General features: G+C 42.4%; 2 protein-coding genes across 2 annotated transcripts; one reads left to right on the plus strand and one right to left on the minus strand.

The window, feature by feature from the left end:
• Positions 1-2,813: 2,813 nt before the first annotated feature.
• LOC115400959 (zinc finger BED domain-containing protein 4-like) lies at positions 2,814-4,230 on the plus strand. The gene is made up of 2 exons (XM_030109046.1): positions 2,814-2,962; positions 3,278-4,230. The coding sequence occupies exons 1-2, from the start codon at positions 2,865-2,867 to the stop codon at positions 3,762-3,764; spliced, it is 585 nt and encodes a 194-aa protein (XP_029964906.1). The 5' UTR covers positions 2,814-2,864; the 3' UTR covers positions 3,765-4,230.
• A 27,038-nt stretch (positions 4,231-31,268) lies between these two features.
• On the minus strand, positions 31,269-60,403 carry pid1 (phosphotyrosine interaction domain containing 1). The gene is made up of 3 exons (XM_030108515.1): positions 60,259-60,403; positions 50,022-50,168; positions 31,269-33,632 (listed from the first exon to the last, which is right to left on the minus strand). Exons 1-3 carry the CDS (start codon positions 60,286-60,288, stop codon positions 33,132-33,134), a joined length of 678 nt encoding a protein of 225 aa, XP_029964375.1. The 5' UTR covers positions 60,289-60,403; the 3' UTR covers positions 31,269-33,131.
• Between the last annotated feature and the right edge of the window lie 545 nt (positions 60,404-60,948).

Consider the following 60,948-nt stretch of genomic DNA (forward strand, 5'->3'; position numbering starts at 1 on the left):
CTGTGACATAAACATAGCGTTACGTTATTCCAATCAAAGACGAGGTATTATTCCTTCTGTGTGCAGCAGCGCTGTGCCCTGGAAAGCAGCTGCTGTCACACAGCAGAGCCGGCTCGCTCCCGTGGTACGTGAACGCTCGCCACTCGCTCGCCTCGCATTCACCGTCAGCGGTGCATTGCAGGAGGAGAAGAAGAGCAGAAGACGACGACACAAGTTCCACCTTACAACGATAAAAAAAAATGTTTCTTAAACCCCCAGGTCCCGGCCAAGCGCCTGGCAAAAAAGCCAAAGGAAAAAAAGAAAGTCGGAGGAGGAGGAGAGAGAGAAAGCGAGGGAGTATGAGGAGAAAAGAGTCAGAAGGTTTCAGCCTCAATGGCGAGACCGGTGGCGAGGTTCTGGGCAGGCAGAGTTTGACAGTCAGGACAGGGGTCCAGCACCAGTTACAGGCTACAGCTGGTGTTAGCAGTAGCTAGACCTAGCGTTTGTTTGCTGCAGTGCTGTGATTACTCTGGTAAGCTTTGATTTCTTATTTTATTTTATCTATTTTAGTATATCTTGTATATAAATGAAGCTCTGTTTGGTAACATCTGATCATGCCAGGCATGCAGAGAGTGCATAATGTAGATATTTCTCCTAGTTCTAGTCAGAATGGGTGATTGGTATGATACCATTTTAATATTAATCTTGATGATCATAGTGGCTAGTAGTAGTAGTTATTACTGGATCACTTTAACTTGTGAGTACAGGCAGCAGATGTTTTTTTCCTTTCTTATTTTAGGTATTCTCCACTCTACATCGGCCAGTTAGCTGAGCGCTCCACGGGCTTCGACCCTCATGAAAAGAGTTTTTGCCACCAGAGGTGTGAGAGGAGGAAGAAGGCAGAGGAAGAAGCACCTGCTGTGTTGGCTGGAGTCCATGTCAGTTGTGGCATGAATGAAGTCTTCCAGCAGCAAATGGAGAACATGTTCCACACAACGCACTATGTCGTGAAGAAAGAGAAGCCTTTCACAGACTTTCTCAACCTTGTACAGCTGAACAACAGGACGGGCTCCAACATGCCCAACTGCTATAAGTTGGACAAAGCATGTTCAAAGTGAGAACTAGTTAATAATCTAATTACTTTTTACAATTTCCAAATGACTAAAATGCACTTTTTTATTTCCTTCCCAGATTCATCGTTGACATCTACGATGCAGAGAGGGAGCAACTCCTTATTGACCTAAAGAACACACCTTTCATCAGTGTTTTGATAGATGGGGCCACTGACAGTGGTATCCTTGAAAATGAAATAGCGTATGTAAAGTACTTCACTAAGGAGAAAGGTAAGTTAGTAGGCTTTACACCGATCATATCGGCTATATCGGATCGGCCGATATTTGGCATTTTTTGTAATGATCAGGATCGGGCGTCATGTCATAAATCACCGATCGAGTAATGACGTCATGGTCGTGTTTAATTTTTTTTAATCTGTCTCATTTACTCCTAACTAGTTCACAGCATCGACTTTTTAATTTGCTTGTATCCGAGAACTAATCATTCATGATTTAAAAAAAAAAATCATTTTCGTCTTCGTGCCTCTTCCTGTTTTGAGAACCGTCGCTATGTGACGGACAATAAAGTTTCTTTGAATCTTCAGCAACATCAAGATGTCGGAGGTGTGGAAGTTTTTCACAGTGAGGGAAACAGACATAGCACAAGCTATCTGCATTATTTGCAACGCTACAGTACCTCGCGGGGGAACATCGGCAAAAAATTTCAACACGACAAATTTAATCAGGCACTTGGAAAAGATGCATCCGGAGGAGCACGTCGAGTTCAAGAAACACAGCGCGGAGAAAGAAAAAGAAAAGCAAACTCCGAAACGGATGCTAAAGCAAACAACTTTGGACAGTGCTGCTCGTCCGTACAGTCGGGACAGTGAGAAGGCAAGGGGTGGCACAAGGAGGGTGCTGGAGTTTATTGTGATGTCTGACCTGCTGTTTAACATTGTGGAGAACCCTGCATTTCAACGGCTGCTAACTTACTTTGATCCACGCTACCGCCTCCCAGGGCACACATATTGCGGTGAGACAGGTCTGAGCGAGCTACACCGGGACGTCCGTTCACGTGTAGAGAGCCTTCTGATGGAAAGCAATTCTTCTATCAGTTTAACTACAGACATTTGGTCTTCAGACGTCAGCCCAATGTCACTACTGAGTTTAACGGCCCAGTGGATTGACCCAAACTTTAAACTCCGAGCTGCGGTCCTACACGCACAGGAATTTCGCGAGTCACATTCTGCTGCAGCGTTGGTGACAAAATACGAGAACATGCTCCAGACATGGCAGATTCCCAGAGAGAGAGTCCACGTCGTACTACGGGATAATGCTGCAAACATGGCAAAAGCCATGCGTGAAGGAGGACTGCCGACTTTGCCATGCATGGCGCACACGCTTCAACTAGCGATCCACGACGGATTATTGGCACAACGCATGATAACGGACATCCTCGCGACGGGGAGACGCATCATCGGGCACTTTAAACGCTCTCCTCAAGCATATTGTGCATTTCATGATGTGCAACAACAGCTGGGCCAGAATGTTAAAAAGTTCCAGCAAGACGTCACCACCTGATGGAACAGCAGCTTTTATATGCTCCAAAGCCTGCTGGAGCAAAAACGCGCATTGGTTGCTTATGGAGCTGAGCATGAAGTTCCTGCTTCCTTCAGTGCCAACCAGTGGGGTCTGATCGAACACATCATAACAATTCTGGAACCATTCGAGGAGCTCACAAGAGCAATAAGCTCATCCACTGCAGACGTGATTCCATCAGTGTTGGCGTTAAAACGGTTCCTGAGCAGAGATGCCCCTTCAGATCGTGGTGTGATGACTGCGAAAGCTGAGCTACTGAGAGCTGTAACCAGGAGATTCGATGGGATTGAAGATGAACCCCTCTACAGTTTGGCAACTCTGTTAGACCCAAGGTGAGGAAAAAAAACATTAAAAACTAAGATAATCTGCAAAATATAATTAAAATTAATATGCAGTAATAAAATTGTCATTGAGAATAGCCTTACAACCTGATTCAGAATATCAAACGTTCTGTTAATTGGATAAAATTTATTTTATCTAGCTTATATATTTGCTTTTACACAAATGCCTCAGTGTCAACTTAACTCAAGTGTACAAGTGAAATAAAACAGACCATTTAGTTACAGTCAGTCTGATTCAAAGTTGCTCTAAAAGAACAAATGCTAAGTTAAATTAATGCAATGTCTTTTTGTTATGTTTTACCAAAGGTACAAGGATCGATGCTATTCTGCAGAGCTCAAGGCACACACACGGGAGCAGCTTTTGGAGCTGCTGGATGCACAGAGTGTCGCCGATGAAGTACAAAGACCTGAAGCCAGCAACGCAGATGAGCCAGCTGAGAAGAAAGCACGACTCGGTTCCTTGTCATCGATGTTGGGTGAGATCATGCAAGAAGAACGGCCACAGAAAGCCACTACAGCAATGTCACAGCTGAATCTCTACCTGTCAGAGCCTGTCATCCTTCAGGATGCTGACCCCCTGGCTTACTGGAGAGCCAATCAGGATCGCTTTTCTGCCCTCACCACTGCTGCAAGAGCTTACCTGTCTGCACCCTGCACTAGTGTGGACAGTGAGCGCCTATTCAGCACTGCATCCAACATCCTGGATGCTCAAAGAAGCAGGCTTTCGGCCAGGAAAGTTGAGATGCTCCTCTTTGTTAGGAAGAATCTGCCATTGATGCTTGAAAAGGCATAAGCATTTGGCCTAAGTAATGGCAAGTTTACAATCCCCCATCCCCTTTTGAATTTTATTTTACTTGTACTGTGAATTTAATTTTACTTGTACTACCTGGCTGCTATTTATTTTATTTATTGGAAATACAGGTGGCCTGGGTGCCATATTTTCTGTTGACCTGGGTGTCATTATTTATTATTTATTTTTTAGTTAAAATGGGAGCCAGTAGCCAGTGTTCTGGGGCAGCATTACTAATACTGCCCTTGTGCCCTTTATTTGCACAAGTGTGACTGTTAATGTTTTGAGAAATCATTACTGCCTTTTATTTGCACAAGTGTGTAAGTGTTAATTTCGTGGATGTATGTGAATATTTTGAGGCAGCCTTCGTTCCATTTGCACCAGAGTTACAGTCTGTGACTGTTAATTTCATTAATATGCTGCAGTACGTTTGAGGCAGGATTACTGTCCTTAATTTGCAGCATTTACTTGTTACAGGAAAGTAATTAATTACAATAAAGTAATTTAATGACTATGAGTTGTGCTGATTATTTTGTCTTGGGTTATATTATTGATTGTTCAGACTGAACTTAACTGAACTTGTCAATCCTTTAATGCCCCCTAGAGGTCATTGATGTTTAACCCTTGTATCTCAGTCAGATTGGGGCATGGCAAGATTGATACTCAGGAAACAGCACATACAGTAAGTATGTAAGTACATAAACAAGTAGTTTAACTATTGCTCCTCACATGATCGGATCGGTGATCGGTTATCGGTTTATTTAAACTCACTGATCGGTGATCGGCCCAAAAATCGTGATCGTGTAAAGCCTATAAGTTAGATGCATTGTTTATTTACTTTAGGTTTTTAGACAAAGTTTTTTTTTTTTTTTCTGAAGTTCTCAAATTACAATTTAATCTATGCTTTAGCTGTATTGATGTATTACCTTGCTTATTGTAAAACACTCTGTACTAAGAGCTTCAGCTAAATGCCTGAATTGTAACTTGTAGGTCCTGTTCAGTCCTTCCTTGGCATCGAGGATGTGAAGCATGCCCATGCAAATGGGGTGCTTTCAGCAGTTCAGTCAGGTAAGCCAATAGAACAGGTTGTTCAGTGCAGTATGATTAAGTCAGGCTGTTCTCTCCAATGAAATTGCTTTTCATTTTTCCTTGTTAAGTGTTTGAGAAAGCAGCACTGGAGAACTGGAAGGAGAAGGTTGTGTTCCTCTGTTCGGACGGTACATCTGTGAACATGGGGATAAAACATGGGGTTGCTGCAAAGCTGAAGGAGGATGTGGGACACCTGCTCTCAATCCACTGTGTGGCCCACAGGCTGGAATTAGGCATGGCGGACTCAATGAACGCACAGCCAGAGCTTAAAAAGCTGCAGGAGGTGCTGCACTTCCTGTACATGCAGCACCACTACTCCCCAAAAGCACTAAGGGAGCTGAGGGAGCTAGCTGATGCCCTGGAGGACAAGGTCCTGAATCCAACCAATCTGAAGGGGGTCAGGTAGTTGCCCTATATATAAGGCAACACAGGTATTTGTTCAATGACTGATACTTTACAAACTTTATGTAATGCAGAACAATATAATAAGTAGATATTACATAGTAAATCTGTGGTGTTGTCTTTCTCCAGATCCTGCGTAATGGGTATGGTGTCTTTGTGGCACATTTTGAGGACCAGGTCAGTCCAGAACGGACACCCAAACCTTCACCTGCGGTAGTGGGAAGGGCAAAGAATATTCTCCAGTACCTCAAAAACTGTGGGAATCTCCAGTTTATGCATTTCCTGCTCGATACACTGGAGTTTCTGAAGACCCTGAGCTTCCAGTTCAGCAGGATCAGCTGACACCAGGTAAATACTGTTTTATTATTTTTATTTTAATTGCTTTGTGTGGGCTTACAAGGTAGATGACACAGTCTCTAACCATATATACTATCAGGGGAGGCAGTGCAGTATATTGAGGCCTGCACCAGTGGCCTCACAGAGCTGTGTCTGGAGCCAGGCGAGCAGCACAGGAAGATGTTGTCTGATGCAGTGACTGGAACCTACAAAGGGGTGAAGCGCAGCAACACCTCAGACACTACACTTGCTCCTGAGAGGAAGAAAATTACAGGTTAATAAATAAATGACAACTCTTGACAGTTTTCAAATCGAGCTTTGACAATTGAAATATGGACGTTGATGTTATTTATATTTTTTCCAGACATTCTCAATAAACAAACAGAGAGCCGCCTGGGGGACCTGCTGTCCGCTGACAGTATTGTGGCAAAGTTCTCTGCCCTGGACCATAACACATGGCCAAAACCCAGTGGCAGCACAGATGACTCCGTCTCCAAGGAAGCCTTTGTTCTCCATGGAAGAGCAGAGATGGAGTTCCTGTGTCTCCATTATTCAAGTATCCTTAAGTGTGTGTGTGTTTTTTTTTTCCTTATATTCTTACATATCTGTGTCTTACCATCTATTTTATTTTATTTTATTTTTTTTTATTATTTATTTTTTTTTTTTTAAACCAATGTTATGCTGAAAACTGTATTATATGCCAAAAACAGACACATTTGTAATATAATGGAGTCTGATGGTTCCATATGTCTTACTTTGTGCATGATGCGGTGGTGGCAGTGGCTGGGAGGTTGGTTGATTCACGACAGCTGTGTGTGTGTGTGTGTGTGTGTGTGTGTATGTGTGTGTGCGTGGTTATTGTTGTGTTTTGTATTTTTGGTTTTGTTTAGTTCTCTTGTCAATTCATTGTATTATGACTATTATGGTTGGCCCTTTTTTATGCCATGTTCCTTATGTTAATTGTCATTTCATTCAGAGGAACCCCTTGAAAACGAGATGATGCATCTCAAGGGGTTACTCCTCTATAAATAAATGTTGAACTTAAGCGGGAGGGGACCACAACCAGTGAGGTGATGGGAGAGTACAGGCTGTACAAAATCTGGGCAAGAAGCCACACTGCGCCCCTGAGAGAGACACTAGTTTTAATGCTACAGAGAGGCAAGTAGAGCTAAATTGAGCTAAATTGTTTGTGATAAAACAAGTGTACCCCTGTTTTGCCATTAACAGCTAAACAATTATATTTTACAGCTGATCTACAGGGGCGGTTCAAGAATCTTGGCATCTTTGCCCAGATTTACCTTACGATGGCAACTAGCACAGCTGTGTGAGAGAGGCTTCTCTTGCATGAAGAGGGTCAAATCCAACTGCCGGTCAACTCTGACCACTCCAAGTCTTACCCGTCTCATGTATTTGACCATTGAGGGGCCAAACCAAAAACCAACCCACTGAGGAGGAGATGGAGGAAGAACTTGTTTTGTTTAATTAATATTGCACAGCACTGTTCAAGCAAGTTGTATTTGCACATTTAAGTTTTTTGCACTTTTCAATTATTGCTCTTTTTTCTTTTATTTTTTTTTAAATACAATTTACTACCTCTGAGTGCAGATTGATTGATTGATTGATTGATTGATTTTATTTGTTTCATTCTTTTTTGAAAGAAAGAAATGAAAAGGAACAGAAAGAAGTGAGACTTATGATGTCTGCCCCTATCAACATAAAATAAATGACAATTTGTCAAGATTTGTTAACATATCACAAAAAAAAGCAAAATTCAATACAACCATTTCACTAAATCAAAATACAAATACGACCATTTCACAAATAATCAAATACAACCATTTCCCAAGTGTAAATACAAAAAAAAAAAAAAAAAAAAAACCTTAATGAAATATTTTCAAAAGAAACAATCATTCTAAGTTTGATCATTCTTTAAAACAGAGTCGTACCCTCCCAATAACTGTGCTTTTAAACATTTCTTGAAGATGTGAATGGACTGAGACCTCTTAATTTCACTGTCAAGTTTATTCCATAAATTGATTCCTTTTGTTGTGATGCATCTTTCTTTCAATTTGGTTCTTGATTCCGGTCGTTTGAAAACTTCAGTGCCTCTTAATCTATATTGACTGTCTCGCTTTGCAAATCTATTCTGTAAATTAAATGGTAATTTTTTCCGGTGAGCTTTATACATTGTTTTAAGAAGGTTGAGTTCTACCAATTCTTTAATTTTTAAGGATTTCAATTTTATAAATATTGGGTTAGTGTGGTCTCTGTAACCACTTCCATTCACCACACGAATCGCTCGTTTCTGTAAAAGGAAGAGTGGTTCAATGTAGGTCTTACAAGCATTTCCCCAGACTTCAACACAGTAGGTCAGATATGGTATGATCAATGCATTGTACAACAGAAACAAAGAATTATTGTGAAGTGACTCTTTCAATTTGTACAGAACAGCAATGGTTTGAGAAATCTTAGTTTTAACGTACTCTATATGGGATTTCCATGTTAGTTGTTCATCCAGCAATACACCTAAAAACTTAATTTCATTTGTTCTCTCGATCTCTATACCTTCCACTGTCAGTGTTGTGTCAACGTCTGTCCTTCTGTAACTGAAAATCATATATTTGGTCTTACTGATGTTCAAAGATAGTTTGTTAGCGTTGAACCATTTTATAACATTCTGAAACTCTTTTTCTACAATTTCTAATACTTCATTTATATTGTCTCCAGCATAATACAGTATCATCAAGTATCAAGTAGTATCATCCGCAAACAAGATGCATTTCAATAAGCTGGAAGCAGCGTCAATGTCATTGATATAGAGAAGAAAGAGTACTGGGTCCGTGTACCTTACGGCCATTCGTTTTCCGGATTGATATGGGTAAACGAAAAACGGGAAACCATTCGATTTCCGATTTCCGTTTGGATTAAGGTAAACAAAAAACGGAAAACGAGCCGTCTCCCGTTTTTCGTTTGGAAATCGAAAATCAAAAAACGGAAAACGAGCCTTTATCTGATTGCTTATTATGTGTTTATCAAACGAAAGTCGGGAAATAAAATACGGCCGTTTTTTAATTCAACCATTTCTCAAGTTTGCGCTGCTGGAAAACCGGAAGTCGAGCTTTCTCTTCTTCTTCTGCTGCTGCTGCTGCATCCTCTTTGCTTTTGGTCCTCCACTCTCAACACCGAACTATTAAAAAAACGCGCATTTTCTTTGGAAATGTCTACGATTATACCCACTTAATAGTGGACATGAATGTCAGCGGCATGACTGCAGGTGAAATCTCTGCACACCTGTGCAGTCAGTTTCGCCCGATCCGGGGGTTTTCAGACAGAAATGTCCGAAGATGGACCTCCGAGCGCGGCCTCTCCCACTTTTGTGTCGGATGACCAACTCCAGGCCGAAGTCACCTCAGCGTCTGCCGAGGTAAGTAGCGACAAACCTCGTTAATTTATATGTATGATTAAAATCGCTGCTTTTCAGTGATTTTACTGCAGTTTTACAGCGACACCTACTGGCAGCAGCAGCACACTGCAGATTCTGCTGACTCAGATCTCATTCATCACGTTGAAAGAAACAATTTCAGGAGAGAAAAATACACATCAAAACAAAAATAATAATCTCAAATGTGAGACTGCAAATGCTCTCAGTATCAGTAGGGTTGTTTGCAGTTACACTTTGGTATTTACACTTTCTAATTAACTAAATATACCATTTTGTATATTGGTTACTGGTTCATAATACAATCCAAAAATGTATTATTGTTGTTCTTAACAACCTGATGTTTTTCTGTTTGCTGTTGTGTGTCATTTTCATCAACTTACTGAATTGTGTGTTTATGGAATTGATAGGTTGGGCCAACATACGGGAGGAAATTCCTGTCTTCTAAAGGCAGACCTGCCAGTGAGAGGACAGTGGAGCAGCTTTAGGAGCGGTTCATCATTGGCACCACCAGGCTCACCAACATGTAAGCCGACTTTACAGAGAATCACAATTGAACTTTGTAGGTAAATAACAGGGTCAACTACAAAATCAAGGCCTGCCTGACATATCTGTGACCAGGAGGTCCTGGATATGCAGGATGGGGTTGCCAGATTCTGCGTCTCAGCTCTATCATGCCAGGTCACCAGTGTTGGCATCAGCCGGTTTGTGGAGTCCTGGAATGCTCACAGAGTTCTGGTACTTTCATTTTCATGCCCCTTGTTTTAGTTTGTCTATATTCATGACAGTTTGAGGAAAAATAGTGACCAGTCACTGCAGATCTTGATTATGATGTACTGCTAATAGGCTGTTTCAGTTGCTCGTGTGCGACTCTTGTCCCTTGAGTCCTTTTTGTAACCCAATGCAGGAGGAGGGATCCCCAATGTTCTGGCCTCAGGTGGCTGTCCAGTCCAGCTTCCTGAGAACCTGCTGCCTTGTGCCTCTTTTGCAGCAGACTGCTACGATGCAGAGAGAGGCTCTTCCCTGACCAGGGTCTCAGGTTTTGGAGTCGACCCTTTCACAACAGAAGAGGCGAGACAACAGGCTGGAACAGGCGACATCTCTCCCCTGTTCGATGGCATCACCAATGACAACCCAACGGCCTTTCTGGATGCTCTGCAGCACCTCATCCGTGTCAGCAGTGAATGAAGATATCAGAGGACAGAAAAACAGTGTAGAAGTTTGTTCTTCCATTAAAATTCCTTGAAAAAGAGTTTGGATGGCTATTTTTTCCTTTTTGCAGCACAAGATTAAGACAAGGTTTGTTCATGAATTGAGAAAGGAATCAAGAACCACACATTTAAACAAAACCCAGGATATGAAATATCAATATATTTATTCTTTAATATTTCAGACAATGACATTACAAACATTCAAAAATTGACTGCAACAGCAAGATAAACTATGTACATTAAAAAAATGAGAACTGCAAAAACATGAAAGTGCATGAGAAAGGAGAAAACATTAATTAACTGATCTGCTTCACTGCTTCACCCAGGCTCCACACCCCACCAGTGAGCACCAGCAGGTCTAAAACATGGGCTCATCCATGACAGCTCTAAATACAAACAAACACAATTCTAACACAGAAATATCACATTTAAACAGTTCATTGAAAATAATACAAAGTGTACATTAGCTGAAGGTTGTATCTTGCACTTCACAAGTCCCTGTTACTTATCTTCTACATACCTTTACAAACCAAGCAGGTGAAAGCTGCCACTGCTGGCTGGACATCAGCTTCCCGAATTTTCTTCATGGCCATCTCAGATAGCTGATTGATGTTATCTGAGATGCCATGGAGATTCTCAGCAGCATTTTTTGGCTCATGAATTTTCTTCGATGACATTCCACAGATGGCCGTCTGAAGCCCTTCGACTTATATGTGGGAACAAAAAAGAAGCAAATCTGACGGAATAAACTACTGTTCAATTGTGATTCTCTGTAAAGTCGGCTTACATGTTGGTGAGCCTGGTGGTGCCAATGATGAACCGCTCCTAAAGCTGCTCCACTGTCCTCTCACTGGCAGGTCTGCCTTTAGAAGACAGGAATTTCCTCCCGTATGTTGGCCCAACCTATCAATTCCATAAACACACAATTCAGTAAGTTGATGAAAATGACACACAACAGCAAACAGAAAAACATCAGGTTGTTAAGAACAACAATAATACATTTTTGGATTGTATTATGAACCAGTAACCAATATACAAAATGGTATATTTAGTTAATTAGAAAGTGTAAATACCAAAGTGTAACTGCAAACAACCCTACTGATACTGAGAGCATTTGCAGTCTCACATTTGAGATTATTATTTTTGTTTTGATGTGTATTTTTCTCTCCTGAAATTGTTTCTTTCAACGTGATGAATGAGATCTGAGTCAGCAGAATCTGCAGTGTGCTGCTGCTGCCAGTAGGTGTCGCTGTAAAACTGCAGTAAAATCACTGAAAAGCAGCGATTTTAATCATACATATAAATTAACGAGGTTTGTCGCTACTTACCTCGGCAGACGCTGAGGTGACTTCGGCCTGGAGTTGGTCATCCGACACAAAAGTGGGAGAGGCCGCGCTCGGAGGTCCATCTTCGGACATTTCTGTCTGAAAACCCCCGGATCGGGCGAAACTGACTGCACAGGTGTGCAGAGATTTCACCTGCAGTCATGCCGCTGACATTCATGTCCACTATTAAGTGGGTATAATCGTAGACATTTCCAAAGAAAATGCGCGTTTTTTTAATAGTTCGGTGTTGAGAGTGGAGGACCAAAAGCAAAGAGGATGCAGCAGCAGCAGCAGAAGAAGAAGAGAAAGCTCGACTTCCGGTTTTCCAGCAGCGCAAACTTGAGAAATGGTTGAATTAAAAAACGGCCGTATTTTATTTCCCGACTTTCGTTTGATAAACACATAATAAGCAATCAGATAAAGGCTCGTTTTCCGTTTTTTGATTTTCGATTTCCAAACGAAAAACGGGAGACGGCTCGTTTTCCGTTTTTTGTTTACCTCAATCCAAACGGAAATCGGAAATCGAATGGTTTCCCGTTTTTCGTTTACCCATATCAATCCGGAAAACGAATGGCCGTAAGGTACACGGACCGTACTGGTCCAAGGACGGATCCTTGAGGAACCCCACAAGTTACGTTTCCATTTTTAGATTTTATATCGTTGATTTGAACAAATTGTTTTCTGTCTTTTAAATAGCTTTTGACCCATTCGTGAGCAACACCTCTTATACCGTACTTATATAATTTATACAGCAATATGCCATGATCTAGAGTATCAAATGCTTTTTGAAGATCTACGAAGACACTTACTAAGAAACGTTTCTTGTCCATTGCATTTGTAATTTCTTCTGCCAGTTCCATAATTGCTGTGGCGGTTGAGTGATTAGTCCGAAATCCATATTGATTGTTACTTAAAATGTTGTGTTTAACAATAAATTTATTTAATCTGATCACAAATAATTTTTCTAAAATTTTTGAGAGCTGAGGAAGTAACGATATAGGCCTGTAATTGGAGACATCATTTTTATTTCCTTTTTTGAAAAGTGGAATTACTTTGGCTATTTTCATACTCTCTGGAAATGTTCCTGTGGTAAATGACAAGTTACAGATGTATTTAAAGGGTTCAATCACGACATCTATTATTTGTTTTATCAGTGACATGTTCATGTCTGTATAGTCATTGGAATTTTTATTTGGAAATTTACGAACAATACTGAATATTTCATTTGCTTGTACAGGCTCAAGAAAGATGCTACGTTCATTGTTTTGTATTATTCCACTTTTTATGTTTTCGTCTGGGATATTTTGAGATAGATTTTTTCCTATATTCACAAAGTAATTATTAAATTCCTCTACAATGTCCTGTTTTTCAAAAATGTCTATTTTGTTTTTGGTTATATGGTTTGGAATTATGGGTTTAACCTTGCCTTTGTGCAAGACTGTGTTAATTACACTCCATGTGTTTTTTGTACTATTTTTGCTTTTCTCTATTAATTTTGTGTAGTAATCCTTTTTCTGTTGTCTTAGAATTGATATCAGTTTATTTTTATATTTTTTATACCGAACCTCTGCTTCTTTTGTTCTTAGTTTGAGGAACATTCTGTAGAGATAATTTTTTTTCTTACAGGCGTTTTTCAGACCACTTGTCATCCATGGGTTATTAATAGTATTTTTCTCGACACAAGCAACTTTGGTTATTTTGCAATTTTTGTTGTATAAATTAATAAGTATCTCCATGAAAGTGTTGTAGGCATTATTTAAATCTCCTGTATAAACTTGATCCCAATTTTGTTTCTTTAAATCCTCTCTGAATGCCTCAATGGCTTTATTGGATTTGTCTCGTATAAAAATTGAAGTTTTTTCTCGTTCAGGGGTAATGCACAATTTTTTAAAAATAGTACATACAAGTAGGTGATCACTCACATCGGTCATAAGAATGCCACTAATTATGTCTCCATGTAAAGTTGTGTATATGTTATCAATGATGGTTGCGCTATGGGTAGTAATTCTAGTTGGCTTTGTAATCATAGGACATCGTCCTGCCATCTGCATATAATTCTTAAAGTCATTTGACGCTGCATTATTACCCAGATCAATGTTGAAGTCACCACTGACTATAATTGTTTTATTTTTAACATCTGCAAACAATTCAAGAATTTTGTCTGTGAACAGCTCTATACCAGGCCCAGGTGGTCTATAAACACAACTAACAAGTATATTTTTGCCAATATCACTGATGATCTCAATTGTGAGCACTTCCATTAAGTTTGGAATAATTACAGTTTTCATTTCAATGACTTTACTATGCAGATTTTCATCTACATAAAGGGCTACTCCTCCACCTCCTTTTTCCACCCTATTTGCATAAAACAGATTATAACCTTTGATTTGAACTTTATCAATATGAATCTCTTTTAACCAGGTTTCCGTCACAGCAATCACTTTAAATGATTGTTTGATATCAGCAAAAAGTTCATTAATTTTTGGTAATTTCCGTTTTAGACTCTGACTGTTAAAGTGAATGATGGAAAATGCCTCATCCGACACCATATCTGTTCTGTTATTGAATTGCTGAACAGTAAAATAATCACATCTCCCTGGCGTTAGTATGGTATCAGTGATGTCCGCTTCCATGTTGTAAATTTTGTCACTGTTTGTGTCTATATGAGTGTCCATGATTCAGTCTAAGTGTCCATGATGTAGTGCATTCAACCTCTTATCTTCTTTGGTCCATATATCAAGGTGAACATTTATGCTCTGTATTTCTGTAGATCATCTATACTTTTAATTATCGTTACTCTTGCCTCTTCTGGACTACCATTTGACCTGACAAAAATCTTACAATTTGAGGTCCATGTAGCTGATATTTTCTTTTGTTTCCTCAAGAAACGGGCCTTTCGTGCAAGTTCTGCATTCTTTTTTGTTACATGCTCATTTAAGAAAACATCTGTTCCTTTTAGTCTTTTACCTTGTTTAAGCAGGCCGTTCTTTTGTTTTCCGTTTGTGAAGCGTAATATTATAGCCGGTTTTGTTTGTTTGTTTCTTTGTGGAAGAGGATGACACGCCTCAATATGGTTTTTGTCCACATTTAGTCCTTTTGCATGTAGAAAGGTTATCACCTGCTGCTCTACAGATTCTTCATCTTGGTCACTCTGAACATCTCCACTGGAACCAGTAACAGCGCTGGCGTAAGATCTTGGTTTGATGTTAAGCCCTGTAACAATGACATCATTAATTCTGCTGTATTGTTCCAAATCCTCAACCCTGTTCTCTAACATTTTAATTTTTTTTGTCCTTCTCATTATTGAGCAGCTGCAGAGTTTTTACATCCTCTGCTAACTTCAATATTTGTTTTTGCTGTTGCCTGATTACAGTTACTTCTTCTGTCAGCATTTCCAGTGATGTTTTGATCTCTTCAATGTCCTCAGCAGATGCTGCATTCTTTTTTGGTGGCATGTTCTTGTGCAGTGTAACTGTAGCTCACCGCTGGCATAAGCAGATACTGTTCTACTGAAGCAGTACTAAAATAAAAAGCATTGATTGAAACAAATGAGTTTTCATTACTGATACATGACATATTCCAGTGGTTCAGTTACATTGGTTACATCAGTGTCATGTCAAGTTGCCAGTATAGAGGATGCACGCTTAGCGTGCGTGTCAGGGCCAGTGAACATCAAAATCATAGGCCAATAGTAAATCTCCCTTCATATCTACCCCTGCCGGTGAACAGCCCAAACAACGTCCGGAATGTGCACAGCGGTAAAGTGTTTCAGCCGGGACCCATTTCACTGCTGCACACCAACAACACAGCGTGTATTCTGAGCTGAGAATGGCTGCAGAGCTCTCAAAGTGAAGCGCATGTTGTTTACATAGAAGACCCAATACCAAAAAGAGGAGCCATGTGTGTAGTTTGGAAGTTCTTCGGCTTTAAAAGGTCGGACGTGGACCAAACAACTATCTTTTGCAAATGCTGTCGAGCAAAAGTGGTAGTCAGCGGTGGTAACACCAGCAATTTGCTTCACCACCTTAGCCGAAAACACGTTTCAGAGTACCAGGAATGTCATAAACTAAGATCCACACCCTCCACATCCACAGCTCAATCTGCAGCAGCAGTGAGAAGTCCATTCAAGATGTGTTCGCTAAAGGGACTGCATATGAGAAAAAAAGCAAGCAGTGGGTCGAGATAACGATCGCAATCACGCAATCTGGACATAAAAAAAAAAACATGATACAGTCCTTATGACAGTAAAATTGACTATTTAAAGCCAATCAACTGCAGTAATTATTTTCTTATTAGAAAAAAAATTGTGTGACGACACTCCTGCATGAAAAAAAAAAAAATACTGTCAAATACCATGAAACCGATATGATTTTTTTTAAAAAACCGTGATATGAAATTTTTGCCATACCGCCCAGCCCTAAATTTTCCTACAGGAAAGCTAAAAGAAAACTATCATTAACACTTAAACAGAAAAGAACAAGACTGCAATGGGCTAAGGAGAGGCAATCATGGACTGTGGATGACTGAATGAAGGTCATCTTTAGTGATGAGTCATGAATCTGCAATGGAAAAGGCGATGATGCTGGAACTTTTGTTTGGTGCCGTTCCAGTAAGATTTACAAAGAGGACTGCCTAAAGAAAACATCAAAATTCCCATGGTCCTTGATGGTATGGAGCTGCATGTCAGGCAAAGGCACTGGGGAGCAGGGTTTCCACTATATAAAAAAAAAAAGGCACCGGACAACATGACCGACAGGTTTTCAATTTACCAGACAAGCGCTTGATTTCCCGGTCAAATATTATCGGGGGAGTGGGGATACTTTTCATAGGGTCCTGCCCTCGCCTGTCAAATTTTGTGTGGACTAAATTTCAATAGAATGGCAGGGGAATTGAAAGTTATAGCCAAAAGTTATAGCCAAAAAATTTAATCTCGATTTTTTTTTTTTTGCTTGAAATCCGATAAACGATTTTAATTGATTTTTTTCTGTGTAAACATTTTTCAAAAATAGGATCTTTTATTTAATGCCAAAATGTCAGCATTTAACTGTCTACGCAAAATAGTTATTACTGAGGTAATTTTAAAAAAAGCACTTGCATGGGCACTGCATTGAAATAAAGAAATGAAAGGAAAACTGGAGAAAAAAATTTATAAAAAATCCCACACAGATCAAATTTAAGCGCCGACAAAACACGCGATTTAAGTTTCATTTTCATTTTTATCATACTGTAAATCCTTTAATAATGACCTGTATTCCATTAAAAACCCGTCTCCTTTAATGACCGGGTGCGTCTTTGAAGAAAGCTCATAAAAGCTTCTTTTTTTTCCGGTCTTTATTTCTGTGAAGCGCTTCGGTGTTGTATGAACAGTTTTCTGTGCTACAGCGCCAGTCCTCCTGGTATGGCAACTGTATGTATTACACTCGTCCGGTAAAAATGGCTGAGGGACAGAAAACTCGATGTTGAGATTTAATTATTTTCTCATCGATTGAAAAAATAAAATCAAATTAATTCGATATATCGCCCAGCTCTAGGTGGAAATGGAAAAAAATAGTCCACAGCAAGGCTCCGACCTACAAAGATGATCTGGCAACTGCAATCAAAGAGAGTTGGCACCAGATTGATGAAGAATTAGTTTTTCACTTATCAAGTCCATGCCTCAGAGACTGCAAGCTGTCATAAGCAAGCTCCCTTTTTTTAAAGGGAGGTTGAAAACACACCTTTTTAATCAGGCTTTTAACTGACCTTTTATAGTCCTCTTATTCCATTCTTATTTATGTAATTTTATTCTATTTTATTATGCACATTCAACTTGTTTTACTTTTTTTTTTTTTTTTTTTACTTTATAATCCTATCATATTATCTTATTTTAATTTCGTGTCATATTTTATTATGTTTTAGCTGTTTAATTCCAGTGTTTCCTCAGGGGGGTCCTTCACACCGGGAGTTGGTGCTGGTCCAATGCTGGGGTTACTGTGCCCGGGTACTCTGGTCCTGGCTGGCCTGGGGGCTCCACACTTTGGTGTGCGAGTTCCCATGGTCTGTTGGGGTCGGGGGTCGGGCGCTGGAGCCCCAGTTTTAATTGACCCTCGACTTCCCTTGGTGTGGGGGGCCCCACTGGTGGCGTTTTCCCTAAGATGCTCAGTGCCATGCCATGTCTCCTCTGTTCTGTGCGAATTAATGGTAGAGTGTGAGTGTGAGTGTGAGTGTGGTGCATACTGTTTGATGGCGCGGTTTTTATTCTTTTTGTTTTTATGACTGTTTTTAATGTTCAGCACTTTGCGTTGTTTTTATTAATATGAAAAGTGCTATATAAATAAAATCTGATTTGATTTGATTTGATTTGATAAAAGCCAGAGGTGGTCCAACTAAATACTAATGATGTTTTTTATTTTTTTTCTTTGTCTGTTTTTCATGATTCCATAATTTTTTCCTCAGAATGGAGTGATTCCATATTTATTTCCCTGCACTTTCTCTATAAAAATAACATTTACTGACCAGCAAAATGTTTTTTCTTCATTTCTTTTAGTGTTTCTGGATGCTAAGGAGTTGCACTTATGAAAAACTTCATTGTTGTTTCATGCTTTTTATCCGAGTTTGTTCTACAGAATAAAGTGTCTGAGTGAGTGCTCGTCCAAGACTGGTGATTCCATACTTTTTGCTAGGGGTTGTAGATTCGAAGGAGTGGGAAAAGGAATAATGCACTAGAAATCCCTTATAACAAAAAAGCTGGCAAACTTTAAACTTTTGCACAGAACAAATGAACAATCCCATAAAAATAAAATAAACACCCTTATTTACTTCAGGAATGAACAAAGTTTGATTTCAGTATTATTTGAAATGATTTGTAAGTTGTAATTTGGCTTCTAATTATGTTAATTCCTATTTTTCTTTTTTTTCCTTTGATTTGGACAGGTCAAAATAAATTTTAATTTTGTCTCAAATAAAATAAGTAAAACCTACTTATCAAAGCTTTATTTGTGCTAACTTATTTTAGATCTTTGTATTGCAGGTGAAGAATTATATAAATCACCTCTTTTTAAGGTTAATTTAGATTCCTTTTTTTCTGCTTAACAGAACACAAAATATATCACCAATTGAAATCACAACACAAATATACATATATAGCAAAATGATCAATGTCAAATTCACAGTTCCCAAATTATCCTGAGTTCCACTTCAAGTTCCGTCTCAGTCTGAGACTTCACTCAGCAAGACAAAGTTCCAGATCCTACCGCAGGAGTGATGCAGAAACTCAGCTCAACCAAGACGACTGAGAATGATGCAGCAATGGTGTTGCACGGAGGCGACAGTTCAAATCCTCGCAGATGCTGAAGCATGGGTCAGACTCGCCTTTCCGGAAGTCGTCCACGTGCGCCGCTTTGCTGCGCATGCAGCAGCGACCACCTGCAGCTTCACCAGGCTCCAAAGCTCTCCCAGGCAGGACAAAAAAGCCTTGCCTACACGACAGACCGTACACAAAATAAAATTCTTTTAAAAGAAAGCTTGAATTGTGCAGTTCTTTAAGTTAAACAGTCATGAATTGAAATTAAAAAAAAAAAGAAAAGAAATAGTGCTGCAGAGTCTCTGCTCGCACACATCCAAGGACTTAAAACATCAAGAACTCACCCAAGCTTTCTCAGGAAAGCTTTCTTTCTTGCTCAAGATGCATAAACGATCCCGTTTCACAAGATGTATTGTCACTCCGTCATGCTCCGCTCATCTGACCTTGCTGCGCAATCCTGAGGCTCGGCTAGCTAGTTCAGCACGGAGATTCAACCGTTCGTTTAGGCGGAAGTTACGTCACAACCCAAAAATATAAAATTGTAATTCTTCAAATTGCTAAATAAACAGGCAGAATGTATTTTAAGTTCAAACCAATGAATCAAATTAAATCTTTATTCAAATCAATATTTTTTTTCCTTCTTTCAATAACTATTTAAACTGGGGGTTATGTGCAGGTGTGCACCAGACACCCTGGTCAGTCATTTAACGTACTTTTGGAGTGCTCAAAACGCATTTCAGGTGTCTGGACCATACGGGTGGTTCATTATCATACAGCCCCTCAGAGTCAGTGCATTCTTTGTGGCATGCTGTGTCCTACACAATAAAGCTTTACGCTATGGGTGCCCCAATTTGGCCACAATCAGTCACAATAAAAACACACAAAGTCACTCATGAAACATCATTCATGCATTGATTTTTATTTAAATCCGTCTCCTTCCTCTTCGAGCCCTGGAAGAAGGAGCAGGGGAGCCCGAGGACAGCCGTCCTCCCCTGGTTCTCCACCTCAATGGCCACCTGTTGCTGGCGGGGAGCGAGGACATGACGTGCTGGAGGAGGCGTTCGGCTGCCTCCGCCAGCCTAAGGAGGCTGGAGTCGATCGAGGTCAGATGACCCTCCAGACGATTCTCAATGTTTCGGAGTGTGGTCTCCAGTCCTCCCACATGTGCATTGAGCATGCCAAACTGCCTCTCCAGCATGTCAAACCCCCCCCTGCTGGACGTCCAGGAAGGGCTGGTCCTCTCTCCTCACCACTGGGGTCCGTCTCGGCCTGCGCCTCCCTGCGCCCTCCACCTCCTGGGTCGCAGTGTCGCCCGCCTGCTCCATCCCCAGGCCGCTCGCTGCCGCCGCTGCCTCCTCCTCCTGCTGCGTTTCATCAACTGAAATTGAATGCAGAAGCTGGTTGTTGCAAATAAAAAGTAAATCAAGTGCATTCACGTCTTTAGTTTTGTGTCATTCGGAGTTATATGCCAAAATGATCATGATTCAATCGGGTAAAACAATTTAATTTCTCAAACAAACAATGACAATGTGTCATTTCAGCACAGGTGCTTCTGACTTCATTGCCATTATGCAGTTTATTCACGTTGTGTGTCCATTCCACCATCTTTATTATGCAGCTTTCAAATAAGTTACTGAAGGCCAGTGTCTCCATTAGTAAAAAAAAAAAAAAAAGAACTTTGCCTTACCCGCAATTCAACTTCTAAACCTTCGAACCCATCCACGCTTAAGACGGGGAGGGTGGAGGATGCAATATCCTCCGCTTCACTCATCGTGAGGCGGTGGAGGGGCCGCGCTCAGTGGCCACCGCGTGCCTCCTACGCTCTGCGACTTTCTGCTCTTCACATCATTGAACCGTTTTCTACATTGAGCAATGGTTCTCAGAACGTCAGGGCAAACCGCATTTACCATATTGCTGACCTCCTCCCTCCTCCCAGGTGGCTCTTGCATCATCGGCCCGTGGAGGACAAAACAACGCACTGGTAGTTGGGGAAAAAATAAAAAATCCCTAGTTTAGCAAATAACAGCTCACCGCATATTTCGGGAAAAGTTTCAAGAATCAGGTCCTGAACCATCCTTTGGTTATGGTTGTTTTATGCATCTTAAAATCACTTCTCAATACACTGTACAATTTTGGCGTATCTAAATCATATTAGCAAAAACATCAGAAACTCCATCAGCATTTTTATGATAATGATTCTGACATGAGTACAGACTGGAAACTTTAAATGCAGCCTGTGAATTTATCAGGCGTGGCAAATTGCGACAAGAATATTTTTAATTTCATTTATCCTGTCAAATTTTATTTATCACACAGTGTGAATGTGACATAAAGCAGCATCCTCCTGTTAAAAAGAGCAGAGGTCAGGTTGTGCAGTTCACTGTGGTTGTAGAATTGAGCCACTTCTCATTTCAGTCACGCTGCTGAGCCTGAGCCGTCCGCCTCATCTAGGCAGAGCAACCTGTGACCTTTTCAGTCCCTATGCAGTGAGGACAGACAAGACGGGCTGATTATCCTCGATAAGGAGCGCACACAGATGATGAGCAACATTATTACAGCTGAGAGTGCTTCAGCGCCGAGCAGTGTGTTCTGACAGCAGACATCCTGCACCTGGACTACAGGGGAGATCATCTTCAGGATTCACCCTGAGCCCCTCCATGTACCGTCCTGTCTGACCCTTTACCAACACCAAGCTGACTCGGAGCAGAACTCAATTTTTACAATTTCAGTAAAACAAGCACTAAGAGCAAACATCAGATCTGGTGGACGAGATGAGTGAAATGCTCGGTTTCTCAACACAGTTTGCGTCGCCATAAATTTCCACAGCATCTCATCACCTGGTTGCCCCCGAGACATCCGAGCTACAGCTCTAATTGAAAGTGACAACACATGTTATGCCTTGGTAATCAGTTGTTTTAAGAGTCCCATGATGACACTAAACCTCAGTCTTCATCGAGCCATAGAGAACATGAAGGTTGTAGTTTCTTATACGCTGTGTGAAGACAATGTTGATCACTCTGATGATGAGCATCAAGCGGTGTCCAAAGTGGACAGATTCTCACAGTTAATAAGTAAATGCCATTAAACAGCTTCTGTTTAAGGTTCTGGTGATGTGATGTTGTTCTTGTGATTTCACTATGTTTGGGAAAGTGTCTAACTGAAAAGGAGAGAGTCAAAAAAAAGTTAATTTTTTTCTAGTTTTACAATTGGAATTAAATCACATGCTGCTGGCCTTCCTTTTAATTCCCTATCATATCTGAAGTCTTGTTAGTTGTATTGTTGTGTGGGTCAGTCTTTCACGATAAATTCAGCTTAAGTCCTCAATCAGTTCAAAGTCAAATGTTTTGGTGCGTTTGAGCTCCTCAGTCACGACCCAGGCCAGTCTTTTCAGTAGTTGCACACAGCAAACACTTCCACAGGGGGAATACATTTCTCAGCAGTCAGCAACTCAGCATAACACTGGTTCTTCAAAGTTTTATACTATAAACGAGACAAACTGAGCAGCCAAGCCACCCCCCACCTGACCCTGTCTCACTCCAGGTCAAAAACACTCACAGGTCTCTGGGTTGTGTCCTGTTGCTGTCCGGCCACTCTGTCCATCCATTTTCATCTCCTCGGGTCGTGGTCTCCTGGTGTTCTGATCTCCTGGAGTCCTGGTCTCCTGCTCCTCAGTCTCTGTTCTCCTGAGTCTCTGGATCAAGCTTCCAACTCCCTCCTTTGATCTTCTTGCTCATTGGCTAATTGAGTGATTGCTGCACAGCTGAGTTTGGTCAGTGTGTGTTGCCTTCACAGGTAATGGGGAACAAAAACACTGCATGTAAAAAACATTAAAAAAAAAAAAAAAGAGAGAAGAAAAGTAAAGAAAAACGGAACAATAAAAGTACTTCCATAAAATCTCTTGTCAAAAACACAACAACTTAAAACAAAATAGATAGATTAAAACATGCTGGAAGGCAGATCATTTTCACCTCAGGGGCCCCAAAGTGCTGTACATTAAAGCTGCCAGTTTATGTGATGCCATGAACACACACATGCTGTTTATTGGACATTGTCCCAGGCAGATATCAAACCACTGACTCGGTGATCAAATGATAAATTCCTTCATCAATTCACCGACCACATTCAGATAAACTTAACAAAAAACAGTAGAGAAATACACTGAATTATATTGTGCATTCACAATATTAGAGGGAAAAAAAATCTCATTTGTCAGTTACATTGATAGATCACAGTTAGTTGGTTTTTACAAAATGCTGTTCCTAAGGTTATTTTCTGTTCCCTTTCGGTCCCTTTAATCTCAAAAAACAAAGTCACATTAATCATTATCCAAAATAAACTGGTGAGCGACCACTGCTCCAGCCAACACTCCTCAAGCATCTCATCAGTTTGATCCAGATAAAAGAATTCTGTGGCATCCAGCATCCATAATAAACTCAAACATGCTGCCGCAACAGTGACGGTTTTGTGTGAATACAAAATCTAATACAGCAATCTCAAACACAGCGGCTGGCAGATGATAGCAGCAGCCTGCCAGTGTTTTGTAAATCCTTTCTCCTCTGGCTTGATTATGGAACTCAAAACTGGACAACTGTGTGTTCAGTTTTGCTCCTGAAAACAAATTTTGATGATCAGTTTTTTACTGTTAGGGGAATTATTTGTAGATCTGGCTCATGAACATCCATGCTTTTTAATCAGCTGTGGGATAAATCATCAGCTTAGTAAAAGTAACAGAGGCAGATTAACTATCCTTACGGAGAAAGATTCTTTTGCTTGATGTCACTGGATGTCTTCATGTCTATAACAGAAATATGTTTATTCTGCTCACAAATAAGTGTTTTCAAATTGCCTTAAACCCCGTACAGAAACCATGCGAATCCACACCATTATCTCATTGTCAATATGGCGAGCTCTGCCCTAAGCTCTCTTTTCTCCGAATAATGTCACACAGAGCTGGATGTCTGCTGCGTGTCTTAAATATTTTGATTCTGTCACTGATGACAAACAAGAAATCCATTCCCCATCTCGGATTAAGTTCACAAATCCTTCTAACACTAGCAAACAAACATCAAACGCACACACACACGCGCGTGCGCACACACAGAGGTGAACTGATAACATGGTGCTGTGAGATCTGACGTGGATATGATCTGCTATAAGTTCCATCCTCTTCCTGACAACCTGCAGAGCTTCATGGCTCTTCAGACCAGCCACACATGATGCCTGCAGCAAAAAGGGCTCATCTGAAAATCAGTTTCCGCCACAGATGCTGGTATCACTGCCCAGGCACATTTTTAATTCCTAATCCGTCCTTGACCAGAATTACTGCCTCATTAACGTCTGCCAAACCGCTAACTGACATCAATGGTGGGAGAGACTCATCGGATGTGCAGGGAAAATTATTCAGGAAAGTAATGGAGGATTTTTTTTCAGAATGCAACACAGATTTATCACCTCAAAAGAATTAAATGTGGGCTCCTAAAATCTAATGAGTGAACATGTGTGCTGAAGTCGAAAACATTGTGCAAATATATGCAAATGTGTGTAAATGACCTTCACCTTAAACCTTTATCTGCTGAAATTTGCACATTTACACTGTTCACAGCATTCAAATTTGAAGCCAATATGAAGAAGTTACCTCAATGATTTGTTGAGACGTTCCCATGTAAAATGGATGAACAGGAAGTCAGAGTGACCTTTACCTTTAAATCTTTGGCCTCCCAGATCTAACCAGTTCATATCTGGTACTTGTGCACCAAATTCAAGAATGGTGGATGAGTGAAAAAACAATCAACCTGAAAACATTTCACAAAGACGTAAAATAAACCCCTTTTATCTTGATAGTCTGACTTTCAGCTAAAAATGTGTGTACAGCCCTGTATGGCGGCCGTTCTTCAGACCAGGCGAATATCAAAGAAGGCGATCGTCTGCGGCGGCGTGTCGTGCCCTCAGAGCTCGGTGATCTCACTGCGCCACTGACACATGGGAGCAAATGTGAAGGGGCATCCATCCAGAACAAACCATGACATTTTCAATATCTGTAATGACTGAGAGGAGACAGAAGCGTGTGGGATATCCTCTTGACACCTTTAACATTTACAGGACTTTCGATGGGAAGCAGATGAAGCACGTTTTACCTCAGCTGTAGCTTCGCCTCAATATTCTAATCATATCTTTGAATTTTTTGAGAATTCATGTTGTGATCGGAGGCGGAGCAGAAGTATCTGTCTTAAACTCACAGATATATTTTTTTTTTTTTCATATTGGTTTTACACTGAATGGTGATGCAATTTCATTATTGCAGTCTCATTAAATTCAGCCTCTCCAGTTTCAACACAGCCTAGAACTCTGTTTTCAAGAGCTGAACCACAATGACACCAAGTGGATAAAACAGGGAACATCTGCCGGATGTGCTCAGTTGCCTTTCTTTGGGTGGTTTGCTTGGCCTCACTTCACATAAATGCTTGGGAAAAAAAAAAAAAAAAGTGTTTGTCTTTTCTCTTCAGGCATCTCTCTGTTTGATCTATTTGCGTCTGTGACTTCATTCATGAGACACTTCGGCCTGTTGTTTATTTTCTGAGCTGTTCGACTGGGCCGCCGTGCGGCCGAGCGAATTACTCAAACTCTTCCTCAACATCTGGGTGCAACATGCCCGGCCAGATGAGGCATGTCTTCACTCCTGTCACCAATTCATTTTTCCCCCTTCCCTTGTCTTCTCAGACATTTTTTCCCTCTTTCTCCTGCTATCTGCTTTTTTTTTCTCTCCTCTTTTTACTTCAGCCACCATGTGATATGAACCTTGATCTTCAAACTGGAGGGTCATCCTTGGATAAAGTCAAAGTACCTGCTTCTCAACAACACATAAATTACTTAAGCGGTGGGTGGAGTGGTAGGGGAAATGATTTGCGTTCTCGCTGACAGAGAAAATGTGCCTCTGCCCAAAGCATGAACTCGCAGCCAGCAGACAGCTCAGTTCAGCACACCAGAAAATCACAACGTGTCATTTTAACCTTTGGATTTTTGCAGGCATCAAATAATCAAGATGTGCAGTGTTTTGTGGGAAGTTGTGAAACAAAAAGGATGCTTTAAAAAAAAGAGGCCTTTTCTATTTTGTGATCTTTTTTTTTTTGCCTTCAGAACAGCATCTTTAGTTTCCAGCACACTTGTTTGTGAAAGAATTTTCTTGAAAGATTTTTCCAAACATTTTGAGGGATGAAACCTAGACATGATGAAATCCCACTGCCTCGTCCTGTAACCCCAGACAGACTATCAGTTCCAGGTCCTGCTAGTTCTGGATGACACTGACTGCCTGCATGGCGATGGTTTGTTCTGTTGCAGAATACATTTGAAGCCTATCAGATGTCCTCCTTGTCAGACATGGAAAGGAAAAAAAGACCATCTTTAATGAATACAACAACAAAACCTTCAAAAGTAAACCACTGACCGAAAACAAAGAGAATGGAGATACAAATAATACGGTGGGAGCTCGGCGGGGAAACAGATGAGAACTTCAGTGCAGCCAAAACAAGTAACCAGACCGGAGATGTGAGAACCAAATAGAATGACCGTCAAGGACATGGGAACAGGCTAGATCACGCAAGAGGAGACAGAGCTGGACGGGACACAGGAAAAAAACCAACCAGGCGGGTTATCAGGTGGGAAACATAACATGCGGAGCAGCAAGATAATGTCCACGTGAACACAGGCCTGGGACACGAAAACACCAGAGGAAGTTGGCAGACACACACGACAATAACTTCAACATGAAATACATCAACAGAACAGGGTAAAAGACAATACAGTCCAGTTTCTTCATTAAATGATTGCACATAATAAGTGGATGTTCTTACACTGTGAGTGAGCTCTGAGAAAAGTTTTCTTCCTTTTCTTCAGGTTTTTTTGTGTTGCAAATATTGAGAGAATGAAAAAAAGATATTTCCTGTAAGTTCCTTCTGTAATGGTACCTGCAATATAACCTGAACCGTAAGCGAAATCACAGGGGGAGCAGGGCGGGGGGGGTGCAGTCTCGCTCGTTCTTGGAAAAACAAATAGAAAAAATGCTCTGGAGAGACTTTTTATACAGTGCCCTGTAAAAACAACATCAAATGTTCACCCTTGGCCTGAACATTGGCAGTTATTTACCAGACATCAGTTGAATAACATCGTACCGGCGCACAGTAGGCTTTTCCAGCTTGAGCCAGTGACATTCCTCCAGGATCTGTTTTAGCTTATTGTACTCTCAGACCTTCATCCCCTGTTCCTGACAAATCAGCTCCTCCTGGACCTCAGTCCAGACGTTTCCGTCCCCCGAAGGCCCTTGTGGCAGGAGCATCTCATCTGTGTGCGCCTTGAACTGCAGTACAGTGGCAATGTGCACTGAATCTTCGGGGCTTAGGTTAACAGTGGGTTGAGAGTCTTGGACTGTGATGGGCAGGCACAAGCATTAACCCCCCCCCCAAACATTCATTCCAGGCCACATTTCATTATGACAGGAATCTTAAATCATGTGAAGGCCTCAGGAGCAGAGTCATGCAGGAAGGATGAACGGGGATCTGGACACGATCAGAGGAAATGCTTCATGTGTCTCAAAGAAATCGTTTATCCTCAAGTCTGGAGGATGCATTACTCAGTACTTCAGGTTTTTAACTAGTATCTATTCCGCCGATAATTTTTCAAGGATTTTTATGGGAGCCAAGCTATTTTGGCAGTCAGTGATACGACTGAGGAAAAAAAATATACAGGACTGTCTCAGAAAATTAGAATATTGTGATAAAGTTCTTTATTTTCTGAAATGCAATTAAAAAAACAAAAATGTCATAAATTCTGGATTCATTACAAATCAACTGAGATATTTCAAGCCTTTTATTATTTTAATATTGCTGATTATGGCTTACAGCTTAAGAAAACTCAAAAATCCTATCTCAAAATATTAGAATATTTCCTCAGACCAAGTAAAAAACCAAAATTATAACAGCAAAACAAAATCAGACATTTGAAAATGTCCATTAATGCACTCAGTACTTGGTTGGGAATCCTTTTGCACGAATTACTGCATCAATGCGGCGTGGCATGGAGGCAATCAGCCTGTGGCATTGCTGAGGTGTTATGGATGCCCAGGATGCTTCAATAGCGGCCTTTAGCTCATTTGCATTGTTGGGTCTGGTGTCTTTCAGCTTCTTCTTGACAATACCCCACAAATTCTCAATGGGGTTCAGGTCAGGGGAATTGGCAGGCCAATGGAGGATAGTAATGCCATGGTCAGTACACCAGTTACTGCTGGTTTTGGCACTGTGGGCAGGTGCCAGATCATGCTGGAAAATGAAATCATCACCTCCATAGAGCTTTTCAGCAGAAGGAAGCATGTAGTGCTCTAAAATCTCTTGGTACACAGCTGCATTTACTCTGGACTTGATGAGACACAGTGGACCAACACCAGCAGCTGACATGGCTCCCCAAACCATCGCTGACTGTGGGAACTTCACACTGGATTTCAAGCAACTTGGATTTTGCTCCTCTCCAGCCTTTCTCCAGACTCTGGCGCCTTGACTTCCAAATGAAATACAAAACTTGCTTTCGTCTGAAAAGAGGACTTTGGACCACTCTTCAACTGTCCAGTGCTTCTTTTCCATAGCCCAAGTCAGACGCTTTTTCCGTTGTCTTGAGTTCAGAAGTGGCTTGACCATGGGAATACGGCTATTGTAGCCCATTTCCCGGACACGTCTGTGAACAGTGGCTTTTGATACCTGGACTCCAGCTTCAGTCCGCTGTCTTTGAAGCTCCCCCAAATTCTGGAAGCGGCTCTTCTTCACAATGCTGTTAAGCCTGCGGTCATCTCTCTTGGTTGTGCAGCGTTTCCTGCCACATTTCTCCCTTCCAACAGACTTTTTGTGAATGTGCTTTGAAACTGCACTCTGTGGACAGCCTGCTCTTTGAGAAATTTCTTTTTGTGTCTTACCCTCCTGATGGAGGGTGTCAATGATGGTCCTCTGGACAGCAGTCAGATCAGCAGTCTTCCCCATACTTGTGATTTAGTTTACTGAACCAAGCTGAGTGTTTTTCAAGGCTCAGGAAACACTTGCAGGTGTTTCGAGTTATTTAGACGATTCAAGTGATTAGTTAAATAGCCTACTAGTATACTTTTTCATGATATTCTAATATTTTGAGATAGGATTTTTGAGTTTTCTTAAGCTGTAAGCCATAATCAGCAATATTAAAATAATAAAAGGCTTGAAATATTTCAGTTGATTTGTAATGAATCCAGAATGTATGACATTTTTGTTTTTTTAATTGCATTTCAGAAAATAAAGAACTTTATCACAATATTCTAATTTTCTGAGACAGTCCTGTAAATAATGGTCCTAACATGATGACATTCAAACAGCATGCAGTGAAATTTGTCATTATGTTCTCATCCTTCTTCTGTTGACCTGTAAAAAAAAACAAATCACTATGTTGAACTACACAAGTCTTTGCATCTCATGCTATGAAAAGCAGCCTTTATCAGTTAAAAGCAGAGGCAGGAAGAATGTGTACAGTCCCTGGTCCACTTCACACATATGTTAGACACATATGTTTGCAGTACTTCACCACACTGGCTCGCTAAGAGGCCCTGGCCTCCTGCTCGGGGAGGAAAACAGACCGAGGCAGAGATAGTGAGGGAATAAGCGGAGTCTGATCAGGGGCCATATTGGCAGCGCTCCCTGCCCCGGCCGGACCTCGAGCGTGTGGGCCCTTGGCGGGTGGACAGATAGGCGGTTCTGGGAGGCGCAGGAGGAGGAGGAGGAGGAGGAGGAGCGGCCAGCTGGAGCGGTAACAGAGCGGTATTGTGAGCCGACTGACTGACTGACGCCTCAGTGGAGCAGAGACACAGGCTGCAGCGGCGGCCTCTTTCTGGGCCCCACAGGGCCCCCTGTGCACCGGTGCTCTGCTGGAAGTGGGTCAGACGGACACGAGCACGGTGGAGAGGAGCCTTTCGGAGGGTGCATGCTCGGTGCGGATCGAAGACAAAGAGGGGTGTCGACAGTGGAGCTTTGTACAGTGAACTGGAAGATTCACCGACACTTTAATAAAACTTCTCTTTAAGTGACGACTTGAAGACAAATCAGTCTGATTTTAAGAACATTATTTAGATTGAGGGAATACAGAATGTAGAATACTTTTTTCTTTGCACATCTTTATCAAAGCATAAAGATGTTCTACTCTCTCACCAGTCACTAAGACTGACCCTCATTAGGAGCTGGACTGTTTGTGGAAAAAAAAAAAAGTTCAAAGGAGAAGCAGTGTCTCTGCTGGCCAGAGGGGGGCAGTGTTCGCTTTCAGCGCACATTAACATTCTTCACAGCATCCATTTTGCATCCAATTCTCTGCAGCTCTTTAAGCTGCAAAATGATCGCCAGCCATAGAAGCAGAGAGCAACCAGTTATCTTGTTATTGATGTGGGCACTTTGAAGAGAAAAGAGGAGAGGGGGAGGGCCGCCACGTTCTGGCAGAGGAGAGGAGCACAACAACGCTATAAAAGAAAGATCTGAGGAAGTCAGAGGAATGTGAGGAATGGAGGAGTAAAAGCTCCTCCAGAAGATGAGCTGTGCCTGTGTCCCACTTAAACCTGAAAAATGTTTGGAAATGCCATAAAGCTCCCAATACGAGCTGGTATTTTTGACTGTACGAACGGCGTGAGATGCTCCAGCCCTTCCATGGTTGGACGATTGTTTTAATAATATCAGTGTTTTCTTGAAAAGGAAAAAAGAAGAATTAAAATAAAAAATCTCACTCCAGTGTGCGGCTACGTATATAAATACAGAGAATAAAGCGGCAGTGTGGTTATGCGTTACATCTGTCCTGGCACCTTGTCAGAACATCATCTGGTTAGCTGTTCTGTTTGGTCGCAGACTGAACATGCCTTGTATTTATCCTCCCACACGCAGCCGCAGCAGGGAATCCATTGGGTTCAAATCCAGCCATGTTTGAGGAATAAAAGCCTTCTTTTTAGTGACTGTGGAGGAAGGTAGGAAAGTGGAGAATTGTGATGTGGATTTGAGACAAAACAGACCACGCTGCCAAACACTTGGTCTTGGTAAATACTTTATATGCAACTGTTTGTTTTTGTTTTTTTTTATCTTTGCAAACACTGTATAGAAAACACTTAAGGTAACATTTTTTTTTCGGAACATTTAAAGCGCGTCTGAGCTTTCAGACAGACATGGCACAGAAATCTACAGCTTTATAAACATTCTCCACTCTCTGGCCCGGCCGTGCCCGCCGCTCCCAACAGCATACAGTCTGCAAACACACACTGGCACACACACACACATACATGCGCACACACACACACATACATGCGCACACACACACACTCAGTCAGCCACCGCTATCAGGCTCTCCACTTATTATTCACAGTAGGCTTTATAACACTGTTTCTGTATCGTATGATGGTTCTCAATATTTTTTATTATTTAAAATAGCTATCAACATTTATGCTGTAATATTTGGAAAGTGATACATTTTGTATTTACATGAGCTTATTGAGCGAGATTCAAATACAATGTGTGTGTACATATGTATAGTTGTATGAACTTTTTTTTTTTTTGTATATCTGCATGTGTGTTGACCAGAGTCATTCATGTTGACAGTCTTGGCCTGATGACCTTTTCCAACGACGGTGTTCAGTCTGTTCATCTTAGTCCAGTTAGAAAAGAGGAAAGAGTTGATTTTCCCTCCTACAATATGGAGCTTCAGTCACTTGGAGAGGCAACGCGGGGCGGCGGGGCGGCGGAGCAAGCTCGCCGCTGGCTCGCTGCCTCTGGGGCGGCGCGGCGTGATAGCAAGAGGAGATCATGGGAGACTGAAGCGACCGTGGATGCTGTGAGGCGCTCACAGTACGTCGGGCTCATACATTCAGCAGAGGTCAGGAGGTGTTGTTTTCCGATGGCTGCGATTTTTAGGCTCCTCCAACCTCAGCGACTGGCACATTCAGACTCTCCTTTTTTTTTTTTTTTTTTTCCGTTCGTACGAGATAAAAGTAAGAAAACGTGGCAAATGATCACAGTACCATGTCTGATTTTAAAAACGGCTCCGCCGGCATCGAAAAAGGATGCTCCGGGGCAATGAGAAGTCCACCATAATCTTCCTCCCTCCCTTCACTTTTCTCTTCTCCACGCGCAAGCACTCACATGTACGTCCATTTCCACACAGTACAGAATTAAGCCGTGTCATCTAAACACACAGAATCAACATGAAGGTTTGGCAAGCACACATGGCCACACACACACACACACACACTCCGGGACCTGGATAAGAGACAAAACGAATGTGAGAGGAAAGTGAGGCACATAATCTGACAGACCAAAGGTGGCCTGGATTTTGGTATACTCAAAACAGGAGTAAGATGATTGTGGATGATTAAGGTGTCTCAGTCAGGCCCGGGCTATTCGCCCAGTGAGAACTTCTAGGATGGAACAGATCAGCACCTATACTCTCTCGGGTGCTTTATTGGCACTCTGAAACTTTGAGTAACCATTAAACGGAGACAGAGGTAGCGCCTCCTTTGACTCAATGTGTACCAGCCGAGCTTGGCAGAAATTTTTTTTTTGTGGGGTCGAACTAAGGTACCATAGTGAAGATATGAGAAGTGCTTAAAGGCGTAGCTTTACAGTCACATCCTCGTTTGCTTTACCAAGGTCCAAGGCATTGTGACAGAGATCCACATAATTAAGCGTTTAAAGAATTTACGTGCTCCAACAGTCTTATAAACTCTGAGTCAGGACCCGAAGCATCTTAAGCATAATTCTGCTGGGGTCGGTCTAACATGGCAAGAGTAGCAAGAGGATGCTAAGAGTTGGGTTTAGAAGAACAAAGGCTAAACTGTGTTTGGTTTGTTTTCTAAATTAAAAGGCAGAGAAGCTCCTAAACACTCCTCTGATAGGTGCATGAGGGACAGTGGTTGAAAATAAAAATGCTGGGTGAATCTCTTGAGGGTGATTACAGAGCTGGTGGAAACCCCGATGCGGGTCTTTGAGGGCGACTTACGCAAAGCGGCAGAACTTGGCTTTCCCTGTATACAAGTGTCAGTCTTCTGTAACTTTGTTTAATCTTCCTTTTCTACAGTATTTGAAAAGCTACTTTGTTACCCTGGGTGCACTGGGGTTAATTTTGTTCCAATTTGAAAACAGAAAGAGATAGTCGAGGGGGGGGGGATAAGAGAAAGAGAGAGAGAGCAGGTAATCTGTCCATCCTTCCAGTCACCCCTTGCTTTGTGAGGATGGGGATCAGGAGTTGGAGTGAGTTTCCAGTTCAACCGTCGTCCGGAGTCGAGTCTTCGGGAGTGGACGAGTCCTCGGTAAAGTCGTCTGTCGACCCACTCTTGTGGATGCGCCCGTCGCTACGCATGCTGTGGAAAGTCTTGCGGAAAGCCTCCATCATCGAGTGCGCCAGCTTTTTGGCCTCTAGCTTGCTTTCGCACTCCACCGCGTGGCAGTCCATCTGGAAGGACAGGTCGTCGTTGATCTCCCGGTAGATCCAGGCGAACACGTTGGGTCTGACGCTGTGGTCGGCCGTGCAGTAGGCAATGCGTGCCACTTGGTAGGTGTCCATGGTTACCGACGCCTCGCCTCGCTCGTCCAGGTGGTGAAGACGTACTTGGAAGGGTCGGATCTCCAGCAATGAATTGCCGGCGGGGCACGTGCCCTGCTGCTGGGCCAGCGCTCGGCGCTCCACCAGCCCCACCACGGCGGACTCTGTGCAGCCAGACAGGAACTGGGTCCCAGAGATGGTCACCTTGCCCAGATAGGTCACCTGCAGCAAATCAGACACACATGGAATAAGCAATTAGGAAGGAATCCTCAACATTAAATTGTTTTCTGTTTTGTAAAGTAAGCATAACACGAAATGCTCACTTCAGTAAGAATGGATGCGACTGCATACACAACTTCTAAATGCCTCTTGCTTGTTTAAAACTACTGATCCAACTTTTCCACTGTCATTGAGACAGCTGAGGGAGAGAGAGGGTTTGTCCAAAAACACAAGACTTTCCCCCCAAATCTATTTTCTGAACACTTATATCTTCAAACTCATCATCCATCTAATGCTCTGGTATTTCCCAGTACCTGAGGCAGCCAAGCACCCCCCCACCCCCACCCCCACCCCCCAACACCATTACAGAAGCTCCACCCAGTTTCAAGTAGGCAGGCTGCACTTTTCCTTATAGGCATAATTTTGCCAACTGTAAACAGACTGATTCACTGTGTCCCCAAAGAGCTCTACTTTAGTTTCACTGCCACATACATCATTATCCCAGAGAGACTGGCTTTTTTATGACAGGTTTCACAAACCTCAGTCTCGCCTTCTGTGCCATTCTGTCATCAGCTGGTGTACTTTTTGACTTTTTTCCACAGAACACTAATTATTTTGTGTTTGTTGGTGTATGGTTCTGACAGAACACACTGCGCCAGATTGTTGCAGATCAGCCTGAAGCTCTTAAGATGTCTTTTTTTCCCCTCGATTTGATCTAAACTTCACAGGCTCCACATCAAAAAACAGTTTTACGGTTGTGAAAGTTCCTGATAGCATTATATACTGCTGAAACTGAGTGTTCAAGACCTTTGTTAGGAGCCAATTATTGTGCTCTCAGGGAACTTACTTGCTTTCTGGGTCATGAAAAATACATTAACAATCAGTCGCCATTGAAGATACGACATCTTTGAAGGGATAACTGAGGTGAAGTGAACTTAAGTTGAACAAGTAATTCAAGCAACAGCTCTTTGACTTAGTTTGAGTTATTTAAATAGCTTATGTCAAAGTGGTGTAAGTAATTTTAAGCATTATAATAATATTTAGAGCAGAGGTGTCAGTCCACATGAGGCTCGTGGGCCAAAACCAGCCTGCAGGAGGTTCCAATCCGGCCCGCAAACACACAAAGCAACTTTTTTAAAAGCAAATTTCATAAGAATAGCAGACGCAAAACAACACTGAGACCCAAGCTGGGATGTCGGTGATGCTGCCAATAAAGCCAGCTACCTCAACACGAGCGAAGTATGGCGTTAGCCTCAAAGCCACACTTTCAGGACCGTTTGTAAAAACATGCACGTGCAACAGCTATAGCAGAAGTTTCTTTGAACACGTCATTGTATTTTGCACCACAAGGCCTCATTAAAATTGGCTTCATACTGAGATTGTGGTCATTTTTTGGAAGTAATTGTTTGGTTTTGTGAAAATATAGACATTTTTATTCCGCTCACTCTGTGCCACAACAGAAAAAGAAACCTTTAAAGTTTAGATTTAATGGTTATTATGTCACTCATTCACTGATCCAGCCCACTCAAGATGACATTGAGCTGTATGTGGCCCATGAACTAAAATTATGTTTGGCATCCCATATTTAGAACATCATTTCAGCCATAACTAAACCACATTTTTAAGTACTTGAAAAGTCCTGACATCAGATCGATGGGTAGGATTTAATCAATTCAGTGGTTGGTGTCTAGGTTTAGGAGGAAGAGAGGATGTGATTTAAATATTTCCTTGTGGAGGACGACATGTTTTGATAAGAACCAATGGTGGTGAGGAGAGGATTTTCTAATTTTCTGTGGTGACCGCGCTGACATGCTGCATGTGTTTCATTCCTCAATATGAAAAAGACCATGTTGGATTGCCGCTAAAACAAGGACCAAAGAATACCATAGTAATGATACCACATACCAGGAGAGCGACAGACTGAGGAGACGGAGTGGGATAAGGGGAGAGAGGGAGGAAGAGAGAGTGAGGGAGAGAGTTAACAAAGCTGGAGTTTGCTTTGGGAGTGTGGCCAATTCGACAGCGGCCTGGGAATAATGGCTGACTTGTGCTCTTCTTTACATGCTGTTCTTTATGGCTTTATAAAAATACACAGAGGAGGAGCCTGCTACGAGTCAAACACTCAAAGAGTTTTCACTTCTGTCTGTGTTTATTCAGTGGCAGGGGGAATACTCTGAACTCTTAAGAGTTCATTAAAACCGGTCTCCACGCCGCGTGGATTTGAATCATGGCTGCAGATAACACGAGTGTAATCATACATGGTAATGTGATGGAAAGATGTGTATCTGTTACGTCAACATTTACAACACATGTGGCCTGCATACATGGCCTGAGTAGAACCAGACTGAGAGGTGAAATCTTCAAGAAGGAGATGAAAAAGAAAGAGGATCAGGCGGCAAGCGGCCACACAAACAGGACCTCGCACAGGTCTGTCATGTGGAGCACCTGCAGAAAATCCATGCACACACAGGGGGAACATGCAAACTCTACATTATGAGAAGGGGATATTCTCACTCTGAGGCAAAACTTCCAACCACCACAAAAATGTCAAACATATCAGAAAGCAGTGAATGCCATTTTCACCATTTTACCACTTCACTTGTGCTCAAATATAGAGAGAGTCATCCACACCAATGGTGAAGGCTTCCACTAAAAACACACGCAGCCCACAGCATGCAACTTATAGCTCTAAGTCTAATCCAAGGACAATTCAACACATAGAAATGGGAATCAAACTGCCAACCTGAGCCTAACCAAACGAGCCACAGGTGTTCAAGCAGACATGCTAGCCAATGACTGATATTGCATTTTAAATATGAGCCTTTCTATAATGCTGTAAGAAAAAAAAAGTTTTTCTATGTTAAATATTATTATAGAATATTTATCATAGTCCTTTATCAGCAAGGTCCATCAGGAAACACATGAAAAGTTAAAAATTACCTCAATAAGTGTCATTTTAGAATCATATGCTGTTGGCAGACATGTATCCAGTGCAGATCATTATTCCTGAAACTGTCACGTGGTTGAACTGAGTCAAAAGGAAGTCCAGTCCAGACAAACTGAATCCAAGAAGCTGAGAAGTTGCATTTGTAAGCACTCACCCTCCTTCTCTGTGGTGGATTATTCTCTGAGATACATTGATGCACAGCGCAGCACAACACTGATTCTCAGGCAGTGAAAGCAGCTGCTTCTTCATGCCTGGCTTTCATCAGCGGTGACCACGGGTTGGGACGGGAAGCCTTTGCACTGGATCCATCATTCAGCTGAGCACCACAGGTCTGCAGGGCGGTTTTGAAAAGCCGACCACACTGACACCCTTCGGCAGCCAAAAGGCGGTCTGTCACTCAGCCAGCCGACAAACCCGACGGCCGCGCCAAGATTCATCAAGTATCCAAAGTGTGCTGTCTGTGCGTCAAACGGCAATAAAGTGTTATTACAGGCTGCTTTTGTCTCGGTCTCCCATTTGAATATTGAGTTACTTGTTTAAAGTAGGCTTGTTTGTCCTGATTGCTTGCTTCCTTGTTAAATGAAGGCTGGCTGCACGATCAACTTTAATGATGGGCCAAGGCATAAGAAAGACATTTAATGTTTTCTCCTGAACTGCATGTGTCTGATTTACTGGCAGAGTTCTGCTGATGCTTTAGAAAATTAGGAAGCAATCGTGTTAATGTCACAGTGTGGTACGAAGAGCCAAGAGAGGTGGTGAAGAGCAGCCACTTCATCAGATTGAAGGAGAAGGGGGAAGGATTCAGTTGCATGCCGTTTTTGTTTCGCAAAGGAGACGTTTTGATTTTTGCCATAACCAAGACAACAGTGACTGTTGTGTGTGCAGTTAGATGATTTCAGACTGCACAGAGACGAGAGCAAAGAGAAAGCGATCGGCCAGCTATTCCTCTGGTAAAGAGGTGAGAAGAGGTCCAAAAAAATCCAGAAACAACAAAAATGTAGCTGTTAGTTAAAGACCACTGCGTCATGAAAGCAGCAACTTCTTTGTCTAAAGCTGGAATTCATACTTCAGAGAAATATTTAAAGATGGGATAAACCAGTGTGAGACAGATAAATGTGCATGTGAGGCGGACAGAAAGATAAGTGAAGAGTGTGTGCGGAGAAGAGGTCACCAGACTAAGCAAACACTCCTGTTTGTTTCTTCAATGTCTAAATCAAACATGCAACTGAAGAGGAAATTGTTGCATTGCTCCAGTAGAGATGAGGGGTAGGAAGAAATAAGAGGAAAAAATGCAGCTCAATAAAGCAGTGTTCATAAAAAACAAATCCACTGGTAAAACTCTGGATATGCACGATTTTCTGGTTTGCAGCACATGAATCGCCCGTTTCAAGAGTGCTGAAGTCTTTTCCTGAGACGACACTGAGCCCATTTACAGCTGGCTTTGAAACGTAGTCTGGAGGTGAATTTAGCATCTGTATAGGGAAATGGAATGTTTGTACATTTGCTTGAAGAACACAGAGACTAAATGTGAAACTGAATATAGACTTGTGGACGAAATAAGTTATTATATACAGAATATATACAGTATAAGCTAAATTACACTTTTAGAATTAAAGAGAAGTAAGCTGAATATGACCCAATTTACTCTGGGATGTCAGGAAAACTTAAATAATAAATTAAAGCTGTAATTGTGTCATTAATGTGATGTTTTTGCTGAACTACAGAGGAGCAGCCAAGCTTACGTTAAAGGCCAACCGTGAAACTTTTCACAGTGAAAAACTACATTTGGCTGCAATGCCAATATATCGTCACTGTAGGCAGAACTTCAACCGCTACGATAATGGTCGCAAAGCAAATAATTGTACCCTCTGGAGTCCAGAAGACGTATACTATGAGATACAGCTGTGTGGACATGCAAGTGTGAGAACGACGAGACAAGTGCCATGAAAAGACACAAACTTAAAACAACCAACAAATCCTGTGACCTCAAATACTGCAGAGATTGAGTTCCCATAATGTCACGGGACATTACATAGAACCTTAGCAAAGTACTCAAACATGAATGTTCATGTTCTAATTCACGTCAGTGTAAAAGCAGAATATGCTCTTAAACTACAGTAAGAGTTCATCAAAGCTCAACACCAATATAAACAACATTGAAGTAATTATTACAAAAGTGCTATGCTAAAACTAACCTGTTATGATAAAATACATGAAATAGAGAATGCAACATTTTGCTTAATGTCTTTCAAACAACAGTTCACTAACAACTGATGTCTCTTCAACATGTTCAGAGTAGTGAGATGCAGAGCAAGGAGAGAACATTTTTTATTAATGAATGAAGAAGATAGTGTAAAAGCAAGGGGCTGCTACTGTTGCAAACAATCCCAAGTATCACGTCAGGAAACATATCAAGCAATTTGTAAAGGAGAACTTGATTTAATGATTTCCTACAAACGTTCTTCAGTCTTGAAACCAAATCCTCTCATGGAGGAAAAACATAATTTACTTTGGTTTGCAGGAAAATATTAAGAAAAATTATACTTATGGAGACTAAAAGAAACCAGAGAGGGATGTGAATGATCACATTAAAATGGAAAGCAGAAATTTTTAACACCGTCTGAATGCCTGGCTGAAACATGAAGCCTCTGAGCAGCGGTTGCGCTCAAATGCTAAATAAAGCACTGGTGGTTTTGTGGACAATCTGCGTGCTTGGAAGCAAAACCAAGAGGTCGATCGCAGACACGCTAGTGTGTGACTTTTAACAGCTCCAATGTGTGAGTGTGTGTGCGTGTGTGTGTTTGGGTACATTAAGACAATTTCCAAACGATAGGAAAATAAGACACACTGACTCAAACCGATGGTAAAATCTACAAACAGAGAGGAGACGTGACTCAGGCTGGACTCACTGACGGAGCAGGAATCAGAAGAAGCTCTCAGTGTCGTCAAAGTGCAGACGTCTGTCTGAGGACTTTATCAGTATCGTGTGGCGCATGAGACACTCCTGCTTGAGATATCTACACACCAGGCTGTGGATACATCAGTCCATCCATCTGTCCCGGGCCAGAACACATCTGCCGTCCTCCGCTCTGGCAGTTCGCTCGCCAGTCGTCTCAGTGCTGGCAAACCAGCATGCAGCTTAAATCATTCCAGAGATCCGCAGAGTCCCCCCTCCTCCTCCCTTTGTTTCAACTTTCCATGTGTTTCTCCTCTACTCCTGTCTCTTCTTCCATCAACTCACTCCTCTTTCCCTCACCTGTTTTCCCCCCTAAACTTCCATCATGTGTTTCGCTCTCTCTTTTCACCTTCCCTTATCCTCACTTCCACTTTTAATGTCCACATTCCCATGTATGGCCAACTGTGAATGTTTCTATACCATCAGACAGAAAACAATGACTCCAGTGAAGTGCTACGCAGACAGAAATAAATCCTGGCCTTGAGGGCTGCAAAGAAGGAATGCAACGTCAAAAAAAAAAAAAAGAGAAGAAGAAGCCAACGTTAGTAGAAAAACAGAAAAATGGAGGGAAAAACGAGGTATGAGCACCAAGCTCATACCAAAGCTGTACATTCAGAGAGGAGACACAACAACAGAGTGAATGCTTGAGAGTTGGGACAGCGAGTGAGAGGAGGAGCTTGGTTAAACATTTGCATGTGTGGTGAGACATGTGGTCACTATTAGTGACTCTTGTTTTATGGCTGGTATTGTCCTCTTCTGTTCTTTCACTCACTCTAACAAATGGAGGCTATTGGTGGCCCGAGACCACCTGCAAGCCAAAGGTCACATGATCGGCAGAGACAGCTGGAGTGTGTGGTGGGCTGTGGGTTTTTTTTTCTTTCTTTCTTTGTGCTTTAAAATGTCAAGAAAGAACATGAGATGCTGTTTTCCATAAGTCACATGTGACTCGGTCACGTGAACACAGCATGGCGATATTTACGCTTATGAAAACACCTATTGCTGTATCACTTTGAAACACTTTGTTATGCGAACTTGCAATGGTTCCTTCAAGTTTCCCAATTTTAATGCAACATCTAAGTGAATAAATAAAACACAAGTACAAGTACGAGCGCAAACTACTACTGATGTGTGAGCCATTAAACTTTTTAGCATGTTTCACAGCCTGGAGCTAGGCACTGAGCAGTTAAGACTAATCAGCAACATCGGGCTAAGTCCACGGGTCCAAATGTCACTGATGATTAAGTTGTGCAAACTTGTTTTCACTTCTCCTTTTGATAATTTGGCTGAACTTAACTTACCGTCTGTCATACTTCTGTCATTTTTTTTTAAAGACTCTCCAAACCACGGCCATCCCTCGCAACAGTGTCAACACAGTAAAAACACCGGGGTGTATCTAGTGTCTTTTTCACAAGTCTGAGCACAAGTACTCTGTGCAGTATCAGACCCAATGCTGGTATTGGCATTGGTTCATCTCAAAAATCTACTGAAACTACATCTCAAACATCTATTATGCTACTTAGAATATATTACAAAAACATAGCGATACTGATTTAGAGACATGTCACCAAACCACATATAACCGTAGACCCTGACTTTAGCTGGTCTTCAGAGCGACGGCCATAAGAAACCCGTTTCAGCAGCAGAGGGATGTCAACCACTCTTAACTTCCACTTTTGTTTACCTCTGACAAAACACTTCCTCGTGAGCAAACTGCAGTCACAGCAGAAATCCTCAAATAAACGCCGCGGAGAAAAAGAGAAATGACAGACTTGCGTGCAGCCAGCATTTTTCCACATCTGCCATTTTTTATTGTCTGTGCGACAGAAATCATCCTTCAGATTTTAAAAACCTGTCTGACCGCTGCCAACATAGACGGTTGATGCTATATGTAGAAGAATAAATGTCTGAGAAATTCAACAGCTCTGAACCAATCCTTGGTTTACAAGAGTTTGGTTTAGAAATTAATCTTCGTCTTCCTGAGTCTTGCTTCGACTTTGGTTGGTGGGATGCAAAGGGAAAGAAAGAAAAGCAATATCAGAGGCATAATCACTTAATGAAGAGAATATATTTATTTTAATATCTGCTGACTACTTTTTCTGCATTTGTTTTAGGGGAATACACAAGCAAATATTCTAATAGAAACATATACTAACCCCCTGTAGTTGTTGTAGTAATGAGGTTTAAACTAAACTGCGGGTTAAGAGAACGATTACAAACCATTACACCCCTACTGAAGATTACTGCAGAACAAAGCTAGTTTTTCCAGGGATGTTATTACTGCAGTTTTATGGGTATAAAAACATTTTTGTGTTTTTATGCCCATAAAACCTGTTTAGAACAGCTCGAATATAAATTCATCATCCTTCCTTCATTTACTAATTCGAGCTGCTGGCCACACTCAGGTCATAAATCCGTTCTTGGGGGTGATCAGCAGATCCTGCCTGATTTGAAAACATCTTCAGGGAAGTTGAGAAACTCCCTTCCAGTGTGTTTACGGTCACCACGAAGAATGTTGTGCAATGTTGTTAAAGTTGTGTTGTTTTTGCACATTCTGCCTCTATTACTCATAAAAAAACAGAACGAAAAAAAAAAAAAAAAACACGACACATATATATTGTGGTGCGCTCATTCCACCACCGGGTATGGTTTCTGTGCTCGATGTGCAATGAGCAAAACACATTTTTACCATTTTGATGAATCACCGGATTGAAAAAAAATCCCCAAAACAAAACAAGTTAATTGAGGAGTGGCAGAGAACAAACAGTCAGGCGTGCAAAAAGAAAGGGAAACAGATGGGATAAAGGCTGATAGAATGTAACTGAATGCAAATAAGGACAGAAGAAAGCGAGGAATACGCCGAGGGAGACAGGAAAAACATCCGCAGCCCAGCAAGCGAGCCGGTGGGAAGAGAAATCAACATCCTGGTTGACTCACGCACACCTCGCACTGCTGTCTGTCTGCGCCGATGACAGTCTGTATTTGTGTGTAAGAGCAGGGCTGTGTGCTTCAGAGCTATAGAGCTGGGCCAGCTGCTACTGCTGGAGCCACAGCTGGTTCTGCTATCAGCTGGAAAACCAAAGAGATGGGAAGAGAAGAGGAGGAGGAGCAGGAGGTATGGGAAAAGGAGGATGGAGGAGGAGATACCTGTCCCCGCAGAGAGGCTCTGGGAACATGGAGGAAGAAAACTTAAATGAGGGGAAGAGGAAAACAAGACCCAAACAAGGAGGTGGTTGTTGAAGAAAGTAGAGTCGATCCTGCTGGATCAAGTTTGGGAACAGACTGTATTGTGAGGGGACAAACATCCAGGCATCCCCTCGTCGGGCACTCTCCCAGAAACGAGTACAAGGGCAAACAGGTGGTGCAGACAAAACACCCAGCCTGTGCTTTTTTTTCCCACCCTACTCTGACCCCCCCGGATGCATTTTGTTCCTTCTAGATTCTTCACCCTTTTCCAAATGGCATGAGATGAGACAACAGTGTGGAAACTACGGCTGCGTCGGTCCAGAAAATAGCTGGCTATTTGGAGACATTTCAGATTTGTATCTGGCAGCAGCGATTCTATACTGGCTGCCAAAAGTCTGAAAAATACCTGATTGTATCAGCAGAAGAAAGGAAACTTGTAACTTCCACTGAGACTACTGGGTAATTTAGAGAAGATGGGTACTTAAGTGGTGAGTGTCAAGAGGACCACAGAAAAGTTTCTGTTCTCCGCCGACTGCTTCCGGATGTCTCCACATGTTCGAGCGATGATACGGATTGATACAAGCTTATTACATGGAAATAATCAGATTAAAAATATGAACTCATATTAAAACTTAACATTTATCAGGATATATAAGAAAGTCCAGCAATCAACTAAGAATTACAACTTTGTGTTTTTACTGACAGGTTCAGGAAATAGGGTGATAATCCACTGGTCATAAAGCCCAGAAAATCAAAAGACTTGTTTGTTTTTTTTCTTCATATGTCACTAGAAGTTACCGGCTTGATCCACACCACTCATCTACTATTAAACCTTTTCTGACTTGCCAGGTAAATCCTCACCAAATGCCATTTTATGAGGGGGTATTCTACCAGCTGCTGAATGATCAGCAGACAGTGGGCAGTCACAAGTTTCGGCATTAAGCATCATTCCCAATCGGCGCCATCCATACCAAAATGATCACTGAGTCACGCACAGCCGTCGGAGACGGAGGCTACCCTCCCTCGGTAGGCCCCCACGTCTGGATCCCCCAACGTAAGTGGGAATCTACCACTTGAGAAAGCAGCATTCCTGAGGAGGTTGTTAACATTCCTCCAAACTTATTGAATCAGCAGAGTACAGCTGGCTCTGCTTGTCATGGCATGCAAAACTGAAAGGGTTTTTTTTTTCTTCTTCTTCTTTAAAGTGCTGCGTATGGTTGCATGTTTGTGACGTGAGATGGAGACCGGACGTTTCGAGGACAAGAGCCCCTCAGTGTACATGAAAGGAGTCCTCACATTCACCTTGCAGCATACTGTGGATTCTCCATATTCCAGAGACGGAAATTAAATTGGTCTGAGCAGATATATATTTTTCCCAGCAGTTAACAAGTTGCCAAATCCTGGCCACGAAATACGGTCTTGCTTGAGCAAATTTGCGATGCTGGTGCAAAAAGTATTACAAGTACTGTGCACGAGCGCTACACCACCCTGGCTCCTGTGGAGAAGCACTTCAAGGACTTTATTATTCAACACTGAAAGACTGTCATTCCATCTTAATGCTGGTCACACGAGTGTGAACAAAACATTTTCATGGCACCGGGCAGATTTTAGCTTCCCTAAGAAAGGAAAATGGTTCCTGGATACTCTCCTGTCGAAGTGTAGCTTACTATAAATGTTCGAAGTGGTTCGCTCAGATAGGGAGCACTTCATGTAACGACCATCAAGTGCTGTTGTAAAGGTCAAAGCCTTCATCTTCAGTCACAGCCATCAACGGAGGCCAATCTGGTTGATGCCAGATTACACAGCCTTTGTACAGAAAACAGCAGGAAATAAGCTTCGCAGCTGACGACCAAATCAAGTACGGCGGCGGGACAAGAAAGGGGTTTATGACCCCGGGCAGCAGTTGCTGTCACTGTCTATAGATATGTCAATATTGCAATAGCTATAAAGTTTATGTCAATCAAAGTTCACAGAGCAAAACCCCCAAATCATGAAGGACCTGGTCCACACCTTCAGTCTCCTTTATGGGTGAGGTACAGCTGGCAACAGACGAACTGAGAGGTTCAACATCGAGATTATGGTGTTTTCACACTGCATCTCTGTTTATCTCGGCCAAATAACACAAACATCATTTAGACAGATATAACTGGTGATTCAGCACGAAAAGCATGATATTGAAACACATGGATTATCATTTTATTTACTGGCACTGGCAGTAGAGGGAGAGAGGTCACAGCAGATCTGTTTGACACAAAGACATTTTGTCTCCAGCTTCATAATAATCTTAGTTCAGTGTGTTCAAAGTTGAGGGCAAATTCTTGGAGGCAGCAGTCGAGAGCTGGAAGGTTTGCTTTTTTCCCTACATCATTTTTTTAACACAGATTTTTGAGAACATCAAATGAAAATAAATGAATCGAGGCCTCTGACTGTATATAAAGACATAATAGATTTCAAATGAATAGCCTCAAGCTTTTCTTATCACCTTTGGACTTGGACCATATTTTCAAAATAATATCTTATAATGTGGCACAGCTTTAAATAAGAATTTCAATTTTATAGTCTTCATGTGGCAGCAAGAAGCTTTTAAGATCCAATGCACTGAGTTCATGTACTGCATTTGTCTTCCTGCTCCCAAGCTCATCCCATCAATGCGCACCTCGAGCTGGTGCTGGTGAATCTAGACCTAATAGAAACAGCATACTTATTGTTGAAAAACAAAATATCATATAGTTTCCAATTATATGGACTCCAAACCGAAAACATGTGGCCCAACATGAAGCCTCCTCTCCTTCAAAGAGAAACATGTCTGCTGCTCTTATCAGCGTCTGGCATATTAGCCATGAGGTCGGACGACAAATTAAAGCCGCTATCTGACCTCTGTGGGGACGAGCAGACACAACCCAGACACAAAAGCCGCAGCATGTTAACAGCTGCGTCCATGAACAAAACACAACAAGACACACACAGGGTGGACACACACATTCCTGGGTGAACTGGGACCACTGGTCACCTCAACCCTGTCGAGGCTGTTAATCATGTAAATGTCATCACTGTGCGTTCTGTTCCCTGCACCCCGGAGGAGGAGGCTGTTCGCCCAGCACGCTCGCTGACTGACATCAGAATACCAAGCACAGACAGACAAAACAGTCTCTCTGCTTCAGAGATTAGATAGAGGCGAAGTGGGGCCAGGCGGGACGGCATGGGCCGCGAGTGTGAATGACATCAGTCAGGGAGAGCCACACAATATCGCTGATTTGAACTCACTGCACAGGAGGGACATTATACCCACCGGACGAACCGCCGCTCACGAGTAACGGACCTACAGAGGAACACAATCTCAGCAGGGTTGTAACTGGAATCCCAGTGCTGACAGCTCGCCACTGGATGAAGATCACAGAAGCTGTTTCGGCGACGCCGGAAGGAATCAGCTGAAACTCATTCTCGTTGACTGTGTGTGGTAATCTTTGGGTTTCACAATGAGAAAACGAAAACTGCTAAGCTCATGCCGTTGACCGGATGTCTACATTATTTCATAAGAAATAAGTTCCTGGTAATATCTCTCAGTGGTGGATAGCGGAAACACAATTGTTTCGTCCTGTGTCACATCAGTTAGGAGACTGAAGCAATCCTTTCATAATTTTTTTATTGCAGTTCATTTATTTGGTTTATTCTATTGGAAAATTCAGTGAGGCTTCTCTCATTTCCCAGTAAAAAAAAAAAAAAACAAATAAAATAAAAAAATAAAAAGGCCACTTTTAAGTTTCCTAAGCTGTTCTGAATTTCCATTTTGGAAAACACATCACAAAATGTAATTGTTACAACAAAAAATGTTTGGATTATTTGCCTAAATATAGGAGAAAATACTTTAACATGCACTATGACTATTGTTAAATAACATAATATGTCAAAGTGAAATATCTACTCTTGACAAATATGGAACAAGCTGTTTTGCTGTTATTAGAATTATGATAAACTGCCTCTTGTGAAGAATGATTTATTAAGCGTGACTTGAAATTTCTGATATCACTTCAACAAACATGCAGCTGCATGATGTCCAGCACTGCTGCACTGTCAACAACGTGAGTCTATGGGCAAATAGCCACATGCAAAAGCACGTACTTCACAAAGCAAGTCTGACTGGGTGATGGAGTATCTTACTCAAAAATCAAGCCTGAGGATAAAAAACCGAGATAAAGATAATCACCAACTGTGCAAGGGATAAATGTAAATAACTGTGAAGAGGGTGACCCCTGATCATTTGATGATTTATTCACTTTTTCAAACTTGGCTGGTACGTGAACATTTAAATGAAAAAAAGCAAACAAAATAATTGAGTTCATCTGACCCTTTTGACTGTTTCCACTGACTGCAGCACAGCTGCAACGTGCACTGAACACATTTTCTCGCTGGAAGTGGAGTGGCCCACTTTGACAGCAGCGGAGACGGCGATGGCGATGAGAGGTGGCCTTTCATTCTCATTGGCTGCTGGCTTTGGCAGGGGGACAGCAGCCCTCAGGCAGCCTTCCTGCCTGCCTGTAAACCGGGAGCACGACTGAGGGGGGCTAGAAGACATGCGAAAGAGGGGGAATGCGTAGCGCTCCATGAGGATAATAAATGCTAACACGCTGTATTGTTGCCAAACAGGTAAGAGTACAAAAAGACTCCTTGACTTCCTGCCTTGAGAAAGTCATAAAGTGAGAGGAGTAACAGAGGAAGCAGAGGCGCAAGAGCAGGTGGGCAGACAGATATGCAGACAGGCAGGTAGTGACTAAGAGAAGAAGTTACACATGCCAACAGGTGCAGACGGCGAGGCACAGAGATTCGTATGTGAGGAGGTTGCAGACAAATAAGAGAATATTTTGAGGTGAGAGTGTTTGTGTTTGTGTAGCTGGTATTTGGCTGAAAAGACAGAGCGGTATCCACAACAACTTGGACTTGGCATCCTCTTCACTGCTGGAAAGTCCAGAAAAGAGAGCCGGCAGCAAGTGCATGCTGGGATTCACACTAGATGGAGAGGGCCACTGAGTAAAGCCGGGTGCAGCGCTGACCAGGGCGAGAGGCCAATGTTTAGTGCCAACAAGATAAAACAAGAAAGCTGCTATTTGTCCTCGAGAGCTTGTCTCACAGTGAAAGCTTGCTCACTGTCTGAACAGCGTAGATACCATCTGAAGAGCCAAAGTACTGTCATAGTGACCGACTGGTTTGTCACGGTGGTGCGAAACATTGCCAGTGCACGAGTTATATTTGAAAACAATGAGTGAGTTGGGGAATTAGGCATGATACAATAAACACACTGACACTCATGAGCCACAAACCTGCAGCACAATTATCACTGCAGGTGGTACTGGCTTAAAAATACAATATCCATGATTTTCTCTTAGGCTGTTTTGTTTTTATCAGTCTATTTAAGCACAAAATGGTTTAATTTTGGGTCTAACTAAACCAACAAAAACTCTCCTGCGCCTCGTTTCCACCAAGAAGAACTAAGTGCAAGTTCTAGTGCTGCGTTGCTTTCTATGTACATAGTCGATTACCCAACAACACCCTATAGTCTTTTTTATTTAACTTTAGGCAAGGCCTAAAAGCCGCCCTGGACAGTCGGAGTACAGTGTGCATTGGAATAGACATTTGACAAACTGAAGGAAAAACCACCACGATGTGTCTCAGTAAGGTGCCAAACAATAGCAGTGAAGCTTGTACACTCTAATGAATGCTACATTATATTCTCTCAAAGAGCATTTCTCTCTCTGCTTTAATGATGGTTAGTTGGTTACAGACTGGACATGTTGCAAATAATCAACACAAAAATGCTAAACACTTAAAACATAATGGAAACCATTTATTAAGTTGACAACTCAAATTCACAACAGATGTTTAAACTAAGTTCAGTTGCATTTTTATTTATTGTCTCCTTCCAAACATATAATGAGCCTGTCACTCATCGCCACAATCCAGAAACTCTTCCTTAATTAAAAACAATAATAATAATAAAAAAAAAATGTGTTGGTTTCAATATAAAAAGAGATTAAGTTCCAGAGAAGAAAGTGTGCCTCAGTTCCTGTCACACAGGCTGGAGTCGGTCCCAGCAGAGGCCAAAATGTACAGCCCGTCAAACAGTCTCAATGTTTTGACTCCTCAAGGACTTGAAGTTGGGTGGAGGCCGTTAACACCATTTTTGTCATTTTCAAGGAGAATGGATCATGTGGCGAGCCTTTGTGCTTTGCAGATATCATTATCTAGAAGAGACGCTCTAATCAGGGCAATGACGTTCTCTCATGGGACTTCTCAAAAAAAAAAAAAAAAAAAAAAAAAAAAACCTGCACCTGCACTTCATTCTCGGACAGTAAAAACCTGTCTGAGCAGCTTGGGTGTCTCTCGTGTCTCTCTTAGCTTGACCAAATCCTCTCCGCTCTGCCGGTAAAGGACATCTCACTGACTTTCACTTCATGTTACAATTAAACTTTAAAAGATTTTGGGAAGTACCAAAGTCGACTCAGCACATTTGCTTTCTGCGCTGTCTTGAGTGTGTTTAAAGTTTTTCTTTCCACTATACGAGGAGTTCAGAGCAGCCGTCCAGCACACAGGCAAATAACGACAAGCACTGGCACTGTGCTCCACATGTGTCTTTCTTGGCAATCTCTTCAGGGGGGATTTATTCTTTCCTGGCTGCTGCCAGATATGAAATGTTTATTTTAGCTTGGTAGAGCTACAAATGCTCCTTCTTCCGCCAACAAACTTGTTAATGATGCTGCAAAGTGACCAGAAACAACATTCAACGTGCAGAAGGCACTTGAAATTGTTTTCTAAGTGCCCGCAGACGTTTCACTAAAGTTGTTATGCTTACACAAAACTGTGGCAAAAGAAGGTAAATACACAAAGACACACTGGTCAGAAGTGTAATGTGTAATCCCAGACCGTGGCTTCTATTTTAATCCGCAGGCCTGTTTGTTTTCTGCTTTGAGGACAGAGGAATGAGAATAGGACTGAGAGTTAGACGGCTCACTGGATCACGCTCCGCATCTGACACTGAGTACAGTCACACCCATGCCAGAACACACGCACACACACATATGGCCACACACACACACACGCACAAGTAATAAACTCATTCATGGATGTTATTCAGACACAGAAACTTTGCTAACTCCCCATGTGTTTGAAAATCCACAATGGAGATTAGTTCCACTTGTGTGACCAAAAAGGAAAGTGAAAAACAACTGGATTACGGCTCTGATAATGCTATTTACAGATTTAGTGTTCAGCAACAGGGTTGCATTTGAGGATTATTACACTCATGTGATCTTACCTTGTATCCAGCTTGGGTCCGGCTCTTCGCGAGCGGCGTGGTGGAGCACAGCTCGATGGCCTCGGGCTCGTGAAAGATCACCGTGGGCAGCGGCTCCTTCCTCAGCGTCAGCACATTTAGCTTGGTCTTCAGCATGGTCTGAAAGTGCTGATGGAGAAAGAAAGACACACAGACGCACACTGTGCTTTAGGCAAACTTATAAACTGCACCGAGCAGCTGTGAGCTAAATTCAGGTGCGGGTTCACAGTCGCAAGTCTCTTCGTCAACACTGCCGGAGACTCACAGGAAGTGAAAGCATCACCAACATCAGCACTTTGCAGTTTGTCAACCAGAAAGCTGCCGTACAAAGTAAATTATAGCTTCATAATCCAGTCCAGACTAAAACACAAAACTCATACTGAAGTGTAAAAAATAAGGCTAAGTGCTCGATAAAAGTGTCACGGGCTGAGAGGCTGAAAAAATGTGGTTTTGAGAACATAATATACAGTATGACCTTATGTTTCTACAGTATAGAGAGATACACTGCCCCATAATGAAAGTGGATACTGAACAACATGGCAACAGAAAGGATGTTGAATCTTTTGGCAGATTTAAAAAGGAAAACAAAGCCGCAAGCCACGAATCAAGAACATTTGTTTCGGATATTTGAAATGTATTCTGCATCTTTAGCATAAATGATAAAACATGGAGTGATGTAGGGCTGGACGACAAGGCCAAATATTCATTTTTCATCAAACTTTCACCACAAATACAATTCTGGGTCAAAGTCGCTAACGAACTGCAAGACAAGCACTTTTATTAACCACCAGCTGCACAAAATTCTCCAGAAACATGGTGGGAAAAAGCGGCACGCATTAAAAAAACATGTTTGCAGGGTTGAAGACAGCCAGATCAAACTCATTTCAGTTCAGGGAGAAACTACAGGGGGCCGAAGCAATGAAATAACAGCAACAATAACGCACAAACATCCACAAATCCAAATGTTTAAGTGCAAACAAATTGAACACATGTATGAAAATATAAATTCTCCAAAATAAGAACAATTTCATCATCATGTTATTTTTAAACTGGTGTGAAAAACAGTGAAATGTCTCTTTCAATCCTGCTGCAACTAAAAATCCAACAGTGACTCAAGTTTATGCACAGCCTGGAACCGTTATTACGCTTAGAACATTCAAGGACTTCCAGAAAACAGAGAAATTGAGCTTAGCATCCACACAGGTCATTATTATACCCTCCAGGAAAATCTGACACAAAAGTCACACAGTAACTTTTAAAGTTAGATTTCAAAATGAGAAGAAACAGGTTTTAAACGCACAGCAATGAAATTAAAATGCATCTAGTCAAGCTTCTTTAGAGAAGGGCTAACGCAAACACTCGCTAAGGAAAACACACCTCTACGGTAAAATCTGCTGCTGGATGCTGAAAGGGAAGTTTGTGAGGTTTAGTCAGCTCCTGGTGGAATGTGAGGAGTCAGTGGAGGGAGCTCTCCCGTCTCCGTCTCCATCAAAACAAGCCAGGCCGCGTCTCACACGGCCCACAGCCAGTGTTTCCTGAAGCCGAGCAGAACCACATGGTGGATCTGGCCCTGTGCATCGCACCCTGTGGAATTTCTGGCCTTTCTCGAAACTGTCGAGACGCGAGCGAGCAGCTAATGAAATCAGGACGTTCATAACTAAGGCAGGAACGTCCGGGCCTATGGCACACGTGTCCACAGCCCCCCCACTTACTTATTTAATTTCATTTAGCTCTGACACTTTCCTGAAAGAAAATTCTTGAGCGTCTTTGCCGCTTCTCTCGATGACACTCAAGTGAAAATAATTTCAACAGATTTTACACAATGGTCACGTGGATTAAATTTGGCTAGCCACGTTTGAGTCCTGGAATAGAGATTTGCCGCGTAAAGAATCCATTCCTTCCCAGTTTAATGTATGTCGTTCATTTTATTTCCCTCTCGCGGATTTTCTGCAACAGATATCTCCAACGCGGTCCAGAGGCTGCTCGGTCATTCTGGCCACGCTGTGGATCTGAGCTCTGACCGACGTCAGAAAGCTCACATGCCAGCGTTAAGCAGATTAACACTCATGCCACGTAGATTACATTAGCTTAGTATGTTAGCACGATCGCCTCTGCTAATTGGTAATAAAAGGCGGTGATGCTGAACGAGAATTAAAGATCATCAGAGTGTTGATAATTAATTATGCATGTCAATCCATGCAGCAGCTGTTCACCAGCAGGACTCACCAGCTGAGGGCCATGTCTGTACTTGATGTGGATGAAGCTGCAGAGTCACGCTCAAGAGCCACAGAAATGTGCACAACTGACCTTTCAACTTTTCGCACGAAAGACTTGAGCTGACTTTGGTCATAATCTGTTCTGTTGAAACACTCGTCTCGGTTTAGCGCCGTATTTCACAAACGAATGCGATTATGAGTATTACAGAGGGAAAAAAGGTAATGTGGGGTTTCTCCTTAAGTACAGATCACTTTTACAAAAAGGCCTCACACACTTTAAAAGCTGTTTTCCACATTGGACTGCACACAGAACTTTTTCCTCTAATGCAACAGATGGTCAACATTTTCAGCCGATGAAAACAGCCCGTCCCGCCAATACAGACGATCATTCAGTCTTCATCGTTTCTTGTGGTGAAGCCAAGTAGGACATCCTCAATCAAGTTGATGAACAACTATGGTGTCACCTCTCTGAATCCAAAATCAAGACATCCATTGTTGTCAGACAGAGTTTATCTGAGCGAATGAGACCGAACATAATGTAGTAATATTATGAGCTTTTGTTATTTGCTCACAATTAAAGCTAAATAAAAGCTTTGAGACTCGTCCTGTGATTACGTCCTCAACACAACCTGCACACAGTCAAAAGGTTAATAAAGACAGGGATCTAGAGTCCTCTCAGTTGAAAGATAATGAAAAAAACAAACAAAAAAAACAAGGCCCAGATGAAGGAGAAAAGGAGAAAAAGAAAGATGGAGTTGTGAAAGTAAAGCCACATGTGTGTAAACGCTCGCTGACCTCCGCGTCAGCACTTTACAGCTTCCTGACAGCGGCTTGCATTCCTGCGGTTGGCCCCGGTACGGAGCAGGAGGGGAGGGGAAGAGGGGCGGTGGGCTCACCCGTCCTCCACCCCCCACCAGGAGCAAAAGGCCTGTGCGGAGGGCTGCTGGCGGACAAACACTGGAATCCCTACTCACAATATTTTCACAGAAATTCAGTGTTTTCTTCTTCTTCTTCTTTTTTTTTAATTTCTCAAGTCCCAACAGTCTCCTCATCAAGTTACTGCTGTTATTGATTCTATTTCTGGTTTTAACTTGGACACAGGCTGCTCTCCCGTCTCCACCGCTGGACGAGCGTGGGGTGGGCCCGGTTAGTTTGGAGCTCATGTGAGGCGAGGATCCTGTCTGCACTGTCACAAAAACACATCAAATCTTCCAACAATGGTCCTCTTTCAGAACTGTGAAAACCAACTGGTTGATACTTGAGCCACACCGCAGGTACCAGGCCTCCTCACACACTATTCAGATGTTTCATTTCATCAAAGCCCTTTGCCAGCCGAGTATTGAGCTGTAAATTTTGTCACTCAGAATACTAAAAAAAAGCTCTGCTTTTGATGAAACTATTTGGTGACAGATAGTTCATCTTTGTAGCAGTAGCAGACACTCGTCATTAAGATCAATGACAGCGAAACTGAGAAATCTGAGCACATTTGAGTGCTATTTACAATAGCATCACCTTGACTGAGTTTGATTATTTGATTAGCATTGATTAAAATGCTAAAAGCATCAACTCTGACTCATTGCTGCCACTGCGCTCATGTGATTTTTGTGTATTTAGAGAAGTTATAATAAAAAGAAAGAGGGCTCCATACTGTGGGAGTCCTTCAGTGTGACTTTACAACAATTCACTAATCGTTTTATGACTTGCAATTTAATTAAATAAGCATGTGCCTAAATTTGAGTGGGTCAACTTTATTTCACAATATTTGCTGGCTAATTTATTTTCTTTGTGACTAAAATATGCCGCCACTAAAATGATGGTGTACGGCCAAGGTCAAATCTGGATCTAGTTTTAAATGGATTATTTTCTAAGTGTTCCTACAGCTAATAATTGTGAAATGTGTATTAAAAATGGAAGAAAATACATAGGAGCACTTGAAAAATGACATGTGAGGAGAAATCGGGGCTTCGGAGTGGCCTTGGAAAGAGTCTTGCGCAGAGTGAATCCGGCATGATGAGCTTAACAGGTCACAGATGGTATGTTAAACTTTCGGCCCCCTGAGGGAGAGTTCTTACAGAAAAGAGGTTCTCAGGTCAACATCCTGGGAAGACACTGCTTAACAGGGTGAAAGCAGGCACACGGCCACACCCTCCTCCGACACACAAAGTCCAGGTTACAGGGATGTGATCGAGGCAGAAGTGCCAGAAAACAGCTGGAAATGATGTTAAGGAGCCAGCAGCAGCCGAGGGCAGAGATATCTGTCTCCAATATGAAAGTCGTGAAAAATGAGCGACTAGTTCACCCTAAAAACTTAACGCTTGGTTTGCCTTGCGACTATTATCGGCTTAACACAGATTTCGAGACCATGACAGCATGTCAACAACATAAGGATGTGGCAGATGCATCAGCATAAACCAGCTGGGAGGAGAGAGGAAACGGCTCGTGGAGCTGTCCAGCAGCTGCTCGCAGATTATTGATAACGTACATATACGACCGTACAGGCTCACTATTGCTTATGTGACCGAGCAGGAAGTACCCTGGCTTTGTTGAGGCTGAAGCTCCATAGATCCCCAGGTGGGCAGTACATTGCAGATATCCACTTCACAGGCCGTGGACAGCAATAATGAGGGGCACTGTTGGTGTTAAAAAGTGTTCCACTGGGAACAATTCAACTGAGGAGACACACAAACTAAGATTTTCATTATTAGCCAATAAAGATTTTGCTTTTAAGAGCCTAGGACAAAACATGTTCCAAAAAAAAAGCTTCTTTCTGTAATTGTTCCTTGATGAGTGTATTTCTTTGCACACACACACACAGACACACGCACACACATTGTGCAAATGTGGAACTCGTAGCCAAATGATTCACAATGTTCCTCTAAATCGGGAGAAAAACAACAAACACCAGACCCACATGGCCATAAGAGATACACGAATCAAACATCTACTTGTTTTTTGCTAACCAAACAGGACATGAGCTGAAGTTGCGCATGAAATGAACTGTTCATAAATTTGCTCCTGAAAATAACGTCAGGTCAACCAACACATCTTGTGCGTCCAAACAATGACTTTACTTTGAGACATAAATCTTGCGTAAATCTGGCAACCACTGCGGTCTTGCCTTTGTTTGTACCTCAGACTGGATTTATACACACAAACACGTCCGTGCTCCGGCCAAACCATTGGCGGACCAAGTTGTGGTCCACAGGTGGAGCTGATTGTGGGGGGGTGTTCACCCCCTCCATCTCCCTGCATGGTGGAGACGGCGCTCTGTAACTTTCTAAGACGTCCCTCTGTGTGTTTACAGCCTCCCCTTCTCATCCTGGGACAGTTTACGAGAGGAAATCTGTCTGGATGAGCTCAGCCCAGACTGGACTGTGGGAGGTCCCCACGCAGGAGAAGACCTACTTTTCTCAATGACGATTGGAGCACTTTTACACGTAGGAGGCCAGTGATTGGATGCTGCGATTGGTCGATTACTCCTGCAGGAGGAAGCTGATATTAAAGTGTCCTAACCTCACAGCCGGAGGGTGGCAAACTGCAGCTGGCAGTAAAAACATCAACAACTCTTTGACGTAAACAATGAACCCACCACAACATGTTAACCGGTCTCCGCAGAGTCAGAACCTGTTAATGACAGAAAACATGGCCGGCTGTCAAGAACAAGGAGAGGGGCTGTACTCACTGGCTGTCAGGTAGGCGCAGTGTGCAGCGAACAGCATCTGTCATCTGTTCATTATAGGTCATCTCACACACCTCTAACAGGCTTTTACAAGCTCTTTCAACTGTAAATATCTTGCAGGGTTTCCAGCTTGGGCTCATTCATCAGACATCAGTTACACTTCCTTCTGCTGCTGTTTATCCACTTTGCAGGAAAAAGAACATTTGGCGTTGTTCCTGCGCAGCGAGAGAAGATCTTTCTGCGTGGAGATTGCATGTTGTCGCTGTACTGTAAAACCTGTTTCAGCATCCAGAAGCTTAGTTTGGACAAGGCAGGTAGGGAAAGACGAATGAAAATTAAAGAAACTCCCTGAGATTACCAGGAATAAAATAAAATCCGATTAACGTGCATAAAATAAAATCCTTACAGGTGTTGTGAACTGAATCTGTTATACAGCGTAGCGAAACCAGATTGTTGCTTCCTTCTGTTCACCAAATTACAACAACGTCTTGTCTAGAAGTAATGTCACACTGAATATGTGAAAAACTTAATTTCCAATCAATTTTCCAGTTTTATCCAGTCAACAAGTAGAGAAAGGGTACTGGAATGTCAGAAGTTTGAAAATCAAAAACCCAACTATGCTGTACATTTTTATTAAACGGTGGATTTAATTTTTACAAGGGGATGCTTAGCTTCTTTCAATTTACAATACTGCACTTTCTTATAAATATAATCATTCGTCTTTATCTTTGAGGCTACATTTTTTTTAATGATTTTCCTGATTGTGTAACTTAACACATTCAAAGCTCAACTAAAATCACAGCCTAACAGAAAGTAATACTTGTTAATGTACATAAAAAAAAGACTGAATTGCACTGTTATACATCAATGCTGAATATGCCGAAGTATCAGATTCTGTCATATGTAAACGAATGAGGGAAAAAAAACACCTGCCAACCAGAAATTATTTCTACTCAGGATGTACAGAGAGCGACATCAACAAGCCAAAAAGCCGAAAAGCCAAAAAGCCAGTTGTTTACAAAAAAGGAAATGTGCGCAGGCTAAAATAAAAAAGGAACTATGGGAATTTTGTGCCAGTCTGCTTGTGAACAAAATGGCAAAATAACTGTGGCTGCAGAGCGACCTCAGACAAAGGAACAGACAGAAGCACAAATAAAGGCAGATGCAGATGACCACAGGGAAAGTAAAGACGCACAGAGGCTGGTTCTGACTGGGTCTGACCCCGGTCAGCTATTTCTGCATCGTCAGGTCCACATCGTTTCATCTGCTGGGGTCTGTCTGCCAGAGTCACACACATTAAGGTGTCAAAACGTTGAAACCACAGTCAAAGAAAGAGCTGTCGACAGTGGAAAACAGCACGTCTGGTAGCTTTGAGGATATTCCAAAAAAAAAGGAGGCACGCTGCTGTATGTGAGAGCATGCATAACCTGCTGGCCTATATATGAGAGTGTATATGTGCAGTTGTTCCCAGACCAGGGCAAATTGGGAAATCCAGGAAGGAGGGGTCCCAGAAACTGACTGACTGGGGGAAGGAGGAAGGGAGAGATGTGGTCAGAGGACACAAAAAACAAGGAGGCATGATGCAGCAGCAGCAACACACACAAAAACACAGCAGTTTGCTACTAATGCATGTAATACCCACAACACCTACATCCTCACCCCATCCATCCTGCATCTTCCCATTCTCCTACATCTCCACCTCGCTCTCCTTTTCTCCCCACTTCTCGCCCCAGCATGAGACAAAAATGCAGTATGGCACCAAGTGTTGCTATGGCAACAGAGGACAGCATGAGGAATGATGTGGATGGGTGCCATATTGAATGAAAACAACAAAACACAATCATAAGTGACGGTGATTTCTGTCTTAGCTCATAGAAAGACTCTGGTCAGCAAACCCCCCCATTCCTGAATCAGAAGAGGTGAAGGATACTCATCTAAAAGATGGTGTTGTTATGGTTACAAGGCAGGCGATGGCCAGGCATTGCTATAATTCTCTAACTACTTTTCGCTGTCAGGGTCCTTGATTCTCTTTTATACTGTAAAACATTATTTATAGACCCAAAAGAACCCGAGAGTCCAAGGAGGTAATTCCTGAGGGTTCCTGCGGTATGTCACGATCACAGAACCACCCGGACACAATTTGACGGGCAAAATAAAACTCAGAGGGGCATCCATCAAGTTAAATACTGCCACTGATTGTTTCAGAGTTTTGAAAGAGCCAGAAGAAACGCGACAAACTCTGTATCAATGTTTCACAGCAGCTGGCCTGCAGAGGGAGAGCTCCTGAGAGCCAAGTACCTGTTATCAAAAAAAAAATAGATTTCTTTAAACACACTAGCCCACATTTTCCCTCCAGTGGTTTATTACTGTATTCCATGAATCTGGATCCTACCTGTCATCTAGCTGTTCCTCTTCATTCAACCACCACCATGCGATGGTTATGAAATCTGAAGTTCGATCGATCAGATTGTCACAGTTCACAGGTCCCGCTTGATTGCTGATGCTATTTGTTTGAAATCGTTAAATCCAACATGATGTGTATGTGTCATAAATATCCCTAATTACCAAACTAACCATGACTGATTGGGAAAGCGGGCATCCTATTTTTGTTTCCTGGCCAGCTGTGATTTGTTTTGTTTTTTTTGCTACAACAGCACTTAGATTTGAGTCATGACTGGCCGTGTTGTAGCACCCCTCTATCACACTTCACGAAGATAATGTGATAACATCAGGACAGTTTCATAAAGAACAAGAAGAAATCAAATAAACTTCATTCAAACACAAAGGATTCGATCTTTATAGTGTATTTTAGGAAAAAGTGTTTAAGACGCTTGGATTCTTCAAACTGTCTCTAGATTTTTTAAGGAAGTCTCCTATCAAGACTCTTCAAACTTAACTTAGACTTTAAAAAATTAACTTCAATTCATCACATCAAGCCATTTGTCTTTGACGTATACTAGACTGAGGAACACATGGTCACTTTAAAATTAAACCTGAAAACCTGTTTCGACCAAATGGCTGCACACTGTGTTAAAGGGTTAAAGTTACCCACAGGGCTGTCCAGGAACGACAACTAACCAACTAATCATACTTTAATAACACTGTAAGGTGCTCTAGGGACCTGATGGGGGTCAGAGAGGGTCCGGGGCCAACAGTGATGTTCCTGATCCTGGACTGGAACTAAGCGGTCCCAGTAACCTCAAGGAGCTCCAGAGTCTGGAGGCCACCGCTGCCCCCAGATTCACCTGTTCACATACAATAGATAGCGCAAACAGCCAGTGGACACACAGGATATAAAACACATGCTGATCTTGATCATCATCATCATCATCATCATCATCACATCATCATCGTCAGTGTGAATCGGAAGCGGGAGAACAGCTTTCCCGCTGTTCTGGAACGCGGTTGCTAGGCGACACGTTAGGTGTCGCCGGTGGTCCCGAAGCAGGCTCGGCGCGGATGTTTCAAATAAAGCACGTTTAAAGGGGGTCGTTGGTCCCAAACCACAACGCGGGAAACACATCGGAACCTTAAAAAAAAAAAAGAAAAGAAAAAAAGTCGCGAGACGCCGGAAAAGAAGAAGAAGACGAAGAAGAAGGGATTGTGCAAGTTGACTTGGCAGGCAGTCCGCAGGCCGACATCTGGAGAGCATTACGTGTGCAGGAGACGTGAAGCCAGGGTCGGTGCACGGCTTACCCCTGGATATCACACTACGTGTCATTAAGACAGGCTGTTTTCTAACCCTGATTTACTATCAGAGCAAGACGCAGGTTGATTCTGACGATCTGACACGTGAACCGAGCGGAAAAGCATCCTGGTGTGGAAGGGAAAAAAATAAGAGTGACACCAGGAGGAGGAGGCCTGCGCTCCGGTGGGTTCGTGTGGAGGTAGACAGCGGGAGAAGCGGGCCTGTGGGCCACGGTGGATCAAACACACACCGCCGGAACATGCGTGTGCGCGTGTGTGAGCGTTTCACGTTAACGGAAAAACATCTCCCCCCGGCAGATTAGCACAGATTGTTGCACGGTGCCCCCCTCGACTTGCGTAATAACGGGAATATAGGTGCGCACCACCAGAACACTCGCGTGGAAACGGAACAGAAAAAAAAACCACATTCTGTATGTTTTCTGTTGTTAATGTGTCCAAGTGAGACAGTGCGCACGCACAACATCTGTAGCCGCTGGCCATGGCGTGTCTCCGGGCTGGAGCCATGCACAGCTCGGTGGGTGTCAGAGGCTGGGAACCGTTTGCAGCCCCCTCGACAATAAGCGCCCCAAGACCCCCGCAAACACGCGCGCGCGCACACACACACCCCGAGTCCTACCTGCAGTCGCTCGGACGCGGGTTGCCACATATTAGCAGAGTCACAGGTTGTTTACTACAGCTCGTCGTGCTCTCGCAGTCCGGTTCACATCTGCTCGCCTCCACAGCCTCTCTGTCCTCCCTCCGTCCGGACTGCTCGGTAATGGATGTGTTGCTCCGCCTGGCTGCGCTGCTCCCGCTGGCCAGCAGGGGGCGCCACCCGCCCTCCCCGCCTGCGTCTGGTCTGAGCAGGCTGAATGATGCTTTCAGGTGATGTAGGAAAAAACCCGTCTTCACCGTTATGATTTCTGATTTTAACTTTTAAAGGACACCAATCAAAATGCTGGGAAAACTAAACACGTGCTGCATACATTTAGAGTAATATTAAGCCTCTGACTAAACTAAGCATACTTTATTAATCCCTTTTTCCTCATTGACCATCATATGTCCAAGTTGAGGCGGACAGTCACGTTCAGGTGCTTCTCCTGGGTGCTGGTGGGGGTCAGGGGTCGAGGTCAGGGAACCACAGTGATGACCTTCCTTCTGTGGACATCAAACATGGGAACTCATGAGCACAAATCCACTTCACTAGCCTCGAAGCCATCACTGATCCAAACAGTGATGGCTTCACTGTGAACAGTGTAGAATGAAGAATAAAAAGCCTGACAAAACATTCCTGTCAAGATTTCTGTAAAAGACAGCAATGGCGACC

Source organism: Salarias fasciatus, chromosome 14, assembly GCF_902148845.1.
Source record: "Salarias fasciatus chromosome 14, fSalaFa1.1, whole genome shotgun sequence".
NCBI lineage: Eukaryota > Metazoa > Chordata > Actinopteri > Blenniiformes > Blenniidae > Salarias > Salarias fasciatus.

Coding starts and splice junctions, on each gene's coding strand:
- LOC115400959 (XM_030109046.1), top strand. CDS start 2,865: ATGACTGCGAAAGCTGAGCTACTGAGAGCTGTAACCAGGAGATTCGAT. Junction 2,963..3,277: donor GCAACTCTGTTAGACCCAAG/GTGAGGAAAAAA, acceptor GTTTTACCAAAG/GTACAAGGATCGATGCTATT.
- pid1 (XM_030108515.1), bottom strand. CDS start 60,288: ATGTGGCAACCCGCGTCCGAGCGACTGCAG. Junction 50,169..60,258: donor CCGCGTCCGAGCGACTGCAG/GTAGGACTCGGG, acceptor TTTCTCCATCAG/CACTTTCAGACCATGCTGAA. Junction 33,633..50,021: donor GGACCCAAGCTGGATACAAG/GTAAGATCACAT, acceptor GATTTGCTGCAG/GTGACCTATCTGGGCAAGGT.